Consider the following 68,181-nt stretch of genomic DNA (forward strand, 5'->3'; position numbering starts at 1 on the left):
TCATCTGGAGGAAGCGGTAGTGGGCCCTACACCTTCTGTCTCGGTTTCTTCTCCATCGCGGGGGCGGGGGTTTGGAAAGTTGGGGACACCCAGGCATCAAGGATACTTCCTACCCTCCCCACTCGGATTCTGAGGGAAGCTTGCTGGGCCAGTCACTGCGATGTATGTAGGACCCTGGAGGCTGGACCCCAGTTTCCCTCTGCCCCCAATTCCCATTCCCTCCTTTTTTTTTTTTTTTTGAGGCTCAGGTCTGTGGCCTGTTTTCCTCAGATTTCCAGGCTGGACTTAGGTAGGTGTAGAGCTAGACGTGGGAGGGGCTTCAGAAAACCATCGCCTTGATGGGGAGAAAAGGTGGGGGGAAAACTATGCTGGGTCCTGAGACATGTGTTTGGGTCCCTGGGGGAAAAAGGAGCTTGAGAGAAGGGAGCTTGAGGCGGGAGATGTGGATGGGGTCTCTGAAAGGGCTGGGGAGAGGGCGGTAAATGGCAGGGACACGCTTGGGACAGCCCCAGTGGGAGCGAAAGCAACCTTGGGAATTCACGAACCCCATGAGGGCAGGCCTTCTCCTTTCATTCTGACCAGGGACTCAGCAGTGTTGGTTTCAGTCTTGGCTTCCAAGGGAATCTGAGGCCCTGAGTTTTGCATGAAGGCCCCATCTGTCAGAGCCCTTGTGTGTAGCCATGTATCCCAAAGAACTCTAGTGCCCTCCAGATTTCTGGAGATAGCCCTAGCTCTCAGAGTCTCTCTGTGTGACCGTGTCTCCTGAAACGTCTCCTGTATTCCCCAGCCCCCCAGCCTTGGGGGTCTCCCACTCCATTCTTCCAGAGGGTCCCCATGTCCACCCCCATAGTCCCAAACACCCTTTGGTGTGGTCACTTCTGCCCAGAGGACTCCTGTAACCCCCATTCCTCAGAGCCTCTCTACACGTGGCCATATTTGCCAGTGGTCCCGACTTCCACTCCTCCAGACCTTGGACCCCCATTTTACCTTTTTCTTCCCAGCTTATCCTTTGGTTTCCCTGCCGTGGTCTGGCTGCCTCACCTCTGTGATTCCGCCACATTTCCCCGGAGTTCCTAAGGCCCCTTCATCTCCTTGTAGTCCACAGTTCCTGTCTCTTCTGAAGCCCCTGTCCTCCTTCCATTTTTTAGAGACCTGGGAAATTCTCCCCTCCCAGACAGACAGACAGACATAGACGGTATTTCAGAGAAAAGAGGTTTATTGGGCTTCATCGAAGGTGCAGATGTCTCCTCACGGGGTGTTTAGTCAAGCAGTGGCTGGATCTGAAGAGTCTTTTGCTTCCTTCTAGAGCTCCCTGGTGTCTCAGCCCCACTTGTCTTCTCTTTCACTGTGTTATCCTTACGCCGATGTTCTCTTGCTCTTCATCTCTTGGGCATATTTCTCTCTCTTCTGGTGGCCCTCTGTTATTCCCTTCTCTCCATCCTCCATAAATAAATAATTTAAGTCTTTCCCTGCATAAATAATTCCCCCTCCCCTGCCTCTCTGTCATCCTCCCAAGCTCCTCCTGGTGTCTGACCACTCCATGTCCAGGGCTAGGTCCTCCTTTGACGGCAGGACAGATGAAGAGCTCTGGGCAGGAATTTCTAGGCAGACTTGAAATCCTCAGCCTAGCATTGAGGTTTGCTGAAAGGAGGTATGGTCCCCTGGGGTGCCTAGAATTCCTTCTTTGGAAGCGCCAGGTAACACGAGCAGGGGAGACTTGAGGCTATTGGAAGGATCAAAAGAGAGGTGCGGTGACCCTTGAAGTGGTCAGAATGGAGGCAAAATGGGGAGAAGGTCTTGAAACCAATTATTTTTCTTTCTGGATTTTTCTACAGAGCAAAGGCTCCAAAGAAGACACTACTGGGGCTGAGGAGTAGGTGGGAGAGGCCATCTGTGTGAGTGGAGAGCTGATCTCCCTGGGTGAGCAGGAACACAGCTCCCTGGTACACGGAGTGCACCCAAGGTCCCTGTGGCCCTGGGCACACGGACTTCTGAGCGCTGAGGAGAGGCACGTGGAAGGGGTACTGGGAGGAGAAGAGCTGGACCTCATGCGCCAGGTAGAGAGGGGTGGGGGTGGCCTTGGGGAAGCAGCCTTCCCCAGAGAAGACCACCTGGGAGTAGACAAAGTAGAGGCCACTGGTGGGGACCAGGAGGGAATTGTTGCTCAAAGAGAAGCCATGGCGGAGGAAGGCACGATCCGTGTTTGCTCTCCAGCGAAGTGAGTTCTGGGTGCTGGGGTCTCCTAGGAAGAGCCAGAGGGATGGGAGAGGTTGAGAACCTGGGGGTCAGCACTCTTAATCCCTGAGGATGTAGGTGCTGGGCCGAGTTCCTGGGGGATGGCTGGGAGGACAGATGGGAGTGGGATACCTCTGTTCTGGGGGGTGGGGGGAGCTGGGGGAGAGGTGCAATAGATGCTTGGTCCCTTGAAGGGGGTGTAGGAGGAGAGCTGGGGGCGACATGTCGGGGCAGTCAGGTGAGGTTTACCAATAAGATGAGCAGCAGGTTTGAGGGTGCCTGGTGCGAAGTGCTTCTGAGGGTGCTGGTAGGCAGTCCGGGCAGCTGAGGGTGAGCTGCCCACACCAGGAAGCCCCTAGGGGACAAGAGGGTGGAGCATGGCTCTAGGGCCCAAAGTTTGGTGGGGCCACCCCTGCAGCCCCCATTCTCCTGCTGCCTCACCTGGGCCTCAGGCGGCAAGGCCAGCAGCAGCCCCAGAAGGAGGAGGAGGGGGGCGCTGCACACCCTCAGGAGGTAGAGCCGTCCAGGTGGTGTCATGGGGAGAACCTGCGGGGAGAGAGACAGTGAGCGGGGCGGGGCCGGGGCGGTGACGGGCCTCCTGCCCGCGGAGACAGCCACGGGAGAGCCAGGGCCACAGAGGAGAGAAGGGGACAAGGTGCAGGCCGGAAAACCCCCCAATGTGAGCAGGGGGGCACAGAAAGAGAAACAGACACGAGAAGGGAACAGAGGGGGATCGTGGCAGAAACAGAGAACGTGTGACAGAGACAGAGAGAACAAAGACTGGCTGATGAAGACTCCGAGAGAGGGGAGCAAACCGCTCGGAACCCACCGAGGCCCGGGCCCAGGCAGGCGGCACGGGAGGGGCCGCGGCGCGGGCGGAGGGGCGGAGTGCCCAGGGGAGTCCAGCGCCGGGCAGCCCGAGGAGGAGACTGGCCGGGAGAGTCTCACCTGCTGTGCGGGGCCCCTGGGCCTGGACGCCTGGGTCCCTTTATAGAGGAAGCGGCGGTGGCAGCGTGGCGGCGTGGCAGGCGGCGGGCGGGTTCTAGGCCCCGGGCTGGGCCCCGGGGAAGCCCCCAGGGCTGAGAAGATGCTGCCGTTTCAGTCGAAGGCAGGAAAGGCTGAGGCCCAGGAGTGAACCACAGGCTGGGGGCTCAGACGACTGAGTTCTGGGAAAGGGAGCGGGGTCAGGGGAACCGTGGGCTGGGAGGGCCAGGGAGCAGGGTCAGGCTTAGGAGTTCCAGAGAAGGGACAGTCAATTCGGGGAGGAGGGGGTGGGGGAGCAGCTGGGGCGTGGGCTGGAGGCCCGGTTCCCTGAAGAGTGATTATATATAACACCTCTGCACCCTTGGTTGATTACAGGCTACTCTCTGTGCCCATTTCCTCCTCTTCTACCCCCATCCTTGTCCCAAATGGTTCAAGTCACCCTCGTCCCAGTATGTGTACTTTCCTGGTCGTCTGGCAGGTTTTCTATCAAGAAGTTGCCTTATATACACCTTTGCCCTGGACATTCTGGTTTATGCTTGTTGTCCTGGTGAAAATGTTCATGGATCTCCCTTTTGTTATCACAAGTGTCCTGGATGGGAAGATAAATGTCATGGTTCCCCTACTGAGAGATGTTGCCATGCACTTAAGTATGCTGAGGTCTCATCTCACTCCTGAAGGATGTCCTCAGGTGGCCTCCACAGATCAGATTATGTTTTTAAAGATTTTGTTTATTTATTTGTTAATTTGGGGGGGAGGGGCAGGAGAGGGAGAGGGAGAATTCCAAGCAGACTCCCCCCTGAGCAGGGAGCCCGATGTGGGACTCGATCCCAGGACCCCGGGATCATGACCTGAGCCGAAGGCAGACGCTTAACTGACTGAGCCACCAAGGTGCCCCAGGTCAGATTTATATAACCCCAAACAAACACACACTCTGGGATCGAGGAATGTAGCAATTTCCAAAGCTCTCTACAGGGAAGGCTTTGGAATTTCACACAGGAGGAGCTTGAGGGTGGTGAGCTAGGATAGGGTGGGGACAAGCAAAGGACTTATCTGGAAGCTGCGATTGCAGAGCCAGAATACTGTTTAAGATTTCCCCCTTTTAACTTACGTACAGTAAGGCGCATGTCTCTTAAGTTTACAGCCTGGTGAGCTTTTCCATCTGTTTATAGCCATGTAGCCACCACTCAGTTCAACATATTTTCAGGTCCCCAGAGGGTTCTCTCATGCCCCTCTCCCAGTTGATACCCTCCAAAGATAACCAACCACTTTCTGACCTCTATCACCATAGATTAGTTTTTCCTGCTTTTGAATGTCATATAAATGAAGTCACACAGAATGTACTGTTTGGATTTGGCTTCTTTCACTCGACATGATCTTTCTGAGATTCATCCATGTGGTTGCATTTATCAGTATTTTTTTTTTATCATGATGTAAGTTTATTGTGTGAATATACTCTCTTATTTACCCATTCTTCTGTTGATAGACGTTTGGTTTGTTTCTAGTTTTTGGCTACTATGAAAGATGTTGATATGAACATTCTTAAAAATGAGCCAGTTTTTTTTTTTTTTAAGATTTTATTTATTTATTTGACAGAGAGAGACACAGCGAGAGAGGGAACACAAGCAGCGGGAGTGGGAGAGGGAGAAGCAGGCTCCCCGCGGAGCAGGGAGCCTGATGTGGGACTCGATCCCAGGACCCTGGGATCATGACCTGAGCCGAAGGCAGTCGCTTAACCGACTGAGCCACCCAGGCGCCCTGAGCCAGTTTTTACTTAATTTGTAAGTTAAAAAAAAAGGTTTCTAAAGATGATTTTATCCATGTTTCAGAAGATTGAGAAAATTGGCCATCTCAAATCTCATGATTATTTTTATTGATGTTGGTATGCTTTCATTTTGAGGGTTTTGAAAAGCTAAAGCCCTTCCCTCCCCCCCGCCCCCCCGCCACCGTGGCATTGGGCATATGGCTGTTCTCTGGAAAAGCGTTTCTGAGTGGTCTTGGGGTCCTGTGGCACATAAGTAACATTCAGGGTGTGTATGAGCCATTTCTCCTGCTTTCCTCCCCTTTCTTGAGGCCCTTTGCCTTTCATGCCTTCCGAGGCCGATAAGACTATTGTTTCTTTTCATTCTCCTTCCACCTCTTTAGCTTTCTCTCTATTTCAGAAACGTTTATTGAGGACCTTGTACAAGGTATTGAGGATACAGATGTGAAAGACAGTTCCCATGCCCTCTGGGAACTCAAAACCAGCGTGGAAGACAGGAAAGTTAGCAGATAATTAGAATAAAGTGTGACGATGGCCTTAAGGCAGTCCATAGAAAAGTCATTGAACTTAGCCTGGGAGAGGGGTGTCAGGCATTAAGTGTTGAGAGAGAGCCTGAGCAGGGCGGGATGGTGAGGGAGAGAGTCTTAAACAAGCTCCATGCCCAGGGCAGAGCCCTATGTGGGGCTTGACCTCAGGACCCTGAAATCATGACCAGAACCAAAATAGATAGTCAGGTGCTTAACTGACTGAGCCACCCAGGCAGTCCTTCACTAGCACTTTAGAATCACTTGGCCATGTGTGGGGCACCTGGGTGGCTCAGTCAGTTAAGCGTCTGCTTTGGCTCAGGTCATGATCCCAGGGTCCTGGGATCGAGCCCCACATTGGGCTCCCTGCTCCACGGGAAGCCTGCTTCTCCCTCTCCCCCCCCCCCCCCACCGCTTGTGTTCCCTCTCTCTCTGAGTCTCTCTGTGTCAAATAAATAAATAAAATATTAAAAAAAAAAAAAGACAACCTTGAAAAACTTGGATTTGGGTAAACTCAATGGTCTCATTCTTGGGGCTTTCTCCTAGGTCGCCACACTTGGCAGGAGAGTCATGTCACTAGAAGAGGCCTTCTGCTCCTCCTGGCCATTTAACCTGAGAGAGCCCTGAGTATTTCTCAATCTTTCTTTCTTGATTCCCTGTTATACTCCTGCAGGGGATGTTCTAAATCTCTGTGCCTCTTACACCTCTTTACTCTCAGTTGGTGAAGCTGTCCTGTATTTCATTGAGCTTAAGGCCATCCGAGCTGATCTCTTCACTTCCTTCTTTTTCCTTCACTTTATTTACAGTTTGGGTACAAATAGAAGGAGCAGAGATGAGGCTTGGGAGTTAAGCTGAGAACGCATTCTGAAGGATTTATTTATTTTTTAAAGATTTTTATTTATTTATTTGACAGAGAGAGAGAGAGAGCACAAGCAGGGGGAGCGGCAGGCAGAGGGAGAGGGAGAAGCAGGCTCTCCACTGAGCAGGGGAGCCCGATGTGGGGCTCAATCCCAGGACCCCGGGATCATGACCTGAGCGCCCCCATTCTGAAGGGCTTAAAACCAAGAAAAGAAGTTTGGATTTCATTCTAATTATGATGGGGAGTCACCAAAATTTTTAAGCGAGAGAGGGACTCATGCAGATTGGTACATCAGAAAAATGAGTCTGGAAGCTGCATGAAGAGTGGTTTGGGGTATGGGAGTGAGGGGCTGGAGGGAAAAGCAGAAGGTGGAGACCAGTTAGGAAAGTTGTGCAATAACCAGCAAGGAGATGACAAGAGCTTACATTTACATTGAGGCAGCAGCAGGAGGATGGAAAGGACGAGAGTTTCTAGGCAAAATCTACAGGGGTGGGGCTGAGCAGATGTGATGGAGGAGGAGTAGCCACCGATGCCTCCTTTAAATATCTTGGTCTAGTGGCGCCTGGGTGGCTCAGTCAGTTAAGCATCCAACTCTTTCGGCTCAGGTCATGATCTCAGGGTTATGATATTGAGCCCCAAGCCCCATGTTGGGCTCTACGCTCTGTGGGGATTCTGCTTGAGATTCTCTCTCTCCTTCTCTCTCTGTCCCTTCCAAGCTCTTGCATGTGCTCTCTAATAAATGAATAAATCTTTTTCTGATTTCATTTTATTTATTTGAGAGAGAGAGAGATCATGAGCAGGGGAGGGGTAGAGGGAGAAGCAGACTCCCCGCCAAGCAGGGAGCCTGATGCAGGGATCTGATCCCAGGACCCTGGGATCATGACCTGAGCAGAAGGCAATTACTTAACTGACTGAGCCACCCAGGTGCCCCTAAATAAATATATCTTTTAAAAAATATCTTGGTCTATAGCTTGGCTTCTTCTTATTCTTTTAACCTATGGTCTCTTATGTCACTGTTGGTTTCCCTCTTGGGCCCTGCTCCTTTTCTTTTCTCTGTGTCTCTCTTTCTCTGGGGTTCCTTTTCCTTCCTGTTGTCTCTTTCTGCCTCTCTAATGGTAGGAGCTGATGGACTAAGCGACCTCAGTTATATTAAAATATAAAACAGTGTTGCAATTAACGATGAGAAACCAAGAAAGGGAGAAACTTAGGTCAGGGGAAGACAGGGCATTGAGGAACAAAAAGGGGAAGGTGAGAAAGAGTGACAGGGAGACATGAGAGAAAGAGAGGAAGGAAGGGCAAGAACTGGGCTGAGGCTCAGTGTCACAGGCGTTTGTGATGTGCTGAAGGACGCTCCTTGAGATGGGCCAATCTTGGTTTCAATCTCAGTTTCGGAGGTTGTGTGAAATTCAGTTTCTTTCTTGGAGAGGCCAGCAGTTGGTTTGGGGCTTTCCCTGGGTGGGAGGGGTGATGACTAGAGTCTTGAGCCCCAAACTCAGGGAAATACAGTCTCTACAGTGGGCTCTGTGGAGAAACTAGTGAAATTTCTGAGGCCTCTAAATGAGATTGAAATGACATTAGCTTCAAACTTGAACTTAGCCTCAGAACCTATATTGGGATTAATACTAACTTTGAACCTAACTCAAATTTAACCTCAACCCAAATCGTAACTCAAACTACCCAACCCTAACCTCAAATCTAAACACATTCCAATAAATAAACCTGAAAATAAACTTATCCTCTAAACTAAACCAATCTTGTTCCCTACAGCTAATTTTGAAATCAACTCATCCCCACCCCCAACTCTATAGTTAAACCTGACTCTAAAGGTAAATCCAATCTAAGCCACAAATCTAAAGATGAGCTTTCTCCTGTTTTATCCCATTATTCATCCATGTCTTCGTTTAAGGTTTTTTTTTCTTTGCCCCCATTTAAGTTTTTATTGAGTGCCTACTATGTGCTGGGCACTGTTCTAGGCAATAGGGATATAGAGGCAAACAAATCAGACATCCTCATAAGGCAAGGCAGAAAGGAAATACACAGAAGTCAGTAAGTAGTGCTAGGAGGAAACAATACAGGGCATGTGAGGAGTGGCAGAGAACTACCTTAGACACAGTGGTCAGGAAGTCCTCTCTAAGTGGCATTTAAGCTGAGACCCAAATGACAAGTAAGAGTGACCAGGTGAAGGTGTAGGGGAGAAGCATTCCAGGCAAAAGGAACAGCTACTGCAAAGGCTGGAAGGTAGAAATGAGCTGGGGGTGTTGAGGAACAGAAAAGAAGCTGGCGCGGCTGGAACAGAGAGAGCAGGAGCGGGTGGGGGATGAGGTCAGAGAGAGGAGGCAGGAGCCAGATCACGCAGGACCGTTCAAGGAGAAAGAAAGCATCTGGCTTTTATTCAACCATGGGGAAGACTTTGGAGGGTGTCAGTGTGTGTGTGTGTGTGTGTATAAGGAGGGAAGGGGGGGAGGAGGAGGACAGAGAGGAGTGAGGCAGAGGTGATTGGATTTATGTTTTTATTTTTATTATTTTTTTAAGATTTTATTTATTTATTTGACAGAGAGAGAGAGAGCACAAGTAGACAGAGCGGCAGGCAGAGGAAGAGGGAGGAGCAGGCTCCTCGCTGAGCAGGGAGCCCGATGCAGGACTTGATCCCAGGACCCTGGAATCATGACCTGAGCCGAAAGCAGACGCTTAACCCTCTGAGCCACCGAGGCGCCCCGGATTTATGTTTGTTTGTTTGTTTGTTTTTTAAGATTTTGTTTATTTATTTGACGGAGAGAGATACAGCGAGAGAGGGAACACAAGCGGGGGGAGAGGGAGAGGGAGAAGCAGGCCTCCTGCGGAGCAGGGAGCCCGATGCGGGGTTCCATCCCAGGACCCTGGGATCATGACCTGAGCCGAAGGCAGACGCTTAATGACTGAGCCACCCAGGCGCCCCGGATTTATGTTTTTAAAAGATCCCGTGTCTAGGGCGCCTGGGTGGCTCAGTCGTTAAGCATCTGCCTTAGGTTCAGGTCATGATTCCAGGGTCCTGGGATAGAGCCCCGCATCGGGCTCTCCACTCAGCAGGTAGCCTGCTTCTCCCTCTCCCACTCCCCCTGCTTGTGCTTTCTCTCGCTCACTCTCTCAAATAAATAATAAAATCTTAAAAAAAAAAGATTTTATCTAGACTGGATTGTAGGAGGAAAGAATGAAAGCAGGGACATCAATTAGGAGGCAATGGCAGCAATAGGAGAGAAGATGGTGGCAGCCATGAAATTGGAGAGAAGTAGACAAATATGGGATATATTTCAGGGGTAGAATTGATAGGACTCGATGATAGATTGGATGGGTTTTTGGGGGGGTTGGATGATAGGGAAACTGGGAGGGACATGGATTCCGATGACGTGGGAGAACCAAAAGTTCAGTTTTGAATATGTTAAGTCTAAATCCATTGGGCAGACATCCAAGTGGAGATGACACTTGGCAATTGGATAGGAGTCTGGCTTTCAGAGGCAAGGTCAGAGCTAGAGAGACAACACTGGGAGTCATCAGCATGAAGATGGGCATTTGAAGCCGTGGAACTAGAAGACATGCTTTGTCTTGTGCATCCCCCTAACACCTCCTTTGGGGTATTTATGTTTTTTTTCCATCATAATAAATGCTATGTACCTTCCATTCTAAATTCCAGAAGCAGCAACCCCCTGTTTCCAGAAGCAAAACCCTCCAGCCTTTTTCTTCTTCTCCTGAACTCTCACTGGGATCTAACCTCCATGGATTAGACTCCTTACCCCACACGACGGTTCTACCAATCCATTTCACAGTATGCTGTGGAGCTCCTCATATATTCAAATTCTCTGTCTCATTTTTGAAAGAGTCTTCCTCTGGCACTGTGAAACCTGGATTTACCCTAATGTTGCTCCTTTTCTCTTTGGTGAAGGCTGCTCTTCCTTCTCTCCAATCTCAAGGGGCAGGGGGCAGAGGAGAGACCACTGTTCAGCACCATTGGTAACCTCCTTTTCTTTTCTTGAAGCCCATGCGTTTTGTATTTGCCATGCTCTTCCTATCTGCACAGCAGTCTTCTCCACCAACATCTTTATCACACTCTTAACAACTTTATATCTATCTCAGTTTTTCTTCATATCTCATCCCCACCAACATCTTTAGAGACTTCAAAACCACACAGAATGGTCTCACACTGTCCTCTCAGTGCTTCAACTTTTTCAGTTACAAAAGCTTTCCAGTCTCTTTCCCTGCTCCCGTTTAGGCACCCCTGTGTAAAGTTGTATCTCAGACCTCAGCATCACTTGGAAGGGCTATATCTTTGAGATCTTGAACTCTGAATTTTCCCTCTCACAACCACCACTCACTTTTCACACCCCCCACTCTTTCCTCCCATCAAATTAGTTCTCCATTCTCACCAAGGCTTCCAACCCCTCTTCTTTCCTTGTTTGCCTTGTCCATCTGGTTTAACTTGCACTGCATGGTCAAAAATTTCAACTACATTCACTAGCACTTTGTTTTTTTGTTTTTTTTGGGGGGGGGAGAGAGCGAGTGAGCGGGGGGGGAGGGGCAGAGGGCGAGAGTCTTAAGCAAGCTCCACGCCCACGGCAGAGCCCAATGTGGGGCTTGACCTCAGGACCCTGAAATCATGACCAGAACCAAAATCGATAGTCAGGTGCTTAACCGACTGAGCCACCCAGACAGCTCTTCACTAGCACTTTAGAGTCACTTGGTGTTCTACCAAGACAACCTTAAAAAACTTGGATTTGGGTAAACTCAATGGTCTCATCCTTGGGGCTTTCTCCTAGGTCGCCACACTTGGCAGGAGAGTCATGTCACTAGAAGAGGCCTTCTGCTCCTCCTGGCCATTTAACCTGAGAGAGCCCTGAGTATTTCTCAATCTTTCTTTCTTGATTCCCTGTTATACTCCTGCAGGGGATGTTCTAAATCTCTGTGCCTCTTACACCTCTTTACTCTCAGTTGGTGAAGCTGTCCTGTATTTCATTGAGCTTAAGGCCATCCGAGCTGATCTCTTCACTTCCTTCTTTTTCCTTCACTTTATTTACATTTCATCTTTTTTTTTTTTTAAGATTTTATTTATTTGACAGAGAGAGACACAGTGAGAGAGGGAACACAGGCAGGGGGAGTGGGAGAGGGAGAAGCAGGCTTTGCCGAGCAGGGAGCCTGATGTGGGGCTTGATCCCAGGACCCTGGGATCATGACCTGAGCCGAAGGCAGACGTGTAATGACTGAGCCACCCAGTCACCCTCTTTTTTTTTTTTAATTTAAATTTTAATTTATTTTAAAAGATTTTTTTTTAAAGATTTTATTTATTTATTTGAGACAGAGAGAATGAGAGACAGAGAGCACGAGAGGGAAGAGGGCAGAGGGAGAAGCAGACCCCCTGCTGAGCAGGGAGCCCGATGCGGGACTTGATCCCGGGACTCCAGGATCATGACCTGAGCCGAAGGCAGTCGCTTAACCAACTGAGCCACCCAGGCGCCCCTAAAAGATTTTTTTCATTTATTTGAGAGAGTGAATGAGAGAGCATGAGCGGGGGGAGGGGCAGAAGGAGAGGCAGACTTGGGGCTGAGCAGGGAGCCTGATATGGGGCTCAATCCCAGGACCCTGGGATCATGACCTGATCCAAAGGCAGACGCTTAACCGACTGAGCCACCCGGGCGCCCCATCTTTCTTTTCTTTTGACTCTGAGGACTCTTCTCCTGTCCAAGGCAGATCCTCTGTGCTCTGTATTCCACTTCCTGTGTCTTTACCATATTCTTTCCCACCTCAAATCTTCGGTATCTTTCTCTCTTCATGCGCTGTGCTTTCATTGTAAACATATTCAATTTTCTTTTTTTTTTTTTTTAAAGATTTTATTTATTTCACAAAGAGAGACACAGCGAGAGAGGGAACACAAGCAGGGGGAATGGGAGAGGGAGAAGCAGGCTCCCCGCCGAGCAGGGATGCGGGGCTCGATCCCAGGACCCTGAAGTCATGACCTGAGCCAAAGGCCAACGCTTAACGACTGAGCCACCCAGGCGCCCGTTCAATTTTATTTCTTGAAAATAAAAAAAATCCTTCCCTGGACTCTGTTTTTCTCTCTGCCATTTCATCTCTCACCTTCCTTTTCTGTGTGATGTCTCAAGAGACTAGCCCCCTTAACTACCCACTTTTTTGGGAACTGGTAACATTTTCCTCATCTGTAAAATTCGTGGGTTGCATTAGAGATGACTCTTAGTTATCTTCCATATTCACTATTCTATGACTTTGTACCTACCACCTCCCTTTCCTCACCTCCCACTCATTCCTTAACCTATGTAAAGTGATTTCTGCCCCTCTGGTAAGTGGAAACTGTTTTCTCAAAATTTGTAATTGTCTAGTTCCTGAACCCAAAGGATCTTTCAACCTTCCCCTACTAGGCCTCTTTGAAGCATTAGATGTGGCTGCTGCCCTGTCTCTGCTTGGCACACCCCTCCCTTGCCCTACTTCTCTGACCACTTCCCCACCTCCCTCCTTTATTGATTCCTCTTGCTTCGACCATCTTCAGGGGCTCTTCTGATCACCCTCTCTAGGGGATCCGGTGCACTTCGAGGCTCAATCTCCCCTAGGAAGGGAATGATGCCCGAATCTACCCCTCCAGCTCACACTTTTCTCTTGAGCTCTGGACCTGCTTGCCAGAAATCTCCACCTGTTATGCTAGCACCTCAAACTCAGCAGGCCTTGTTTGAACACTTTATTACTCTAGGCAGGTGCACCTCCCATTACCACCTGTAGTTGTTACTTATATATTGTTTATCTCATTAGACTGCAAGTTCTATGAGGGCAGTGACTTTATATTTCTTTTAAACCTTTTGTCTAGCAGAGTGCCCTGCTCCTATCAGGTGCTTAATCAAAATGTATTGCTTCAGTGTCTGAAACTGAATTCCTTATCTTTCCTCTCAGCTAGGTGTCTCCTAGGCTTAGGGCATCATCTTTCTAATCCCCTAGGAACAAAATTCAGGGTCATCCAAGATTCCTCTTCTTCTAAGATTCCTCCCACCGTCCCACCAGTTGTGCTAATGACTTATCCTCTCAAAGTTTTTAAGATCTGTTCCCTCCTTTAACGCTATTTGGAGTTACTCGGACCTAAGTGAAAGCACACAAGTTTTGGAGTAAGATGCACTTAGTGCTAATCTGCTACTTTTTACCTGTGTGGCCTTAAGCAAGTTCAGTATGTTTGTGAGCCCCCCGCCCCGTTTCCTCTTTACAAAGGAGATCCACCACCCACCTTCTGAACAGTTGTTGGCAGGATTACTCCTGTTAGGAAAGGGCTTGACATGGCAGGAATGATCGCGGTTTTCTTCTTCACTCCTCGTCTGTAACCCCCGCAGCACTCTCCGCTCTCTCCCCCTCTTCTGCAGGGCTGCCGCCACTACCGCGGCACACAGGCTGAGGTCCCGGACCCTGTACCTTGGCCTCCTGCGGGCCTCTCTTCAACACCTGCTCACTCACACCTGTGCTTCGTCTTCCTCAGGACACTCGTCTTTTCCTCAATACACTGTTTTCTGACTCCTGGTCTCTGCTGAAGCCAGTTCGTTTGTCTATGGAGCCTTTCCCGCCACCTCCACCCATAGAAATTCTGCCCACTCAGCACCAGTCAAATGCCCTCTCCCGGCTCAGCGCCCCCTCCCCCTTCCATACCCACTGTGTCTTACGCTCTAATATTTACTCAGCATCATGCCCTGAATGACAATTAGCTGTGGGCCTTACCTCCCCTGTTAGACTGCAAACTTGCAGCAGTTTGGATTTATCTTTGGGCTACTTGTTGCTCAGTTGAACTACACTGAATAGAGTCCCCCCCAGATCCTTTTCCCAACTTAACTCAAACCGGCCCCAAGCTCAATCCCCCAACTGACCCTCTTTGATCTCACTAGTCTCGTTCCCTAATCCTGTTTTCCTAACTGAACCCCAATGCATCATCCTTCCCCAAGAATTGATTCCTCGTTCCAGCTCTCGAGAGCAGATACACACATTCACACCTCCCCAGTGTTTCATGGTAGGCACTGAGTCATCCCTTGGGGATCCCTGGGCCCCCCTCCCTGCCCCCACCACGGTGGACAGGATGCCTGCTGCCTGGCCCCAGGGGGTCAGAGGAAGCCAGGGCCTCTAGGGCTCAGTATTTTTATCAGCCTAGGAAACAAGAGACACAGAAGCGGAAACCCTGTGGTCAGAGAAAGTGAACAGCCCTCACTCAGGGGAACCCCCAACAGGCCTGGGGGCCAGACACCAGGGAGGGACGTTGAGAAGAGGGAGGTTTGGGGGCCAGGGATCAGGGCTTATTTTGCTTTGGTTTTATGTAACTCTTGCAGAGGGGAAATGATGTGCTTCAAAACCAAAGAAAACTCTGCTGGATGGAGGAGCGAATCTGGACGCCAAAGGTTTCTATTGCTTACCTCTCAACCCCCAGCTTAGGGATCCCAACCCCAGCTCCCCCCAGCTCCACAGCTGGGCTCTTTGCATGCCACTTCCGAAATCTCCGGCCTGTGAGAGGAACCGGACGCCTGGGCTGCTCACAGCTCGCAGGCTCTTCTCTGAATCACAGCAGCTTCCTCTCACAGATCTTTCTCATCAGCCCTTCCTCCTCCGGACCCTGACAGCTGCCTGCTCCCTGGGAGGCCTCGGGTCTCTTTGGCTGTCTTCTCCCAGGGTCTCGTGCCCGCCCGTGTTCCCCTGCTCCCGCGGGCTTCCCTCCCTCTCCTCTACTGCCCTCAGGATTCTCCTGAGTAGACCAGGGCTCCAACCCTAAAAAATTTGTTTCTGATTCTTAATATTCTCTGATGTAGACGCATGCAGACCGCACACGCCAGCACACGCCTGTAACTCTTTGCTCTTTGCGGAGTTCCCTGTTGTGTCCTGGGGGACGACAGCGGGGTTTGGTACCATCTACAACTTCCTCTCCCGGTTCTGGGGAGCTCGAGTGGATCTGAGTATGGAACAGTGAAAGGGATGGCGCCAGACCCTCTCCCTCCGCCCCTCAGTACCTTTTCCTCAACTTCAGGAAAAGATGCCTCTCTGGAAGGCTAGACTGCTGAGAGAGGAAGCCCAGGTGTGGGATGGGGGCAGAAGCTGGCAAGGACTGGGGCCCTGGAGGCGAAGACATAGGACTGAGGAGCTAGCGGGGAGATAGCCTTGGGTGTGGATCGCTGGTTGCCCAAGAACAGACAACCCAGGTTACATAATTTGGCTCTTTCCACCTCCTTCCCCTGCTCCTAATTTTAGCAACCGAAATTCCACTCCCCCACAGGGCTCTTCCTTTGTCCATTCTGCTTCTATCCCATCCTCCCACAACCTCCTCATGGCCCCCAGCTCCAGCTGCCCCCAACTCAGATCATTCAGTGACTCAGCAAAGGGAAAGCCCTGTGTTGGGGGAGGGAGTGTTAAGTGGGGAGGAGGATGTGGTTCTAGCTGGGGAACTGGGGAGAGGAGGGAAACTGGTTTTGTTCCCTTTTTCGTCTCTGTTCACGTCTATTTCTCCAGTCACTGACAGCACAGTGGAGGAGCCCAGCGCAGGGAGTGGAGACTGGTGGGCAAACTGGGTCTTCTTAGGGCTGCCTTTGCAGGTGGGCAAGCAGGGCCTTCTTGGCTCCAGCTGAGAGCCCAACTTGGTGTGTGAGTGCGTGCTGCAGGTGTGTAGGAGCTGCGGATTTTGGCGGGCGGGGTGAGAAAGGAGAGGTCATGTATGATGAAAACCACAGCAATGGAAAAAGGCAGAAGAGACACCAGGAGTGAGATGTGGAACCAGGTCTTATTAGGAACTAGAGGAGTCAAGGAGCAGTGGTGGTGGCCCATATCCTCCCCACTCCCACTCATTACAAGTCTCGCTCCCACCCCATATCCTTCGCCGTACAGCATCAGCCTCTTCCTCGTCATCCCCATCCCTGACCTTCCCCTTACTACTGCCCTGCCTCTAAGGCTGCGTTCCCTGCAGTTTCTCACTCTTTCCCTGGGGTCACTTGAGGGCCTCCGCGTGGCGATTCAGGGCTTGAGAAAGGGCCGTGACGGCCCCCATCACGCGACCCAGCTCCCAGGTCTCAATCTGGCTTCGGAATCGCTGCAGGAAGCGGTCAGGGTGCCAGCGGACCTGCTGGACCCTCAAGTACCTCCTTAGGGCTCCCTGTTCCTCCAACGGGGGGCCCCTGGCCACCAGGGCTGCGGCCATGGCCTCCGGGTCCCCCCCCCCCAGGGCAGGGCCAGGGCACATCACCAAAGCGCCAGAGGCTGCCCCTCCCTGCTCCTCTTGGGGGCTCTGCCCTGGGCCCAGCCCTGACTGGCTCTGGCCCTCGGTCCCCACGAGCCTCCTGTGCCCGCCTGGCCCGGCCCTCTCGCAGCTCCTCCTCCTTGGCCCGCGCCCGCTCTCGGAAGCGCCGCTGCTCCTCCTCCTGCCGCGGCCAGCTGTGACTGGGGCCCGCAGCCCGTGCCGGTCGGCAGGCTCCCTCTGCCCCGCGCTGCTGCCGCCGCCGCCTCTGGGCGCCCTCCCGGGCCAGGCGGTCTGACCAGGCTGAGAAGGACTCGGGCTCCTGGGCCTCATGGGAAGCGTCATCTGCTTGGGAGGGCAGGATGGGGGTGGCCGGGGAAATGCTGGGAGGAGGGGACAGGCAAGAGGGGAGGGCGGTATAGAGGACGGGGGTACAGGAGGCCGGCGGGAGGTTTCATGCGGCGGGTACAGGAAAAGTGGTCAAGGGGAAGAAGGGCAGCTATGCATGGGAATGGATTCCTCACCTTCAAACCTCCCGATGACCTCCTGCCACTCATCCTCCAGCTCTCCCTGCAGCTTCTGCCTCCATTCCCGCTCCTTAGAGGCCTCGTCCTCTTCCTCCTCTTCAGCAGAATCCCAGGGGGGTCCCCAGCCCAGAATCTGCCCAGGGGTCTCCCCATCCTTATTCTTTATCCCCATAGCAGAAGGGCAGCGACTCAGCAGTGGCAGGAAGAAGTCCGTGTAGGCTGTTGGGAGAGCCGGGAGCAGAAATCAGCTGGGACCCCCGCCCCTTGGCACAGCCGCCATCCTGAATCCCGCTGGTCACTCACTCTCTCGGTCTTAGAGCAACGGCAAGGGTTGCCCGCACGGAAGCCTCCTGGGTGTTAGGAAATCACGGTCACTGACAAATTCTTACTGATAGTTTACCACATGCGTGAGAGGCGTGGTAGTTTAAAATATTCTGATCTGTGTCCCCACAAACTATTTTAGTATCCTAGGAGTTCTACTATGTTCAATGACATTTCCCAGCCTGCCTCCAGCCACACTGGGCCATGTCAAAAACCTCCACCCATGAATTTCATTTTTGGTTTGAAAATATTGTCGCTTTATAACTCTTACTGTGTTTCTGGCCCAAAGCTATACTTCAGACTGGTAAAATATCTGAACATTTTACTCTGCACCATTATAAATATGCAAATAAGTAACAGAAACCTTTTCACATTGCTTTTCAATAAACTGAGTAAAATATTTTCAGGGAGGGGACTTTCTCTCAGCCAACCTCATACAGGGCATACTGGGAGGGGTTGGGGAGGTACAGGGTCCAGACCAGCAATGAGTTTTAAGCCATGGAAATGTTCCCAGCAGCGAAGCAAGCTCTTTCCAAACTGACTACTGACCTAGGGCAGGAGAAAGGGGCTGAGATAGAGGGTCCCACCCAGGGACTGGCTAACAGGAGGCTGGGGGTAAACAGAAGAGGGACTGATGTTCCCGAACCCCCGCTCCTCCTGAGCCCTGACCTCACTGCATCCACTCTAGCATCAGCTGAAGGCCATGCTGACCACTTTACTGCCAACACAGCACTCTACTCCTGGCCAAGCCCACCCACTACGGCCACCAAGCACCTCTTCCACTCCCGGGACAGAGGAAGGTGAGTGAGGCACCCTCCCTTCCTGTGCACCTACTTTCTCTTCCTAGGGCAGGAGGAAATGGGCCGCCAGTCATTAAATCTTTATTTTGTGGTGCTGCCAAGTACTGGCCACCTGGCAAAAGGATGGGACAGGGAAGGGTTGTCCTGTCACTGCCAGGAAGGTAGGAAGACACAATGGGCCCACCTTGGCTGGCCAAGGCCCATCGCCCCCCACCCATCATCTCTTGGTACACTCGAGTGCTGCCCAGCTCAAACCACATCAGGATGAGAGGAGGAGAGGACATTTCTCTTTACCACTGACGTGACCTGTCACCAACCCTCCCCACCTGTCCCACCCAGCAAATACCCAGTCCTCTCTTTCAACTGCTTATTCCCCACCATGGTTCACAGCAGGTACGAGGGTAGGTGGGTGTTCAGGCTTGCACAGGAGGTTTTTAAACTCATGGGCTTTAAACATGGTAAGTAAAATATGGTACAGAAGATTCAATAGCCACTAAAAATGATGTTTGTGTGTGGAAAAAGCTGGCTACGAAACTATACATAGGATCCAATCACAACCGTGTAAAAGAAGCAGCCAAATCCCAAATCCTAGTTGGAAAAAAACAGACTAGAAGAAAATATGTAAAAATCCTAGTCTCTGGGTGGTAGGACTATGGGTGGCTGTCCTCCAATCTTATTTAATTTTTTTTTTTTTAAGATTTTATTTATTTATTTGACAGAGAGAGAGACAGCGAGAGGGAACATAAGCAGGGGGAGTGGGAGAGGGAGAACCAGGCTTCTCGCGGAGCAGGGAGCCCGATGCGGGGCTCGATCCCAGGACCCTGGAATCACAACCTGAGCTGAAGGCAGATGCTTAACGACTGAGCCACCCAGGCACCCCTGGTTAATATTTTAATGTGAAAGGGATATAACTAATGTGAAACATTTTTTTTCTTTTTAAAGAGTGAAGAATACATTTAATCACTGTTAAGTTTGCTGTGGTACCTTCCAGTCCTGTCTGGGTGTATAAATGCATACACAGGATGACTTTCTTCCGAGATACGTAGTCACGCTCTATGTTTTGTTTGGCAACTTGCTTTTTTCACCTAACGTCTCATTTGTACTTTCCCACAGGACCGTACACAGTCCACCTCATTCTTTTTTATGACTGTGTAGTGTTCCACCATGTGTATGAAACAAACATCTCCCCACGCCCAGTCAGCAGACTTTGTTTCCAAAAATGTTCGGCCTCCTACATATGTCTTTGTAGACTCCTTACAGTATTTCTGTGGGGTAGACTCTCAGAAGTGGAATTTCTGAGTCAAACAACATGTGCGGTTTTATCAAACCGCTCTCAAATTTGTGCCAACATATACTCCTACGGAGACTAAAGAGCGCCTGTGTTGTCCTTTACCAAGATTATCACCAACCAATCCTTTTAATTTTGCTCATCTAATGAGGAAAAAATGATTTTATTAATGAAATTTTCTTTGTTTTATATGTTTTTTGGCTTTTTCTTTTTCTTTTTTTAAGTAATCTACTCATGACCCTGAGATCAAGAGTCACAAGCTCTGCTGACTGAGCCAGCCAGGTGCCCCTGGCTCTTTATTTCTTTTGTGAATGACCTGTTCATATTCTCTGTCTACTGCTCTCCTAGAAATTATATATGTAGACATGATAACTCTTTATATATTTTAGATATCAACCTCTTGTGTCAAGTATTTGTAAATATTTTCTCCCATCTTTGAAAAGTTTTTATGTAGTTAAATCCATATCAATATTTTCTTTTATAGCTTTTGGCTTTATTTCATCCTTAGAAAGGCTTTCTCCACTCTAAGATTATAAAAATATCCTCTTGTGTTTTTTTCTACTATTTTTTTAGTTTATCTAAAAAAATGTAGGGGTGCCTGGGTAGCTCAGTAGGTTAAGCGTCTGCCTTCGGCTCAGGTCATGATCCCAGAGTCCGGGGATTGAGCCCCGCATCGGGCTCCCTGCTCAGTGGGAAGCCTGCTTCTCTCTCTGCCTGCCGCTTCCCCTGCTTGTGCTCTCTCTCTCTCAGATAAATAAATAAAATCTTAAAAAAAATGTAAAAAGTATAGGGGTGCCTGGGTGGCTCAGTCGTTAGGCGTCTGCCTTCGGCTCGGGTCATGATCCCAGGGTCCTGGGATCGAGCCCCACATCGGGCTCTCTGCTCAGCGGGAAGCCTGCTTCTCCCTCTCCTACTCCCCCTGCTTGTGTTCCCTCTCTCGCTTTGTCTCTATCTGTCAAATAAATAAATAAAATCTTAAAAAAAAAATGTAAAAAGTATAGTACAATAAATACCCCTATTCCTCCCACAAGGTATGTTACTATTCTGTAATTTCTGCAACATTATTTTGTCTTAAAGAAATAAACTATCACAGATAAAGCTAAAGCTTTTTCTGATGTTGCCTTCCAAATTTTATTCCCCTCCTCAGAGAAAACTCCTCCCATGAATTTGGTACACACCCTTCCTGTCATATTTAGGTTTTAAGCAGCTGTAATTTACTTTTTTTTTTTTTTAAGATTTAATTTATTTATTTGACAGAAAGAGATACAGCGAGAGAGGGAACACAAGCATGGGGAGTGGGAAAGGGAGAAGCAGGCTTCCCACGGAGCGGGGAGCCTGATGCAGGGCTTGACCCCAGGACCCTGGGATCATGACTTGAGCGGAAGGCAGACGCTTAACGACTGAGCCACCCAGGCGCCCCTGTAATTTATTTTTGAGTCAGGTGTGAGGTAGGACTCTTCCCCAGATGAACCAAATGCTTCAATGTTGTTTATTAAAATAGCTCACTGCCCTCCAGTGATTTGAAATGCCACCTTTATCACCAATTTAGCAGTGCAGATCAACTTCCCAGTGTTCTTTAATTAGTATGTTGTGCTTTTATAATATTAGGAAAAATCTGTATTAAAAAAAAAAAACTTGGGGGCGCCTGGGTGGCTCAGTCGTTAAGCGTCTGCCTTCAGCTCAGGTCATGATCCCAGGGTCCTGGGATTGAGCCCCGCATCGGGCTCCCTGCTCCGCGGGAAACCTGCTTCTCCCTCTCCCACTCCCCCTGCTTGTGTTCCCTCTCTCGCTGTCTCTCTCTGTCAAATAAATAAATAAAATCTTTAAAAAAAAAAACTTGAAGTAAACATGTACTTTTCTTAGTGACAGAAGCACTGTTCTTCCCTTCTCCATAATGAGATGTGATTTCTACCTTAAAGGGATGTTCACACTAACTGGCACAACACATTTTTTAAAAACACCAATATTGGAAACTTATACTGAGTGATGATTAACTGAGGCACAGAGGAAGAAAAGGTAAAGTGGGAGGGGGGTCAGAGAGGGCTTCAAGGAGGAGGTGGGCTTATGTTGGGCTGGGAAGGGAGGATAACTTAGCAAAGTGAAAATCAGGTGGTTGGGAAGGCAACAGGTAGAGGCAGTCTTGTGAAAAACATGTTTGGAGTCACTGAAGACAGAGCTACGTAGCTGGAGCTGCAGGTCTGTGGTTGTGCCACGGTAGGAAAGGCTGGAAAGGCAAATGGAACGTAAATCAGACAGCACAGCTATGTGCCAAACAGGGCCACAGCTTACTCCTGCTCTGCAGTGTAAGTGAGCGGTGGATGGCAGATGTCTGACACTGTGCTGGCAATAAGCAGAAGTGCAGTGAATGTTACATAAGAAAACAAAAAAAAATACCGGGCTGGCTTTGGACTTTCTTCTTTTTGTAAAGACTGTGAGAAAATGACCTGCTGTTTCTTGGTGTTCACTAATTCTTGTAGTGTGTAGAGAATGGTTATCGTCTGACTAAGGTATGTTCATGACACACCTTTGACAGCTAAGACCACTTCCCCATGAGGGGATGGGTCCCAAAAGGAAGTTACCAAAAGCCATTCACTGGCATCTCATTGGTTGTGACCACATAGCCCAGTCAATCCAGCATGAACTGCCTCACCCCTCGCACCTAACTTGGGAATAGGAGAACACCTCCCCTTCCTTAGGGGATCCTGGGTCACTTCATCTGTTCAAAGAACATATTTGCATTTCAAGACCTAATGGTCTCTAAAGCAGCTAGAAGCTGAATGAGATGGGCCATTCTACAAAAGAGCCAGACGGCCACCTGGTGGCAGGGCTGTCAGGGGAACAGGAGGAAGTAAGGCCTGAGAGGATGTATACCAGGGCTTGGGAGGGACCCGAGGGCAGGTCCCTCTTAGGAAGACAACAACCTGTTGGCTAGTAGATTTCAGGAAGTTCCTGAACCTTCTGGACCCTAATTTCCTCATCTGTAATAGGGTAACAGTATCGATCTCATGTGCTTCTTAGATGTCAATATAATAAAAGAAGGTCCTATGCGAGAGATTTTTATTACTCAAAAAGCCGTAATTGGGTAATGTAAGAATAAAAATAACAATACTTTTTATCTGGTGGGTGCCAAACCTATACCAAGTGCTTGCCTCATTTACTTGTCACAACTTCCATTTTAGAGAGGCGAGTTAAAAAATAAAAAATAATTAAAAAAAGAGAGGCAAATTAGGCTCATGGAAGTTAAGTTGCATGTCCCTGGTACACAGCCTGTAGGTGGTAGAATTTGAACTTGGAGGAGGTCTGAGATCTGCCACAGGGTTCTCTGTTCTCTTGCCATGTGTAATGTCAGCTGTCAAACTGGATGCCTACATTTTGCAAATCTCCTCTTTTTAAATTTTTTTTTTAATCTGAATATGCCAGCCTATCTCACTATATTAAGAGGAATTAAAGAAAAGGGGATTTTTTTTCTCCTATATGGGGGAAGTTTTTGGGATGAGAGGGGTTTCTGTTGGGGAGCTGGAAGATGGTGATAGCAGCAGTCAAACTGAGCTAAGGTTGTTCAACCCAACCCAGGGATTTTCCTCTAATGTTCTTACTCTAGAAGGAAAATCTCTAGCAGGGGAGAATCGCTAGAGGGTTTTATTTTCCTGAGGGCTATTATCTCTACAGAGCTGCTTCCACTGTCCATAGGTTCCCATCTGAAACCTTCAGTGTCAAAGGTTTTTCAGAACTCAGATGTTTTTGGGATTTGGTAGGGCTGATCTGAAAGTACATACACGGTATATTAAGTGGCCTGGAGGGCCAGCTGGCAGCTCCAGTGACCAAACACATGAATGTTTCTGCAGAGAAATGTACGAACATTGACATCAGTAGGATAAAAACAATTCACAGATAGTCTCGCTTTAGTTCAGGTTAGGTTTTCTCACCAAACAAGTCTGGTGAAAAATGTTTGACTCTTAGTATTTTTGAGTTGCAGAGCTGAGGGTAAGGAAGTATGGATCTGTTGATATCAGAAACACTACTGGCCAACATCTACTGTGTGCTAATCACATGCCAGGTGCTCTAATTACATATTGTGTCAGTTGATTCTCAAAATATACGTGACAGCATGGGTGCTTTGAACATGGGCGCATCATTGTATAATTCTATAACATACCGCATAGGATAACACAGTCGTTAAGAGTACAGATGGTCTAGAGGCGCCTGGGTGGCACAGTCGTTAAGCATCTGCCTTCGGCTCAGGTCATGATCCCAGGGTCCTGGGATAGAGCCCCGCATCGGGCTTCCTGCTCTGCGGGGTGCCTGCTTCTCCCTCTCCCACTCCCCCTGCTTGTGTTCCCTCTCTCGCTGTCTCTCTCTCTGTCGAATAAATAAATAAAATCTTAAAAAAAAAAAAAAAAGATTACAGATGGTCTAGCTAGACTGCCTGGGTTCTAATCCCTGCTCTACCACTTTGTAGCTGGGTGACTTTGACAAGTTACTTAACTTCTCTGTGCTGTTTCCTCATCTGAGAAATAGGGGATAATATTAGTACTTATTGTTGTGAGGATTAAATGCTGATTTGTGAGAAGTGCGGGGACACAGCAAAAGGTTGTTGTTATTTAATTTTGCATGAGGGCAAACTAAGCCTCAGGGAAGTTTAGTAAGTTGCCCTAGAATACACAGCTGTTAAGTGTGGTGCTGGGATTTGAACCCAGGCAATGGAATTGCAGAACCTACCCTCTATCTTACTTTTTGCATGGCAGGCAAACAACCAGTCAAGAGACAAAATAGCTACTCATCTAGAAAGATGTGAAATCTGAAGTTGCTGTTTTGAGAATGTTGGGTTCTTCAGACAATGGTGACTCAGTAAAGTCACAAATGATTGCCACATGCCAACATGGTCAACTAATTACCTTCCCAGGCATAACTAGCTTATCTTTCAATTGTTGGCCTTCATCTCATTCCCGGTCAGTCAGTGGCTCATGACCTTGTTCCCCACCAGGCAAACTCACCATCAGGGCCCTGGCGGGCAGCAGCGTGCAGCGCCGTGTCCCCGTGGCGGTCCTGGTGGGCAGGGTCAGCCCCAAGCCGAAGCAGCAGGCACAGGGCGGGGGCATCGTGGCGGGCACAGGCCCGGTGCAGTGGTGGGGGTTGCCCAGCGTCTACATCAAGGCCTGGGTGTCGCTGGAGGAGGGCCTGGGCCCGGACCAGCCGTCCTGCAGACAAGTAACGACGGAAGCGACGCTCTCGGCGTTGGCGGCGGGAAGTGGAGGCCATGGAAGTCTTGGGCTGAGGAAGAAGGAAAAAAAGGCAGCCGTCAGGGCCCCAGCCTTGCCTGGTCCCTCCCCCACCGTCCCTGACATTCCCTCTTGTTCCTCCCTTCGGTCCCCCTTCTTACATCTTCAGCAAGAGATGAGGCCTCTCCTAACTCTCATCCCTTAGGTAGGTTTGAAAAAATTTTTGAAGAGGGCTTGGGTCACAGATTTCTTAATGTAAAATTTGAGAAAAGTATAAATAATTGCTTTGAGGCTCATTAGCCCAGATAATTGTTAACAAGAGACTTTGAAAAAGACAAAGAATGATGGGGAAAATTTTTATCAACAGAAATCTGAATTTAAGTCACAGATAATTTCAAATAATGATCTAGAAACGGAATATGATGTACCCGGCAGACAGATGTGGAGGCTTCTCCCTCTGGGACCTGGGGGGAGGGGTTACTCATCAGACCTGCCCCCCGCCCCCCTAAGTACCCCCAGAGCTGTAGGCCCAAGGCCTGTGTTTAAGACGCTCGAGGAAGGGAGGCGGGAAGGGCGGAGACACTCTAGGCTGGCGGAAATGGCGCAAGCCGAGACGCAGGTAAAGGGCGGAAATGAGCGCGTTACCGGATGTCGTCTCTCTCCGAGGGGACGGGGTGTGTGTGTTTCCTCAGTCTGGCCTCGGTGGGGAACTTGGGAACTTAGGATAAAGGGTCCGCCCGAAAGCGGAAGACTGGACGGTAAACGAGGAAAAGTAGCCGAGCATGGGAGGGTAAAAACGGCGATTTAGAGATTTATCCTCCCCTCCCCCAAACGGGAAGAGAGAGGAGATGGTTCAGAGATAGAAGAGGAGAAGAGAGAGAAAACAGGGGAGATAAAGAGGACTAAAAATCATGATGAAAATGGAAAACCAAAACTAAAACCACAACGAGGTCAAGAACAGGGCCAGATCAAAAAAGACATGTGTGAAAGACATAAAGAAACAACTATAGGAGAAGGCAAATGAAATGGATGCAGAAATTTAGACTTGGGAAAGATAAAAAGAGGGAGATAGAAACGGGAGAGAGAGAAAAAAAAAAAAGGGAAGAGAAGTAGGAAGAATTTAGGGAAACCCAGCATCCTCTTCTCCCAATACACGACACGTGTCGACTTCCTTACCTTTTCACCCCATTTTCAACCCCTCTATGCCTCCTTCTCACTCCTTTTTGCCCCTGCCCCCACTCCTGGACGTTCCGACCGGGAAAACCCTGCACCTGCTGTGACGGTAGCCGGCAGCTTTGGGTCTGGTCTCTGCTGCTCCCATGTGGTTCTTCTGGGTACTGCCAGTGTAGACGTGGGAGAAGAGACCAGCCATCAATGGGAGGATCAGTTTGGGGGAGACACCTGGTGCAGGAGGCTGAGCGGAAAAGGGGAGCACTAAGACCCAGGGTTGGTGGAGGATTGCAGCAAGGAGCTGGTGGAAGAGGAGAAGTAGGCGGTGTATGTGTGTGTGTGTTGGGGGTGGGGTGGGGGGAGCCATCTGGTACCTTGGTAGCATCTGAAAGAGCATCAGCAATAACGACAGAAATGGCCAGTCAGTCCCAGGGTATCCAGCAGCTCCTGCAAGCTGAGAAGCGGGCGGCTGAGAAGGTGGCAGATGCCAGAAAGAGTGAGTCTCCTCTTCTCTCCTTAGGAGTCTGGAAAGGAAATTGGGGTGGGGGGACAGCAAACATTCGAGTCCCTGGGAAAATCCAAGGCTGGTGGGGAGAAAGCTGGGGCTGGGATGGCTGATTAGGAGGGAAGAAATGGGTGGGTGTTAGAATCTAGCACCTGGTTGGCTGAGAGAAGGCAGAAAAACTTTCTGGAAAGGAATAACCACTACTATCACATTTTGTGAGGGGGTCTACCCCCACCCCCTGCCCTTTCTTCTGCTTCCAGGGAAGGCCCGGCGTCTGAAGCAGGCAAAGGAGGAGGCACAAATGGAGGTGGAACAGTACCGTAGAGAGCGAGAGCAGGAATTCCAGAGCAAGCAGCAGGCGGTGAGTAGTGGGAGAGTTGAGATGGGACCCCAGGGTGCAAAGTGGTGGGTGTATCTGATAAGGTGTGGACAGTGTGACTCTACAAGAAAATAAGGTGGTAAAGGGCTGAAGGGGACCCTTAGGAGGGACCACGTTATTGATAAAGATGTGTGATAAGGAAGAGAATCTGAGAGTTTTGAAAGACTTATACAGCTTGTGGGGGGAATTGCCACCGTCTACGTGGAGTATGATGTCATTTGGGGTAGAAGGCAGAGTTTTATGATCAGGTGTAGTGAGGTAGTGGGGATTTTACAGTCTGTTTTAGGATGAAGTTGCATGTCAAGTCCCAAAGGAAAGGGAATTGTGTTGCTTTCTTTGGTGTCTGGATATTTCCATGGGATGGGGCTGGTTTTGGCAAGGGGTTTTCTTCCTGGCCTTGCTCCAGGATCTTTCTCTCCACCTGCCTGGACCCTTCTTTCTCTGTTTCTGCTTTTGCCTTTCTCTCTTCCATCCCTTTCCCAATCCCCCCAGGCCATGGGCTCCCAGGGGAACTTGTCGGCTGAGGTGGAACAGGCTACAAGACGCCAAGTGCAGGGCATGCAGAGCTCCCAGCAGAGAAACCGAGAACGCGTCCTGGCCCAACTTCTTGGCATGGTCTGCGACGTCAGGCCCCAGGTCCACCCCAACTACCGTATTGCTGTCTAGGATCCACCGTAGGGCCTAACTGTTCCCTTCCAGTTCCCTTCCTCAAAGAAATCCCCCAATCAAAATTACCTCCCACCATCTTCGCTGCTTCTTTCCCACTTGCTCTCCATTCCCTGGAAATTCTAGGGGCAAGATCCAATAATTCTGCGAAATTTAGAAGTTCTCCTGTTCAGATCTGAATCTCCTTATTGTTCTTTAACCTTCACTGGGACCTTGAAAACTCCCAAGTCACCCTCACCTGACCCCTCTTTGAAATTTGTATCATGGAGAAGTAGGGATGTGAAAAACACTTTGGCTTCAGAGCCTGGCAGGCTGAAGTCCCTTTCCCAACCCTGCCACTTGCTGGGACAGGACAAGCTACTTAACTCCTAGTCCAATGTCCTCCTCTACGGGACTAAAATGATGATGATGATAATAATACCTACCTTATAGGGTTGCTGCAATGATTAGGAATCACTCTGTAAAGAGCCTAGTGTGGTTTCTGGCATCTAGTAGCTGTGATTCAATAAATGGTAGCTTTATGGTATTATTACCGCTCCCTGCCCACCTGCCAAAACCTAAACACAGCTGTTTCCTCACATTCGTCAACGGTTCTCTAGTTCTACTCATTCATTCTGTGAACCTAGTAATTCTCTGAAGAATTAGTTCTTCCCACCTCTCTTTCCCCAGAGCTTTATGATCCCTGAAAAGTAATGAAGACCTCGTTTAGCCTCTCTACTGTGATTCCAGGAAGATGTTGAATTTCTTAGTCTTTCTTTTTGTTTCTAAGTTGGTTTTTCCCTTTATTGGATTCCCCCTTTTCCGATTTCCCCGAAGGCCCATCAGATGCTCACTGCTTCCTGAGATCTAAAGTGATGCTATGTTCCGTTGTATGCATGGCTTTCCTTTCTACATCTTGAACACGTTTCCCTTGTAACAATGAAAAAGTGTCAATAAAAAAACTATGGGCAAATCAACTGGTGTGTCGAAGCAGCTTCCTTTTGCTTCATCATTTCTCATTTTCAGTCACTCTCTTGTTTTTTATTTATGTATTCCCCAAACACCCCAAAGGGCTGTTCTTTGAAACTTGTTGGAAAAACAAAAGGAACTAGTGTGTTATTATTTCTCTAAAGTGAGAAACAAAGGTGGGGTTACTCGTTGGGAACCTGAGAACTATAGATGGCAACTATAGAGAAAAGCTGCAGTGTAGGAACAAGCACTTTTTGTTCCTTATCTTGCTTTCTTGTTCTTTTCAAGATTATTTACTTATTTTCGAGAGAGAGCAGAGTGAAAGAGAACATGGGGGGAGGGGCAAAGGGAGAGGGAGAAGCAGGCTCCTTGCTGAGCAGGGAGCCTGATGCGGGGCTTGATCCCAGGACCTGGAGATAATGACGTGAGCCGAAGCAGACGCTTAACAGAATGAGCCACCCCGGTGCCCCAAAACTTGGGATACTTAGAGTCGGGAAAACTGTCCTTCTATGACACCATCCTTGGATCATTGTTATTTCTCTTGGCCACAGAAAACAATCCCTGCTTCACCAAGCCAAAGACTTGAACCAATGAGGTAATCCACAGTGTAATTATTAACCAGACTCTTTAAGCAGGGAGGTGGATACAATAGAGAATAAAATGTATTTGTATCCTGGCTCTGTCACCGTACTAGCTTTGTTACTTTGGACATATTGCTTTATTTGTTTGCTTGTTATAGAATGGGAATAATGGTATCTATTCCTTAGTGTCAAACGGTTAACTGTGGTAACAGGTAAAGAGCCAAACGTTTGCTATCATTTTTGTTGACATCACGTCTGACTTCTGAGGCCTATCAAAGACTGGGGTGTCAAAGGTTTCATTCAGGAAAAAATTCAAGCTGAACAATGGGGCTGCTGGAAGCGGGGCTAAGACAGTCTGCTCGAATTAACAATACTTATGGGATGTTGTGTAACCCTCAAGCCCCACCATTTATCTTCAACACTTGAGGCAGAATCTAGACCGCCCCGTCCCCCACTCAGTGGATTCAGAACACATTCCTGCCTCGAATTTCCTGCCCATCAGCCTCGGGGTCCTTGGGGCATCAACTACATCGGCCCACATTATTTGAGGCAAATGCCGCCCACCGTCTCCACCACTGGGGAAAGGGTAAGGGGAGGACCCGTGAGCACGGCTCAGGGTCATTCCTTCCGCTCAGCTGGGGTCAGACTAGCTCCTGACGGCCCCGGGTCACCTTGACTACCCGGCCAAGGACCCCGTGGGAACTCCCAGCCCCCTCCATCCTGTTCCACCGAGCGGGGCGCCTACGGAGGGGTGCCCAGAGAGAAGACCTGCCCGGCAAGAAACTAAGGGAAGAGGTGAGGGACGTGGAGTAGACGAGGACAATAGAAAAAAGGTAACAGTGGGAGATGATGCTAGTTTCCTTTATGCCTTTTGTTATTTGCAGTAGCGGAGGAGTTAGAAGTGGCTTAAAAAATTTTTTTTTTTCACACAGGCATTTTTTAAAGGCAACCCCAGCGCGCACGGAACTATTGAGTCTGGAAGGATCTTCTTCCGGTCTCTTGCGCCTGCGCGCTGGCAGGCGAGAAGGCGGGAGTCCCGGGTAAGAGGGAAGCCGAGAACCGGAAGTGAAGGCAGAGTCCCTCCTTCGTCGCTGTTGCCGCCGCCATATGCGCTCGCCTTGCTCGGGTAAGCTTTGGCCTTGGTATCATCCGCCTCCATCTGCATTTCTTTGCGGTCATCCTGTCCCATGAACTCCTGATACCGCTTGCACAGGCTATGGTCGGGTCCCTGGGGCCTAGTTGGGTCATTATTTCTATTGCTTGCTTTCCTTTTCAGAGCTCTTAGAGTTTCGGGGGGGGGGGGTAGAGGTAGGGATACAAGGGGGCCCAATCCAAGATGGTGGCCCCAGCGCCGTTGTGTTCCTTTTGCTCCCTGCTCCTTAGCTGCGCTCCTCGTTTATCGGAGGCCCTAGCGATGGTGAGAGGCGGCTCTAGGTGTCCTTTGGTCCTGGGCATTTGCGGAGGGCGGGGCTCTTTTCACCTTCCCTCTCCTCTCTGGGTCCTCTTCATGGCCCAAGGTGGGAATAGGAGGAGGGGCCGGCTTCTGGGCCTAGTTGGACTTTCCTCAGCTGGACTTAACCAACCTTTATTTGGGACGTTTCCCAAATGTTTATGCATGGTGTCATTGTGTGATTATCGGAAGGGAGTCTCACGTGAGGAGTAACGCAGGGGTGTTGTGAGATCCCTTGCTAAAGTTTCTGTTAAAGCTGTAGCGAGTGTATCCGTTATTTTCTTTCTCATTGTATGGGGAAGAGATGAATACTTCTGACCGAGCCATTCCTCTTTTACTCCCCCCCTCCCCCGTCAATTACACAGGGATTAAGCACCAGAAGGAGGTTACTGAGGAGTGGGAGGTGGATGGCAGCCACATGATGTTTTTATTTTGAGAAGTGAGCGCTTTGCGCAATGATGACCTTAATCTATCACCCTTGACTGATGGCTGCTTTGTTAGGGAGATTATTGGGAAAGCACAGAGTTCCTTTGAGGATTTTTCAGGATTCATTTTTATCTTGTCATCTCCATTCTGCACTGCCTTGACATATTTTGCTTTTCATTTTTTGTTTTCTTCATTATTGTTACTTACAGATCAGGAATTCATATGCTGGTTCTCCCCTTCCTACTTCCTGGTTTATGCTACTCTGATCCTAATCTTGTTGGGGATTTGTCTTAACCACTTCACCTGGGACCACTGTGTTATGTTTGTTTTTGCTTTTATGTTTTGTGTTACTATTAGTTTTTTTTTCCAGGTAAAGGTGTCACAGTTTAGGGAAAGTGGGAAGTGTGTGGGGATGGAAGAGAGGTGGGGAAGGCTCTGCTCGTGACTAATAAGTCTTCCATCTGTTTTTTTCCTAGCTCTTCTATCACAAATTAGGGTGTGTGTGTGTTTTTTTTTTAAACTGTTGTTCAAGCCCCCACTCTCCTTCCTTGTTTTCACTTATTCTGCGTGAAACCATCCAGAGACCCCTCCCCTTCTCCCCCTGCCGGCCCAGTTATGGCAGAGAATGATGTGGACAATGAGCTCTTGGACTATGAAGAAGATGAGGTGGAGACAGCAGCTGGGGGAGATGGGGCTGAGGCCCCTGCCAAGAAGGATGTCAAGGGCTCCTATGTCTCCATCCACAGCTCTGGCTTTCGTGACTTCCTGCTGAAGCCAGAGTTGCTCCGGGCCATTGTTGACTGTGGCTTTGAGCATCCATCAGAAGGTAAATTTCTGCCCAGCATAGAGTATTCATTAAGCTCTCTAAGGATACAAGAAACAGGTGTGTTAAACAGTCTCTCAAGTCGTACAAACTTACTTAGGCTAGATCAGGAGATAAAGGATCAAAAACTGTTTTAGCAGTAGGAAAGATTTATATAGATGGGTTTTTCATACATGATAACATGAGAAGCTAGTGACATGAAAAGGGACTTAAAGGGGCGCCTGGGTGGCTCAGTTGGTTAAGCGACTGCCTTTGACTCAGGTCATGATCCCAGGGTTCTGGGATCCAGCCCCACATCGGGCTCCCTGCTCAGCAGGGAACTTGCTTCTCCCTGTTCCTCTGCCTGCCACCCTGCCTACTTGCGCGCGTGCGCGCGCTCTCTCTCTCTCATATAAATAAATAAAATCTTTAAAAAAAAAAAAGTGACTCAGAGGTCTGCCATTTGTTCTTGTGACTGGTTTTTCTTTTTGTCTACTTGTTTTTAATTTTGTCATTTAGGTTTCTAATTTTGAATTTCCAGAGAGGAGCTGGTTGGACCTTAAGTCCCTCTCTGTTGGCCAGCTCTGGTCTCTGGAAACCTTAATGGCTGATCTAAAGTGGGTGGCTTCTGGGTCAGCTACCAAGCCCTTCAGAGTTGCAGGGTTATGTGGCCTAAAGTGTGGCAAGCTAAGTTGGAGAAATGGCCTGAGGCAGGCACTCACATGTCATGCATTGTTACAGATTAAGGAAAAATAGGGACAGTTAGAAACATTAAAGGTGAGCTGTTTGTAGGTGCAAGAGGGTATTTAGCAGGATGGAGGAGGGGGCACTGGAGTCGGAGGCTAAAGTGAGAAAGAACTAGGAGGGTCTGCTTTTGGGATGAGTTTGGGAGCGAAGAGAGGTAGAAAAGGTCTGGGAATTGATAAACATTTAAGAATTGAACGGTGAGAAATGGGTTTGGCAGGGTGGAAAAAAGGTGGAGTTATCTGGAGACTGAAGTCTAATTTATCTTTTTTCCCCGCCTTCTAGTCCAGCATGAGTGCATCCCTCAGGCCATTCTGGGAATGGATGTCCTATGCCAGGCCAAGTCAGGCATGGGGAAGACAGCAGTGTTTGTGCTGGCCACACTGCAACAGCTGGAGCCAGTTACTGGACAGGTACACTGGGGGAGAGTGCTGTGGAAGACATTTTGGTTAGAAATACTCGAGAAGGGTGTTTTGTCTTAGCCATGTGATGCATTCGGAGCCATGAGTGTTTGTTGCTAAGATGGCCTCTGTCACCTTTGATGGTTATGGGGGATATTACATAGTAAGCATGGGGTTAACGGTTTAGATTGCAGAGTTGAAGTCATTTATGATCTGCCAGATGTGCTTTTGTGACCATTTGCTTCCCCAGAGGGCATAGTAAAGGGATAAACTGTCTCCATCTACTCCCCCCCAGGTGTCTGTGCTGGTGATGTGTCACACTCGGGAGTTGGCTTTTCAGATCAGCAAGGAGTATGAGCGCTTCTCTAAATACATGCCCAATGTCAAGGTAAGCCAGGGTAGAGAGACCTGGGAGGGTGAGGGTGTGGGGTGTTGAAGGCATTGAAGACTTGTAGACCAGCAGTCTTCATGTCCACAGTTGTTAAATTACATGTAATAGCTAGTAAGTTTCTGTAAACTTTGGTGTGCAAGAGATGTATGTTATAGGGATCACTTGAATACATTGTAATTTCTGAGATGTTTGCTTATATTCTAATTTTGGAGAAGCATTAGGTTATCTCGTGTTAATATAGCTGTGCAGCAGGAGACTGCACGAATGGTCTACGGAGGATGCTTATCATGATACCACACTTTTGTTAACTACTTATTCATATTGACTTTTATTTCACTGTGCTGTGGTTGATAGTTTGAGAATTTTAGGGTCTGTGGCAAGAGAAGGCTGAGAGCTCCAAAATACTTCTAGTGTGGTGTGTGATTTTTGAGGATTCTTTAAAATGGTAGAAAATCGGAAGATGTTTGGGGGCCACAACAGAATAGGCTCGGGTTGTTTTCCATATATAACCTTGATTTTCATAGTGTGGTTCCCAAACCCATAGTTACAGCATCATTTGGAAGCTTGATGGAAATGCAGATTATGTGGGTACCACCCCAGACCTACTGAGTATGAATATGCATTCTAACAAGATCTCCCGGTAATTGGAGTTTGAGAAGCACTGATGTGTATAACTTCCTACTCTCCTGGCTAGGATGTGGTGAAGAACAGTACTTTTGTTTGGATTGTTGCTATTTTCTCCTGTTACTCATTACTTTATGTGTTGAGTCTTAGCCCTAATGTAAAAATAGTCACTTTTTTTTTTTTTTAAGAGATTGTATTTATTTGAGAGAGGGAGCACGCATGAGCCGAGGGGTGGGGGGTGGGCAGAGGGAGCCCACATGTGGGGCTCAATCCCAACCTGAGTGGAGGTCAGATGCTTAACTGAGCTAAACTAAAGTAGTCCTTTTTTAAAAAAAAAAAAAAAAAGATTTTATTTATTTGACAGACAAAGCAAGAGAGGGAACACAAGCAGGGGGAGTAGGAGAGGGAGAAGCAGGCTTCCCGCTGAGCAGGGAGCCCAGGACCTGAGCCGAAGGCAGACACTTAACGACTGAGCCACCCAGGCGCCCCTAAACTAAAGTAGTTTTAAACTAAAAGTAGTCTTTTTTTTTTTTAGTGATTTTATTTATTTATTAGAGCAAGCGAGAAAGTACAAGCAGGGGGAGTGCAAGAGGGAGAAGCAGGCTCCCCACCTAGCAAGGAGCCCGATGTGGGGCTCGATCCCAGGACTCCGGGATCATGACCTGAGCCGAAGGCAGATGCCTAACCAACTGAGCCACCCAGGCGCCCCCTAAAAGTAGTCTTCACTGATGAATCACAGACCTCTATCCCTGAAACAAATAATATGTTATATGTTAATTAGAAAAAGAAAAGTAGTCTTTTTTTTTAAAGATTTTATTTATTTATTTGACAGAGAGAGAGACAGCTAGAGAGGGAACACAAGCAGGGGGAGTGGGAGAGGGAGAAGCAGCTTCCCGTGGAGCAGGGAGCCTGAAGTGGGGTTCGATCCCAGGACCCCGGAATCATGACCTGAGCCGAAGGCAGGCGCCCAACGACTGAGCCACCCAGGCGCCCCAAAAGAAAAGTAGTCTTAAAAACCAAAGTAGTAATAGCAGTATCTGAGTGGGGTAAACATGCTGGAGTAATTTAAAAGGCCTCATAATGAAAAGATTTTTGTTCTCCTATCTCTGATCGCACCTCACAGAAGTTAATCATTAGTTAACCTTTTTTTCCCCTAATGGTTCTGTGACACCAAGTATTAGGCACTGTTCTCTCATTTTATCAAATTTCGGGTCTTTTTTACTTTTCATGAAAGATCAGACGGTTTACATTATTCTTTTGTTATATGAAAATTAATTTTAATTCTTTAAAAATAATTTAAATGCCGTGTGTGTGTGTTTATTACGCGTATCTATTTTCTTACATTGTCAGTATCATTGTCCTTCCACCAGGTAGTCTTGCTGCTGGTTGATTCTAAAAAGTTGAAAACCAGAAAACAGTTTCCGTTGTTCTGACTGTTGAAACATTTATTGCTGGCTCATTAGTGAGCGAGGATTGCATTTCCTCCTCTATAGGTCCAACTTACCAGTTTATGCTGCTTAAAAGAGGATTTTTTTTTTTAAAGATTTTATTTATTTATTAGACCGCAAGAGAGAGAACCCAAGCAGGGGGAGTGGGAGAGGGAGAAGCAGGCTTCCCGCCAAGCAGGGAGCCTGATGTGGGGCTCGATCCCAGGACCCTGGGATCACGACCTGAGCCGAAGGCAGATGCTGAATGACTGAGCCACCCAGGCGCCCCAAGAGAGAATTTTTTTTTAAGTTTGTTTATTTTTTTTTTTTTAGTAATCTCCACACCCAGGGTGGGGCTCAAGCTCACGACCCGGAGATCAAGAGTTGCATGCTCTTTCAACTGTGCCTCAAAACAGAATATTCTTGGTGTTAAGATCAAATATAAATCGTCATGACCTTTTATTTTGTTTAAAATTGTGCTATAGTGACTTGTTTGAGGTTGGGCTAGTTCTACAGAATATCCTACATCTGGATTTGTCTGGTTTTACTCCCTTACAGTGTTGTTTAAGTTGTTTTCTTTCCGTATTTCCTTTAACAGAAATAATATTTGAAAGCTCAGCTAATTGAAGTTAAACATTTTTGGCAAGAATTCTTGAGTTGATACGCTGTGTATCTCCTGTTCTGTTGCAAATTTTGTTGTCCCATAATTAGTGGTTTTAGGTTTATTCTGACAATGTGATCCTGTGATTGATCTTTCTTTCTGAAACTAGAAAGCAGTTTCTGGTGTCATTTGATACTGTATTAAGGCTTATATCCACAACAAATCTTTCCCTAATGTTTTTAATATGGAGTAATATGTTTACCTTCAATCAGTAATTTCATAGGGTTTGTTCAAAAAGGTGTTTAAAAATCTTCAGAGGCGCACCTGGGTGGCTCATTCAGTTGAGCGTCCGACTCTTGATCTTGGTTCAGGTCTTGATTTCTGGGTCGTGAGTTCACACCCTGCATTGGGCTCCACACTGGGCATGGAGCCTACTTGAAAAAAAAGAGAGAGAAAGCAGGAAGAAAGAAAGAGAAAAAAAAAGATCTGAGTTTAGTTAGGAAAACTTGATATTCCATGAGCGTTGTGTGGCACTCTGCAGTCTGGTGATTACTATTTCTTGTTATCCTTTTGTTTTTAGGGTTTATTTATTTATAATTTATACCCAATGTGGGGCTCAAACTCAAACCCTGAAATCAGGAGTCATGTGGTCTACTGACTGAGCCAACCAGGCGCCCCTTGCTGTCCTCATTCTTAGAGTGAGGTCTGGCCATAGCACCAGGGGAAGGAAGATTATTAGATTAAGTCAGAAGAAAACGCTAGTCCTCACCACCCTGATTAGTCACATGACTTTGGGCAAGTCACTTTTGTTTCTTCAGTGTCTGGGGAACATAAGAATTTTAGATTGGGTGACCTTTGATGTTCCTTCTAGCTTTGAAATGTTCTAAGAATTCGTTTAAATTGAAAGGAAGGGAACTGTGGGGAGATTGGACTCTTTTGTGAGACACTGTTTTCTCCTCGGTTAATACAGGTCGCGGTGTTTTTTGGTGGTCTGTCTATCAAGAAGGATGAAGAGGTGCTGAAGAAGAACTGCCCGCATATTGTTGTGGGGACCCCTGGCCGCATCCTCGCCCTGGCTCGAAATAAGAGCCTCAATCTCAAACACATTAAACACTTTATCTTGGATGAATGTGATAAGATGCTTGAACAGCTCGGTGAGTGGCAGCGCTGGGATGGGGCTAGTGATCTGGGAGTTGCCCTTCAGAGCCAAATGATGTTTATTTGATACAGGAGCACTTCAGTGCCAGGATGACTCTTAATCTATCACCCATGACTGATGGCTCTGGCTCCCCTCTTGGTTTTTGTTAGGCTTTTTAAGCAACCTTGGTGATCAAGGGGAACAGTGTTTTGTCCTTCCTTTCTGTGATGGAGGTTTCTTTGTCTTTGAGAGGAGTGGCTTTGCTGATCTTAGACATCAGTCACACCACTATTCTTTCCTTCATAGGTTTTTATGCTGGGTGTTTGGGGAGATAATAAACTGAAGGAGAAAGATTGTTTACTCTTTGGCATCCCCTGCACAGCATATATCTGAATTTATAGCTGAATAGATCTTTAGACCTCAGGATTAATGTGGAGAGTTTATGGGATTTTCTGTAGTCCAGTATGCCACAAGAAAGAAAAACTGTAAGAACTCACATTTAATAAATGAGAGAGTGGGGATGGATAGCCCCAGGGATAAGTCATTTCAGATGATCTTTGGCTATTACAGATGGTGAGCTATAAGGTGGGCTTGAGGTAGAGATCTCACTTGCCTGGCTGGATAGAAAGTGTGATCCAGAGGAAGCGTGGAATGGACTCTGACAGCTAGAATGTAATTAGGTGTGCAGTATTTGTAGATAGCTGGGGCATGGGGAGAAAGTAGGGAGAAGGGCCTTGTAAAACATTTCTCAAGGGTTTTAGGCTTGTGAGCCTCTGCAGTGAGTTTCATCTCCATATCATAATTGTGAGATTTGGGATTTCGTTATCTTCTTCCTTGGTTAAAACACAAAAGTGGAATCGGGTTAACCTGATCTCAAGTCTTTATTTCAAATTCCGTTGTGTGTTATTTCCATGGTGTTACTGCAATGGATGTGATTTTATGGTAGTTCAAATGAATAGAGTACCTGAGACCAATCTTTCTGTGAAATGACTCTTGCTTACCCATTTCCAGCAGTCTTCACCTTGTTGGGGAGGCAGTCTCTGGTTTTTGTCTGATACATGCTGCTTTTCTCCTATGATTTTTTTCCTTTTTCTTGTAGACATGCGTCGGGATGTCCAGGAAATTTTTCGCATGACCCCCCATGAGAAGCAGGTCATGATGTTCAGTGCTACCTTGAGCAAAGAGATCCGTCCCGTCTGCCGCAAGTTCATGCAAGACGTAAATACCCTTCTACCTTCTCTCCCTCCACTCCCCGCCCACTGCCTCCTCCCCTTCCGCACCCTCTTCCTCCAGACTCCCTTTGTCCTTCAAGTGCCAAGAAGGGGGCACGTGCCCATCTGGGAGTGATGACTCCTTGAAGAGACACACAGAGGCAGAGACAGCTAGTGTTAGGGTCTGCGCGGGCGCCAGGGAAACTCCGGAAGACTTGGTCGGGTTAACTTGAGAGCGGGTAGTGTTCGACCTTTTTTTTTCCCCCCCCATCAGCATTTTTGAACCTCTTCTTTTTGGGGGAGGGCAGAATTTTCTGCCCTACCACCCACCCATCGTCTCCTACACACCCCTTTACAGCCACGCACCCTCAAGGTGGCATCGAGCAGACAGTTGGAGCCTTCTGCTCCCCAAAACTCATAACTTTTCCGGTGGCAGGAGAGCAAGAGAGGGACAGACAGATGGCAGGGCATGTCCAAAAGAAGAGCAAACAGCACAAATGAATCCGCTCCCTCCCCACCTCCAGGGGTGGGGGCCTTTGGCACCTCAGTCCCCGATCCCTTACTCCTTCCTGTCCATACCTCCTCGCACCCATCTGGAATCTCGGTTGATGTGAGCCGGCAGCGGAGAAGCACCGTGGAGCGGCGGGGGAAATGCGGACGGCACCCAGCGGTGGATGGCGGCAGCGGAGGCCGCGGGGAAACCTGACCAGGAAGCTGAGGACCAAACCAGCCTCTTTTTCCGTTCCCGGTTTTTTTCCTGAATCCAAGGCGTGCCGTGCTCCCCGTTTCCCCCCATATGTGTTGGAGGGAGGGGTGTCCTGAAAGGGGGGGTAGATTTTTTTTTTTTTCCTTTTTAAAACAATTTTTTAATACTCAAAGGAGAGGGATATGGGAAAGGTAAAGTGAGGAGCTCCACTTGGATGTAACTAGGTGGGTGTTAGGGTTTGGGGCTAGATGGGGCCTGTTGTATAAACAGTGCAGTGTATTCTTTCCCTATCCTGTACTGCTCTTTCCCATGGGGTGTTAACTATTTTTAGCTATACTTGGGGCTAGGATTAGATTTGAAGGAGGCCATGGAACTTCTTTTTGAAAAGCCTGCCTTTGCTATCCTGCTTTCTGGGATTGGGCTTCTGGTTTTCTCCCGTGCCACACATCCTTTCCTGAAATCTTGGACCCTGGGTGTTCATATTAATTACGTCCCCAGGTTAGTGAAGAGTGCTAGGAAACTTGGACTCAGGAGTTGAGTCTTGTGTCAATTTATATTTTTTTATGCTACTTCCTCCCCTTCAAGGGTTTTGTGTGTGTGTGTGTGTGTGTGTTTTAAGATGAATGTGTATCTGCTGCTCTGAATTTTGTTTTTTAACACCATTTATTGGTACCATCCCTGTAACACTATAGTTGGTTTGACTCTCAGTTCAGAGTCCAGTGGGTGCCATCTATTCCCTTGTGGTCTGAGGGCAAGTTGTTACTCATCTTGAGTAACTTTTCCTTCTCTTTCATGCCATTTTTGAGACCATCCATTGTAGCATTCTGATCTTAACAGATACCCACCCTCCTGATGTGGATCTGATTCTCTTAGTGGGTTTTTTTTTATTTTTTTAAAGATTTATTTGAGAGAGAGAGTGCACAAGCAGGTGGTGGGGCAGAGGGGGAGGGAGTAGCAGACTCCCCACTGAGGAGGGAGCCTGACGTGGGGCTTGATCCAAGGACCCTGAGATCATGACCTGAGCTGAAGGCAGACGCTTAACCCACTGAGCCACCCAGGCGCCCCCTGATTCTCTTAGTTGAGAAGATACTCAAATGGAGCAATCCCTGTCTTCCCCCTATATTTTTACAACCAGCTCTGTTGGAGTTACTCTGACCTTGAGTCACCCTGTCCCAGGCACCCCCTGATTCTTTTAGTTGAGAGAATACTCAAATGGAGCAATCCCTGTCTTCCCCCTATATTTTTACAACCAGCTGTGGTGGAGTTAACTCTGACCTTGAGTCACCCTGTCCCATCAATTCCCAGGCATTTGGATCACATTCTCCCTTTGGGGATCATCTCCCATTGTTTTCTTTCTTCTGCCACCTCACTTTGAGGTAATGGCTTCTTGCCATTGGGTGGTCTCACTGCTCCTTTTCCTCCCTGCAAAGTTCCCTTCCCATGACAGTTTGAGGTTGGGCAGTCTTAAAACTCATCTGATAGGAGGGAAATTAGAGCTAATGTGGAAGAGACCACATTAAAATGGGGGTATTTTTGGGAGTGTGGTGGGGTTTTCAGTCTTCTCTTCTCCCCATCCCCCCATGGGGTGTATTGGAGATAAGTTCCTCCACCCCCCCAGGTTTAACCCCCCCACTCTGCCCTCCTCCCGTTCCCCACCCCCTACTCCCCCTCCCCCCCCAGCCAATGGAGATCTTCGTGGATGATGAGACGAAGCTGACGCTGCATGGGTTGCAGCAGTACTACGTGAAACTGAAGGACAACGAGAAGAACCGGAAGCTCTTTGACCTTCTCGATGTCCTTGAGTTCAATCAGGTCAGTTGTTCAAGGTCCAGTAGGGGGATGAGCACGTCTCCAACTGTAGCAGAAACCTGGTTAAGTACTCTTTTATTGAGGACATGACATATGTGATTAGAGCTTCTCGAGAATGGTGGAGAAATTGCCTTTTAAGTGAAATTCTTTTAAATGAGAATTTAAAGGGTGAGAGCTGCTTTTCTGTTCCATGGCTGTCACAGCCAGGTGTTTAGTAAAGAAAAAGCTCAATAAAGAAGAGGGGATTTCATAAGCTGGTAAAAGTTCCAAAATATCTTGGGTTTGCTAGGTTCTTTTTTTTTTTTTTTTTAAGATTTTATTTATTTGAGACAGAATGAGAGAGAGAGAGAGCACATGAGAGGGGGGAGGGTCAGAGGGAGACGCAGGCTCCCTGCCGAGCAGGGAGCCCGACGCGGGACTCGATCCAGGGACTCCAGGATCATGACCTGAGCCGAAAGCAGTCGCTTAACCAACTGAGCCACCCAGGCGCCCGGGTTTGCTAGGTTCTTAAATTTGTTTTTTCTCATGCTATTTACCGAGAAGAAGTGTTCCATAACCTAACCTGTTGGGTGGTTTATTTGCACCAAAAACTTAAAGGTAGGTTGCTTATGCGTGTTTCTGATGAGCAGGAAATACTGGTCAAGATCTTTCCAGACTTTAGTTTTACTTTTTAGCACTTGCTCATTTTTACCATTAGCCTCTTGTCTCCTAACATACCTGGTAGTTTTGGTTACTATTCTCTGTACCTTCTCTGAGCATGTCTGCTCAGGAAAAATCAGAGCTGAGTAAGAAAGGCTAAGTTGTATTTAGAACAGAAGAGGAATATATGATGGGGATTAGGAGGAATTTCTTTGGAAGAGTGGAGTTACTGAACACTCTTCTCGCACATAATCTCTCACATATCCCACATGTACCCACATCGCCTGTCACACACTCAGGTGGTGATCTTTGTGAAGTCTGTGCAGCGTTGCATTGCCTTGGCCCAGCTCCTGGTGGAGCAGAACTTCCCAGCCATTGCCATCCACCGAGGGATGCCCCAGGAGGAGAGGTGAGTCAGAGGTGGAAAGATGTTTTTTGTCCTTGGGAAGGAAAAGAGACCATTGAGAGAAGGGACTCAACATTTTTCTAATTTCACAAAGGCTTTCTCGGTATCAGCAATTTAAAGATTTTCAACGACGAATTCTTGTGGCTACCAACCTATTTGGCCGAGGCATGGATATTGAGCGGGTGAACATTGCCTTCAACTATGACATGCCTGAGGATTCCGACACCTACCTGCATCGGGTAAGCTCCACACCTACATGGGCATCTCACTGTCCCCTCCTGCTGCCTGATTTTCTGTGTCTTCATACCTTTCTCATCCCTCCTTTGGGTGTCTTCCTGCTTTGGGGTCTTGCCAGTGCTACCCTCTGTCTCCTTCCAGGTGGCCCGAGCAGGTCGGTTTGGCACCAAGGGCTTGGCCATCACGTTTGTGTCGGATGAAAATGATGCCAAGATCCTCAATGACGTGCAGGATCGCTTTGAAGTCAATATTAGTGAGCTGCCTGATGAGATAGACATTTCCTCCTACAGTGAGTATGGATCTCAGGAAACTGGCTTCTCAACTCTTCAGAGTCTCCTCGTTCCCTAGTGTGTTTCTTGAATCTCACGTACATAAAGTTTTTGGTGCGTAAGAGGCACTTGGCAAGTTTGTGTGCCCCTGATCTTGATGCCCCTGTTGGGATGTTTAGTTGACCTGTAGGTCTCTTTCTCTTAACAAACTATCTTTCCCCACCCCCAACTTATCCTCTGCACCCACAAACTACAGATCTCTGCATGTATGGGGGTGGGTGGTGTTTTTGTCAGCCCTGCCTTTTCCATGTCTTGTCCTAATTGTGCCATGTTTTCCCTCCAGTTGAACAGACGCGGTAGAGGACTCACCCACCCATTTTGGAACGCGACGGTCTGTCCCTCTTCAGGAGATGACAGCAGGCATGGGGTGAAGGAGACACTACTGCCACCTACCCCTGACCACCCCCACCCCCACCCCATGGCTTCCCCCCTTTTGCATCACCACCATTCCTAAACCCGTATTTCCTGAATTGTCTGAATTTTTTTTAACAAAACTAAAAAAACGTATGCGTCTGTGGTGTCTGTAAGTGCTCCATCCATTTATTGGATTTAGGGTGAGGCTAGGCCATGATTCAGTGTATATTCCCGTAAAGACTGTGTGCCCTTCTGTGGGGCCCAGGTCAGTGGGGAGGGGCGAGGGGAGGGCGATGTGACTAAGAATGCAGAGGCCGTGGCTCCTTGCTACTTACATTTTTCTTAGTGGCCTGGGAGGGGCTGGGATGTTTCTGACCCAGAGGCCCAGTGTGGGTGGTATGTAGTGTTTCCAGTGTTAGAAGGTAAAGTGGGAACTGGTGGAAAGCTTAGGCGTCTCCTAGGCTCTCTCGGTGTCTCCTCATCTGTTCCTTCAGCTTCTGGATCTTGAGCACCAGGGCCTGGGCTTCCCAAGCCCCTTCTTGCCCTTCCAGTAGGGCCTGGTACAGCTCCAGCTGCTGCTCCAGCAACTCCTCGGCTTGGGCCAGCTCAGCTGTGGGGTGGGGCCTGGGACCCTGAGTGAGGGGGGCAGAGGGGAGGGAGCATCAGCCCAGGCAGGGGGCTGAGGCTTGCTGGAAGTCAGGCGTTCTGCCTCTCAAGTTTAAATCTTTAAACCCTGTTGTATTAAGGGCATCTGTACTGTGAAGCCAAGGTGGCTTCTGGTCTTAGGCATAAGACCCTTGGGGGGGCAGTTTGCTGCTCAGGGCTTATAACTGGACTCCTTATACAAGGGAGGTTATGGAGAGGAGAGGACTGGCTGTCCCTCCCCCCACTAAGAAATAATTAACTGTTAGGTGAGGGGAAATTCCTGTCCAAGGACTTCATGGACTCTGCAGGGAGGGAGGGCTGTGGGGACAGGGAGCCCTAAGGTCTAGAGAGGGATGGGGGTGGGGAAGGTGCTAGGGACCTAGGAGTTGGAACTAGGCCAAGAGCTCTGGGGGTTGGGGGTGGGTATCTACTTGGAGCAGGCCTGTGACACAAGATTAAAGGGATTACTACCCCCTCCTCCCTCCTACCCTCTTCCCCCGCTCTTGGTGCCACTTACCCTTGGGGATGACTTTATCTTCCCACTGCATGTGGAGCTGGTCGGCTCTTCTGTGCTTGCCTTGGGGCTCTGGGAGCAGCACCTCCAGGAGCCATGGGGGGCCAGGGGCCAGGAAGGCAGGAGGAGGCGACGGCAGCAACATGAAAGCCAGGGCAGAGGGAGTACCATGGCTGGTGTAGCAAGCAGCGAGCTGTCTGAACTGCCCAACAGCCACCAGGAACTGACTCCTTCCTTCCAGGCCTTGGCCTCGCTTCAGTGACTGGACCTGCCCCGGGCCCTGCCCCTACCTTTACCTCCCTCCCAACCTGGCCCCAGACAGAGTCTTCCTGATGTGAAAAAGTTCTGCCAGTTGAGGCAGAACTTCCTTTATTTTTAAAGATTTTATTTATTTTAGAGCAAGAGCAGGGGGGAGAGGGAGAAGTAGGTTCCCCGCTGAGCAGGAAGCCAGACATGGGGCTCCTTCCCAGGATCCTGGGATCATGACCTGAGCTGAAGGCAGATGCTTAACCAACAGAGGCACCCAGGTGCCCCAGGCAGAACTTGCTTTAGAAGACTGGTGCCCGGGGGCGCCTGGGTGGCTCAGTCGTTAAGTGTCTGCCGTTAAGTGTCTGCCTTCAGCTCAGGTCATGATCCCAGGGTCCTGGGATCGAGCCCCGCATCGGGCTCCCTGCTCAGCAGGAAGCCTGCTTCTCCCTTTCCCGCTCCCCCTGCTTGTGTTCCCTCTGTGACTTTCTCTGTCATACAAATAAAATCTTAAAAAAAAAAAAAGCACTGGTGCCCAGCCTACGTCTTAGTGTCTGTTTTTCTTAGCACTATGTCTTTTCTCATTTCTCAATTCTGCAAGGTACAAGTTACATTGCTGGTGTGTAGGAAACTGGCTCAGAAGGGTTTCATTCAGGACTCAAGGTCCATAGCTGGATGGTGGAAAAGCCTGGAGGATTCATGTCCAGGTCCACCTGACTTGAAAGCTCAGCCATTGACCTGGCTCAAGTATTGGTTATCCCTTTATTTCCGTTTTTTTCTCTTCTCGCTGGCCCATAATGACATTCCTTCTTGTCTGCATTGCATGTTTGTAGGGGTTTGCATTCTCTGTTAGTTCAGGGCACTGTTGTGTCATTGTACCCTTGGCTCCTGAAAAGAACGTGACACTGGTAACAGGTTTCAAGCTTTGTTGAACTCGTGAGCCCTCACTTTAAATGTGTGATGTGAGCCTCGTGTACAGGTGGCCTTCCTGCAGTATGTCCTGAAATGTCCTGTGGCTGGAGAGCACGCTACATCCCAGTGGGCAGAGGTGGCTCGGAGTGGATGGTCCCAGTTTTGATCATCTGGGGGAAAAGGTAGACCCTCAGAAAAAGTATCTCAGAAAACAAGATGGCAGGAGAGTGGACAGTTGCTAACCAGCTCACTATCTTTGTGACATCATGCTGAATTTGGAGGGAAGATGGTCTCTGCCATAGCATGGGGATCCAGGAACCAGGGAGGGTGATCTTCCTGGAGGTCAGTGGCTCTCAGACTTGGGGGGGGGTTGCTGAAGCACCTTTAGATGAGGCCAAACACCCCACATTCCTCATTAGCTGACATGTTCTCACTTTTCAGTGGAAAAAGAACCTAAACTTCGTTAACGTTTTGGAAGAGAAGCTTCCTCATGTTTCTCAGCGATAGTCTTTGCACAATTCCTATTTGACTTGCAGTATATGCATGGCTTAAAGTCTTAATTACTGGAACATAAGAGGCCCAAGCTAATGTTATGGTTGTGGGAAACTATCCAATATAAGGTTAAACAGATTACAAGCAACTGGTATTGAAGCTAAACTCACCACATTGATAAATTAAAAGCAAGATTTGTAGCCATTAAGAAAATACAGCAAATGAAACTTCTGTAAGACAATCTAAATGATGCACAAATAACAAAGTATCCTTCCTGAAAACTAGGCATTTCTACCATCTGAGTTTCTATTTTAGGTTATGAACTCCAAAATGGACTACTCTCCCAATAATTTGTAGTAGGTAGTCTTAAACCTAAGTTAAAATAGAGTCTATGGATTGGGGTTTTGTTCATCTGTGAGAATTGATATAAAGGAAAGGCTGACCTTTGAGTCAGTTCAAATCTTTTGAATGTGTTTTGGATCTCATAATCATGGAAATGAAGGAATGAAGATAAACACGTGTAAACCAGTTTGTTTAATTTCATGTTACATATGTTTTTGTTACTCCTGGGTATCTTTTGTCTTTTTTTTTTTAAGATTTTTTTATTCATTTGTGAGAGAGCACGAGGTGGGGGGAGGGGCAAAGGGAGAGGGAGAAGCCAACTCTCAGATGTGGGACTCATCCCAGGACCCTGAGATCATGACCTGAGCTGAAGACAGATGCTTAACTGACTGAGCCATCCAGGCATTCCTCTCACAGTGTCTTAATAGAGTCTCCCCCCCCCCCCCCTTTTAAGAAAAGGCTTTATGTTTAATAGACAATCAAATGAGAGTTGGGCCTGGCTTCTGCAGGAGAAGCCTAGTTTTCACCCAGAGACAAGCAGAGGATTATGGGGAACATCATCCACAAGGTCAAAGGGCTGCAGAGCTTCCTGAGGCCAATGTGCTGACACTACATCCTACCCAGTGGATTGGCAGGACTGTGACTGACATAAATTACGGTACCCTTCATATGACACTCTTGTGGAGATGGGTACCTAGGAATATTGAAGTCCACTGAACCTGCTGGGCAATTTATGTTCTTGTCATAGGTGACCTTCACGGTAACCTTTCAAGAGAGCTTTCTCATTTCACTTTTTTTTTTTCCATGTGGATGTCTACTTGTTCCAGCACTGTTTGTTGAAAGACTACCTTTTCTCCATGATAAGGCCTTTGCTTCCATGACAAAAGTCAGTTGACTGTATTTATGTGGGGTCTATTTCTGGGTTCTCTATTCTGTTCTATTGATCTACTTGTTTTTTCACCAGTACTGTATACACTGTCTTTGTTTTTTCCTTTTTTCTTTTTTTACATTTTATTTATTTATTTGAGAGAGAGACAAAGAGAGTGATATAGAGCATGAACGAGCACAAGCTGGTGGGAGAGGGAGAAGCAGGCTCTCCGCTGTGCAAGGAGCCCAATGCGGGGCTCGATCCCAGGACCCTGGGATCATGACCTGAGCCGAAGGCAGACGCTTAACTGACTGAGCCACCCAGGCTATTGTCTTGATTACTATAGCTTTATAATAAGTCTTGAAGTCAGGTAGTATCAATCCTCTAACTCTGTGTTCTTATGGTAGACTGGCTGTACTGGCTCTTTTGCCTCTTCATATAAACTTTAGAATCACTTTGTCAATATCTGCAAAATAACTTGCTGAGATTTTGAATGGGATTGAGTTGAATTTTTTTTTTTTTTTGGTTAAGATTTTATTTATTTATTTGACACAGAGAGACACACAGTGAGAGAGGGAACACAAGCAGGGGGAGTGGGAGAGAAGCAGGCTTCCCGTGGAGCAGAGAGCCTGATGCGGGGCTCGATCCCAGGACCCTGGGGTCATGACCTGAGCCAAAAGCAGACGCTTAACAACTGAGCCCCCCAGGCGCCCTGGGATTGAGTTGAATTTAAAGATCAAGTTGGGAAGAACTGACATCTTGACAACATCAAGTCTTCCTATCCATGAGTATGAAATCTCTTTTCATTTATTTAGTTCTTTGATTTATTTTTTTAATTTTTAATTTTTTATTTAAATTCAATTAACATATATTATTAGTTTCAGAGGTAGAGGTCAGTGATTCATCAGTCTTACATAATATCCAGTGCTCATAACATCACGTGCCCTCCTTAATGTCCATCACCCAGTGACCCCATCCCTCTACCCCCTCCCCTGCAGCAACCCTCAGTTTGTTCCCTATGATTGAGTCTCTTATAGTTTGTCTCCCTCTCTGATTTCATCTTGTTTTATTTTTCCTCTCTTCCCCTATGTTCCTCTGTTTTGTTTCTTAAATTCCACATGTGAGTGAAATCATATGATAATTGTCTTTCTCTGATTGACTGTTTCACTTAGCACAATACCCTCTAGTTCCATCCACGTCATTGCAAATGGCAAGATTTCATTTTTTTTTTATGGCTGCATAATATTCCATTATATATATATACCACATCTTCTTTATCCATTCATCTGTTGATGGACATCTGGGCTCTTTCCATAGTTTGGCTGTTGTGGACATTGCTACTATAAACATTGGGGTGCGTGTGCCCCTTTGGATCACTACATTTGTATCTTTGGGGTAAATACCCAGTAGTGCAATTGCTGGGTCATAGGGTAGCTGTATTTTCAATTTTTTTGAGGAACCTCCATACTGTCTTCCAGAGTGGCTGCACCAGCTTGCATTCCCACCAACAGTGTAAGAGGGTTCCCCTTTCTCCACATCCTTGCCAACATCTGTTGTTTCCTGACTTGTTAATTTTAGCTATTCTGACTGGTGTGAGATGGTATCTCATTGTGGTTTTGATTTGTATTTCCCTGATGCTGAGTGATATTGAACATTTTTTTATGTGTTTTTTGGCCATTTCTATATTTTCTTTGGAGAAACGTTTGTTCATATCTTCTGCCCATTTCTTAATTGGATTTTTTTTGTTCTTTGGGTGTTGAGTTTGATAAGTTCTTTATAGATCTTTGGATACTAGCTCTTTATCTGATATGTCATTTGCAAATATCTTCTATTCTGTCGGTTGTCTTTTGGTTTTGTTGACTGTTTCCTTTGCTGTGCAAAAGCTTTTTATCCTGAAGAAGTCCCAATAGTTCATTTTTGCCTTTGTTTCCCTTGCCTTTGGAGATGTGTCTGGCAAGAAGTTGCTGTGGCTGAAATCACAGAGGTTGCTGCCTGTGTTCTCCTCTAGGATTTTGATGGATTCCTGTCTCACATTTAGGTCTTTCATCCATTTTGAGTTGTCTATTTTTGTGTATGGTGTAAGAGAATGGTCCAGTTTCATTCTTGCATGTGGCTGTCCAGTTTTCCCAACACCATTCGTTGAAGAGGCTGTCTCTTTTCCATTGGATATTCTTTCCTGCTTTGTTGAAGATGAGTTGACCATAGAGTTGAGGGTCCATTTCTGGGTTCTCAATTCTGTTCCATTGATCTATGTGTTTTTGTGCCAGTACCATACTGTCTTGATGATGACAGCTTTGTCATAGAGCTTGAAGTCTGGACTTGTGATGCCAACAGCTTTGGTTTTCTTTTTCAACATTCCTTTCGCTATTCTGGGGTCTTTTCTGGCTCCATACAAATTTTAGGAGTATTTGTTCCATTTCTGTGAAAAAGATGGATGGTATTTTGATAGGGATTGCATTGAATGTATGGATTGCTCTAAGTAACATAGACATTTTCACAATACTTGTTCTTCCAATCCATGAGCATGGAACATTTTTTCTATTTCTTTGTGTCTTCCTCAATTTCTTTCATGAGTATTTTATAGTTTTCTGAGTACAGATCCTTTGCCTCTTTGTTTCGGTTCTTCGATTTCTTTCATCAGAGTTTTGTCAACTTCCACTTGTTCATTGCTAGTATGCAGATGGTCCCTACTTATGATGGTTTGACTTCCAATTTTTTGACTTTAGCACATTCAGTAGAAAGCATAATTCAAATTTTGAATTTTGATCTTTTCCCAGGCTAGTGATGTAGTACAATACTCTCTTGTGATTCTGGGCAGCAACAGTGAGCCCCAGCTCTCAGTCAGATGTGTAATTGTGAGGGTAAACAACCAATACATTTACAACCATTCTGTACCCATACAACTATCCTGTTTTTCATTTTCAGTATAGTATTCAAGAAGTTACATATTTTATTTAACACTTTTTAAAAAGTTTTTATTTAAGTAATCTCTACACCCAACATTGGGCTGAAACTCATGACCCCGAGATCAAGAGTCACATGCTCTTCTGACTGAACCAGCCAAGAGTCCCTCAACACTTTATTATAAAATTGTCCCTGTGTGAGATAATTTTGCCCAAGTGTAGGCTAATGTAAGTGTTCTGGGTAAGCTTAAGGTAGGCTAGACTTAGCTATTGTGTTTGGTAGGTAGGTGAGTTAAATGAATTTTTGATCGGGATGCCTGGGTGGCTAAGTCGTTAAGCGTCTGCCTTCGGCTCAGGTCATGATCCCAGGGTCCTGGGATCGAGCCCCACATAGGGCTCCCTGCTCTGTGGGAAGCCTGATTCTCCCGCTCCTGCTCCCCCTCCCGCCCCACTTTGTGTTCCCTCTCTGGCTGTCTCTCTCTCTGTCAAATAAATAAAATCTTCTTTTAAAAAATATTTAATTTATTTATTTGACAGAGAGAGACACAGAGAGAGAGGGAACACAAGCAGGGGGAGTGGGAGAGGGAGAAGCAGGCTTCCTGCGGAGCAGGAAGCCAGATGTGGGGCTCGATCCCAGGACCCTGGGATCATGACCTGAGCCGAAGGCAGACGCTTAACGACTGAGCCACCCAGGTGCCCCAAATAAAATCTTAAAAAAATGAATTTTTGATCAAAATCACAATGCAAGGACATCTGAATGGCTTAATCGGTTAAGCGTCTGCCTTTGGCTCAGGTCATGATCCTGGGATGGAGTCCCCACATTGGGCTCCTTGCTCAGCAGGGAGCCTGCTTCTCCCTCTGCCTGCTCTGCCTGCCTCTCCCCCTTCCTGTGCACTCTCTCTCTCTGACAAATAAACAAATAAAATCTTAAAAAAAAAAAAACCCACAATGAGATACTACCTCATACTGGTCAGAATGCTAAAATTAGTAAGTCAGGAAACAACATATGTTGGTGAAGATGTGGAGAAAGGGGAACCCTCCTACACTGTTGGTGGGAATGCAAGCTGGTACAACTACTCTGGAAAACAGTATGGAGGTTCCTCAAAAAGTTGCAAATACAGCTACCCTATGACCCAGCAATTGCTGGGTCTGCCCTGGATACTACTGGGTACTACTAGGTATCTGCCCTGGAGATACAAACATAGTGATCCGAAGGGGATGTGCACCCCAAATTTCATAACAGCAATGTCCACAATAGCCAAACTGTGGAAAGGGCAGAGATGTCCATCGACAGATGAATGGATAAAGAAGATGTGGTATAGATATACAATGGAATATTATGCAGCCATAAAAAAAAATGAAATCTTGCCATTTGCAACGACGTGGTTGGAACTAGAGGGTGTTGTGCTAGGTGAAATAAGTCAATCAGAGAAAGACAATTATCATATGATTTCACTCACATGTAGAATTTAAGAAACAAAACAGAGGCTCATAGAGGAAGAGAGGAATAAGTAAAATGATGAAATCAGAGAGGGAGAAAAACCATAAGAGACTCTTAATCATAGGAAACAAATTGAGGGTTGCTGGAGGGGAGAGAAGTGAAGGGATGGGGTAACTGGGGGATGGACATTAAAAAAAAAAAAGACTTAAAAGAGCAAAAAAATGCATTTTTGACTTCACAGTATTTTCAAATTGTGATGGGCTTACTGAGACATAACCCTATTGTAAGCTGAGGAAGATCTATAGAGGAAAGTGATTGACATATATATTAACCTTATATCCTACAACCTTGCTATAATCGTCTGTTGTTAGTTTCAGGAATTTTTTTGTTGTTGATTCTTTGGATTTTCTGCATAGACGATCATGCCATCTGTCAACAAACCCAGTTTTATTTCTCCCTTCCTAATCTGTATACCATTTATTTCCTTTTTTTCTGTCTTAGTGCATTAGCTCAGACTTCTAGTAGGATGTTGAAAAGTGGTGAGAGGGGACATCCTTGCCTTGATCCTGATCTTAGCAAGAAAACTTGTAGTTTCTCACTATAAAGTATGATGTTAGATGTGGGGTTTTTTGTAGGTGTTCTTTATCAAGTTGAAGTTCTCTATTCCTCGTTCACTAAGAGGGTTTTTTTTTTTTAATTATGAATGGGTGTTGGATTTTGTCAAATACTTTCTCTGCATCTATCGATATGATCATGTGGTTTTTCCTTTTTAGCCTGTTGATATTGATGGTTTATGTTAATTGATTTTAAAATGTTGGATTAGCCTTGTGTACCTGGGATAAATCCCACTTAGTTGCAGTATATTGTTCTTTTTATACATTGTGGATTTGATTTGCTAATATTTTGTTGAGGATTTTTACATGTATGTTCATGATAGATAATGATCTGTAGTTTTCTTTCTTGTAATATTATTGTTTAGTTTTGGTGTTAGGGTAATACTGGCCTCAAAAATGAGTTAGAGTATTCTTCTGCACCTATCTTCTGGAAGAGATTGTAGAGAATTGCTATAACTTCTTACCTAAATGTTTGGTAGAATGCACCAATGAACCTATCTAGGCCTAGTGCTTTCTGTTTTGCAATGGAACATTATAGTGGGAGTTACCTAATAGCCCAGGGCACCTTAGTGCATTAAGTTATGTCCCCTTAGTCTCCTCTAATCTGTTGAGTTTCTTAGTTTTTTTTTTTTTAAAGATTTCATTTATTTATTTGAGAGAGAGAGAATGAGAGACAGAGAGCACAAGAGGGAAGAGGGTCAGAGGGAAAAGCAGAACCCCCCACTGAGCAAGGAGCCCGATGTGGGACTCGATCCCAGGACTCCAGGATCATGACCTGAGCCGAAGGCAGTCACTTAACCAACGGAGCCACCCAGGTGCCCAAGTTTCTTAGTTTTTACCTATTTTCATGACCTTGAGAGTTTTGAAGACTACTGGACAGATAATTTGTAGAATGTCACTCAGTGTGGATTTGTCTAATGTTTTCTCATGACTAGACTGGGGTAATCGATTTTAAGGAATAATACCATAGAGGTAGAGTGCCCTTCTCATCACATCATATCAGAGGGTGCATGATATCAACATAAACTTTAACACTCGATTAAGGTTATTTCTGCCACGTTTCTCTACTGTAAAGTAGTAACTTTGCAATTAGTAGTAATTTTTTCTTTTCCATATTCTATTCTTTGGACGTGAGTCACCAAGTCCAGCCCACATTCAAGGGGAGGGCAATCAAGCTCTACCTTCTGGAAAGGGAATTATCTTCATATTACTTGGATTATTCTGTAATGAAGATTTGTTTGTTCCTTCTCTCCCCATTTTCCAATTTATTGATCATTTATGTATTTCTGTATGAACTCAATATATTAAAAAATATTTTGGGTTATAATACAATACTATGGTCATTTTGTTGCTCATATTGTTGCAGCCCTGTTCATAGGGAGCTCTTTCACGTTGGCTCCTGTGTCCCTTTGACATGCCCCTCTTTTGGGGAGGTATACTTCCTTTCTGGCATTGCAAGATATTCCAGGCTCATCCTGTGTTTTTTTTTCTGTCTTGGTCATAGAATTAGCTTTTTTTCCTAAGGAACGCTGGTTCCTTTTATTGGAGAATGACATGTAGAGACAAAAATCTGGGTACTGGGTGCTCATTTCACTTTTGTAAAGAGGACACAGAGGTTCCAAGAGCTGCTCAAGCTCCCACAGTCAAGTCAGTGGATCGCATTTCAGCACCACATTAGACTTTGTTCAGTGCAGCCTTTAGTACCCAATGTACGATGGCCAGTTCTCCATATGTGTCATTTGCCAAAGCTTCTATGTTTTCAGGCTGTAGGGCTTAGACATTAACAATTTAATTCCCTAATATTTGGAGACTTTACTAAAAGAAAAAAATTTCAAGTTTCATGAACAAGTTTCATTTATGAAGTTGACCAGAATAGGCAAGAGGAAAAAGAGAGCAGAGAGGGAATCACTTATATTTTTCCTTCATGTGGGATAGTTCTCTGTTCCTGCTGCTCTTTCCATGCCTCTGGGCCTGGGAGAAAGATGGCTTTCCTGGACTATGAGAGAAAACTGATATGGAAACACCTTCCTTCATGACCTCCGCCAGCCTTCCAGCTTCTGCTCTGGCTGTTCCCATTCTCCCTCCCTGACTCCTGGCCCCTGAGCCTTTCCTTCCTTCAGCCTCAGCTAGAGCCCAGCTCCTTGCCCAGAGCCTGTTCCTCAGTGGGAAAGAGCCATTCCTACCCCTGGAGGGCAGAAGAGGAGAGAGAGAGGTCAGAGCTGAGGCTATGACGGAAGAAATGGCAGAAGTAAAGGAGGTTGGAGCAAGAAGGACTTGTTATGGCCCATGTCAGAGAACTTATTGCGTGTGCTCTCTTCTAGGAGTTTTATGGTTTCAGGTCTCACATTTAGGTCTTTAATCCATTTTGAGTTTATTTTTGTGTATGATGGAAGAAGTCCAGTTTCATTCTTTTGCATGTAGCAAAAGAAAAAAAAAAAAAAAAAACAACTAGTCAGTTTTCCCAACGCCAGTTGTTGAAGGGACTGTTTTTTCCCCACTGCATATTCTTACCCTCTTTGTCAAAGATTGACTCTATTAATTGTGGGTTTCTTTCTGGGCTCTCAATCTTGTTCCATTGACCTACGTGTCCACTTTTGTGCCAGTACCGTACTGTTTTTTTTTATACTGTTTTGATTATTACAGCTTTGTAATATAACTTAAAATCTGGAATTGTGATACCTCCAGCTTTATTTTTCTTTTTTAAAGATTGCTTTGGCTATTTGGGGTCTTTTGTGGTTCCATACAAATTTTAAGATTGTTTGTTCTAGTTCTGTGAAAAATGCTGTTGGTATTTTGATAGGGATTGCATTAAATCTGTAGATTGCTTTGGATAGAATGGACTTTTATTTTTTTATTTTTATTTTTTTAAAGATTTAATTTATTTATTTGACAGAGAGAGACACAGCGAGAGAGGGAACACAAGCAGGGGGAGTGGGAGAGGGAGAAGCAGGCTTCCTACTGAGCAGGGAACTGGATGCGGGGCTCGATCCCAGGACCCTGGGATCATGACCTGAGCCGAGGGCAGATGCTTAACAACTGAACGACCCAGGTGCCCCTAGAATGGATTTTTAAACAATATTTTTCTTCCAACCCATGAACAGGGAGTGTCTTTCCATTTGTTTGTGTCATCTTCAATTTCTTTTATCGGTGTTTTATATTTTTCAGAATACAGGTCTTTCACCTCCTTGGTTAAGTTTATTCCTAGGTATTTTATTACATTTGGTGCAGTTGTAAATGGGATTGTTTTCTCTATTTCTCTTTCTGTTGCTTCATTACTAGTGTATAGAAATGTGACAGATTTCTCTATTACCACCCTATTTAATAGTGCCACTTCTCCCATCATCTTGCATTGATTGTCAACTTTGCATTATTTTTTCCTCTACATCTCCAGTCACTATCTAACACATTGTGAAGTGTTCTTTTTCAAAGATGGCCTCAACAATATTTTCCACCCCTCATGTTCTTTTGCAATGTGACCTCACCGTCTGTCTAGAGGTGGGGGCTAATTCCCCTCTTCTTTCTTTATTTTTTTTTAAAGATTTTATTTATTTATTTGAGAGAGAGAGAATGAGAGAGAGCACATGAGAGGGGGGAGGGTCAGAGGGAGAAGCAGACTCCCTGCCAAGCAGGGAGCCTGATGCGGGACTCGATCCAGGGACTCCAGGATCATGACCTGAGCCGAAGGCAGTCGCCCAACCAACTGAGCCACCCAGGCGCCCTCCCCTCTTCTTTAATCAGTGACTAGTTTTGATGACTAGAACATGAGAAGGTGACACTGCTTGACTTCTGAGGTTCTGACATAAGATGCCTTGTTATTATTATTTTTTTTAAGATTTCATTTATTTATTTGAGAGAGAGCAAGAGAGCATGAGGGGGGTGAGGGGCAGCAGGAGAAGCAGGCTCTCCACTGACCAGGGAGCCCATGTGAGGCTCAATCCCAGGACTCCAGGATCACGACCTGAGCCAAAGGCAGATGCTTAACTGACTGAGCCATCCAGGCGCCCCACGAGAGAAACCTCTTGAATGTTCTGGACCAGCTGGGACTCCAGGTGACTACAGCCCTGACTGTGTCACATGAAGCAGAAGAGCTGCCTGCTGAGCCCAGTCAATGCATACAGTGAGAGCGAATAAAAAGGTAGTTTTATTTTGGGATTGTTTGTTACCCACCAATAGGTAACAGGAACACATACTATATAATACCATAGTAATACTATTATTGTGTTTTTATTTGTTGTTTGTCTTTCCTTTCAAACTGTAAGCATCAGGAGAGCAGGTGTTTTGTCTGTTTTGATTAAATGATTACCAGGCCTAGAATCATGCTTGGCACAGAGACATTCATTAAATATTTGTGAATAAATGAATACATGCTGTGACCAGATTCCTTCAAGTGGGTCTGAGACTGAAGAGCTTAGCAGTGTTTGGTTTTGGAGGTTGTCTCAGTCTGTTGGATGTTCACCACAAAACACCACAGATTGGTTGACTTAAACAACATACTCTTTGGAGTCTCTTTTATAAGGACTCTAATCCCATGTATGAGGGCTCTACTCTTGCAATCTAATCATCTCCCAAAGGCCCCAACTTCTAATACCATCATACTGGGGATTGGATTTCAACATATGCATCTGGGGGGTTGGGTGCACATTCAGTCTGTAGCACCGCCGTAGTGTTGGGTCAGTGGTCGGTAGAAATGAGATTTGGGACTGGGAATGCAGCATGAGCTTCTAAGTTCAGGGGTTGGGAGTAGCAGAGACCTGAGGAGTACAGTATCAGGGTCTGGGTGTTTGGGGCAAGGAAATATGCAGGACCCCAGACTCCTCGGCAGTGAGTTATGGAGGGTGTAGGGACCGCTACTGGGAAATGGGTGGTCAGTACCCCGGGTCCTATTGCTGAGGTCCTTGTAGCGCACACTGGTGTCCAGCCCACACTGCATGTTCAGCACACGGTCCTCAGGGGCTCCTCAGCTTGTCATAGAGGAGGAAGGACAACTGAAGGCCATGACAACTGGCTGACTCTGGTCTGGGCTCAGCCATGGTCATGAGGTACTAACACAGGGAGTGGGACCCTGAAACCCCAGGGTTGGTCCCTCCAGGGCTGGCACTGCATCAGCCCTTCACTCTCTAGTACCTAGTCCAGGACCCAGAGAGCCCTCTCCAAACAAAAACAGGTGTTCCTTAGGCTAGCCCTTCCCATGCCACTCTTCTCCCTGACTCCTTCTTCCCTCACTGGACCCTCTACCCCTCCGATGTTCTTACTTACACCCCAGCCTCACTTCCCCAGGAACATCCTCCCCTTTCTAGACTCAATGCACTGCGGGCTTCTTCCCCTCGTCCTTCATGCCATATCTTGAGACTTACTGAACTGAGTCAAACTCCAGAGGCAGCAGCAGAAATAAGTGACAGGGATTTAGAATTCCTAGGTCCTATCTTTGGAGACAGGACACTCAGTTTCTTTGTGGGGTCCACCCCAGACCTGGGAACCAGCTGTTATTGCCTGGAGACCTTGCTATATCCTAAGAGCAGAATCAATGGTCACACAAGGGAAATATCTGTGGAAACACATATTATTTTGGATTTGGGGAAACATTTTGCACCCCAACCTGACATGGACAGGGGCAACCTCTGTGTTCAAAGCCTTGCTCTGGGGCTGGGAGCAGAGGGAGACCCTGGGAGCTCCTGGCTGAGCTAGAGAAAGGGGAGCTGGGTCTTCCAACCTCATCCCTGTGACCACACGGGGGCGCCGCTGCGCTGCTCCTGAATTCTGACTGAGCAGCCTGGGAGGACCTGGGCTGTAAGTCACTCAGGGGAGGCTGACCTGAAGGCTGGGCATCAATAGAGGTATGAAGAAGCTTCTGAGCAGCCCTGGACTCCACAGGTGTTAAGGTCAGGAATGGGGCAAGGATTGAAGGAGAGGAGAGCTTAGGAAACTTCCTATGAGGTTTCTGCCTCTCCACTGTGACCTCTCTATCCAGCTCCTTGATGACAGCACCCAGGAAAACTGAAAAGAAACATTTTTTTTCCTATTTCTTTCCAGTACTTCTTCTTCTTCTTCTGTTTTTTTAAGTAGGCTCCATGCCCAGTGTGGAGCCCAACACAGGGCTTGAACTCACGATCCTGAAATCAAGACCTAAGCCAAGGTCAAGAGTTGGACGCTTAACTGACTGAGCCACCCAGTCACCCTTCCAGTACTCCTTCTTGATGTCAACAATAACATTTGTATACATTTTTCTCAGGAAGGATACATGAGGAGTTGATAATGTGCATCTCTGGCAGGGGACCTGGGTGCCTGGGGTCTTGGGAGGGAGGAAAATTTCCTATTGCAAACCCTTTGGAATGTCTTGAATAATTTCTTTCAAGTATTTTACGTTAAAAAAATCCCTTTCATCTGCATGACCTTTGCCAGTTAATGTCCAGTTTACACAGCTGTGTCTGTGGGATGGGCCCAGATCCAGGCCCTCCACTGCCTGGTTCCTCCAGCACGCCCAGCGTGTCCACACCTCAGAGCCTTCAGTGCTGGTCCAGGCCAGAAAACGTGTCTCCCAGGCAGCGCTTCTTTCCCTGACGTTCTCTTCCATGGTCCTCTTTGAGAGGCCCTCCCTGCACCACCCACCACTTGTGGAACCTCCCACCCCCCTCTCACCCTGCCCTGCCCTGCCTTTAGGCGGGAGGTAAACCTGACCTAAGGCCCTTGATCTGTAACAGAACGAATTTAGTTTCTTTGCGATTTGCAGACCACTGGCCTTGAGGAGCGAAGGACCAGAACTTTCCCAGGCCTCAGAGGCCAGCAAGTGTGTTGGCTTTCTGATTAGCTCAGTAATTCTTTTAGTAAAACGTTTTTCTTTCCTTTAGGTCACACAGATGATTTTATTGACCTCCCTCGCAGAAAGAACAGAGTCCCTGGTACATCATGAGACAAGACCCAGCCCCCCTCGCTGACCTCCCCGCACTGAGACCGTTTGAAGCCGGCATGGTTGAGTCTGCACGTGATCAAGAAATGCTGCAGGCCACTGCACTCCCTTTGCTGATTAACCACCCTAACCCCCTTTAAAAATACCTGGGCCAGGCAGAAACCTCAGAGTTGGCTTTTGGACAAGAGTCCTTCTCTCCAGGTGGCCGGCCTCCTGAATAAAGCTCAAATTTCTTTCCAGTCAGAACTCATCTCTTGAGTAAGAATCTTTCGGGCTAGAGCAGCTAAACTTGGGTTCGGTAACACACACACACACATAAACATACTGACAGCACATTCTTACACATATGCACGTGAAGCCTAATTTTTATTCAACATTTTGCTGTGAATATGTCCCATGTCATTATGCATTATTTTAAAAGGTTTCTCCAAATTATTGTGAAAAATTTCAAAGATACCTAAAGTTTGAAAGAATAGTACCTAGCACTCTAGATTTAATCAATTTAATATTTTCCTTATATACGTAATAAATTATATTTCTATAATTTTTCCAGAAATTTTTGAAAATTACTTGCTGACATCATGACCCTCATCCCTAAATAATTCAGTTTTAATCTCTTAGAAACTTTTCTTCACACAATATTGTTATACTGAAGGGAATAAGTGTAATTCCCTAATATAAAATGTTAAAGTAATATAAAATTCTCTATTTGTCTTCTATATATAAAAGTCTTCTATTTGGAAGACAGGGGAGCTCAGGGTCGCTAGGTCCCACCCTAAGGTTTCCGTTGCCTCTAGGCCCTTGATGGTAACAGCAGGAAAACTGAAAAGTAGAAGCATTTTCTTCTGTTCCCTACTTCTCAGTTTTTTGAAACTCAGTTTTTTAAAAAACAAAATCATCTCTTTTTGGGAACAGATCCTCATTGTCTACATCCTACTCCATAGCGTGGGCATGCAGACTGGGGTTATAGGACTAAGATCCTAGCTCCCCTAGACCTCCTGCACCCTGAGAAGGCACAAAAGAGGTCCCTGTGTTGGGCTCACACCTGGTGCCCCAGAAGTCTCTCTCCCAGTGCAGGTGTCAGGCAGAGCTGAATCTGGTGTGAGTGCACTCCTGCCCCACAAGGGTCAAGAGTGAACCCATGGACTTCGTTTAACACCTCTTGACCCCAGGGACTGCCCCCCATAATCCAGGGGTTAAGAAAAGGTCCACACACTAGAATTAAGACCCAGCCACCCCAAACCTCCTCGTTCCATTGAACAGAGCCCAAGTGAGAGCCCCAAACTCCTGCTCCTTCCCATCATCTCTCACACACTCACCCCCACCATCTGCCTGGAGTCCACCAGGACTAATGTCATTATGTCCTTTCTTCGCTCATGTCAGTCATCCCTGGTCCCCCAGATATCCTGCACTCTCACTCCATGAGGTTCTGCACACCCCTATCCTGCCTCCTCTCATGCCCCCTCCCCAGCTCCTGAACCTTCCACTGCGCCCCGTGGAAAGCTCTGCCATGACCAGTAAATGTCCAGAGTCCTCTCAGGATGGTCCCTTCACTTCGCAGCTCTGACAGAAACCAGGTCCCCCTGAAGACCCGGCTCCCTGTTCAGTCCTCTCCCACAGACCTGGCACTCCTGGGCTGGGAGGTGGGTGGGCCCTCAGGACATCCAACCCCCTTCCCCATTCTTCTTCCTGCTAATGATCTTGTTTCCTACATCACCGAGCACACTGAACACGTTAGAGGACAACTGTACAGATTGCTCCCACCATCTACTCATGTCCCAGCATCTGTCTCCGAGTGATGGGCCTCCCAGTTCTTCAGCACAGGTGACCCACCCGTGCTGGTGCCAGCCAGAGCTGGTGTCTCTGCTGCTGCCCTAGACCTCCTCCCTTCTTGTCTACTTGTAGGTTCTGGTCCGGCAATTCTTCCCCTGTTCACTTTTTCATCATTGATTTTTGTTCTCAACTAGATCATGAGGGTGGCCGGGAGAAGACACATCCTGACCCTCAGCTTGAGGGAGTGTAACTAATCCTCGGCCCTGACTGTGTGCTCTCAAATCTGAGGCCGTGTTTGCTCTGAGATGACACTTCCTGTGCAGTTCCTCCAGGGAGAGCTTGAGAGCAGCAAGGAAACGGAGGCAGGACGCCTCCTCTTCTGCAGGCTGACTGAGGCTCCAGGGCTCCCTGACACCCTGATGAACTTGCCTGACTCTGCACTGGGTCTAGGATGCTTCCAGCCAACCTTCCCTCTCTGTCTCCTTCCCTCAGATTCAGACTTGCACCAAGATTTGATGTTCTCAATGTGGCTTTGATTTGAACAAGGCAGGAAACAACAGATGTTGGCGAGGATGCGGAGAGAGGGGAACCCTCCTACACTGCTGGTGGGAATGCAAGCTGGTGCAGCCACTCTGGAAAACAGTATGGAGGTTCCCCCAAAAGTTGAAAATAGAGCTACCCTACGACCCAGCAATTGCACTCCTGGGTATTTACCCCAAAGACACAGATGTAGTGAAAAGAAGGGCCATATGCACCCCAGGGTTCATAGCAGCAACATCCACAATAGCCAAACTGTGGAAGGAGCCGAGATGCCCTTCAACCAATGAATGGATAAAGAAGATGTGGTCCATATATACAATGGAATATTACTCAGCCATCAGAAAGGATGAATACCCAACTTTTCCATCAACATGGATGGGACTGGAGGAGATTATGCTGAGTGAAATAAGTCAAGCAGAGAAAGTCAATTATCATATGGTTTCACTTATTTGTGGAACATAAGGAATAGCATGGAGGACATTAGGAGAAGGAAGGGAAAAATGAAGGGAGGGAATCAGAGGGGGAGATGACCCATGAGAGACTATGGACTCTGAGAAACAAACTGAGGGTTCTAGAGGGGAGGGCGGTGGAGGGATGGGTTAGCCCGGTGATGGGTATTAAGGAGGGCACGTTCTGCATGGAGCGCTGGGTGTTATACGCCAACAATGAATCATGGAACATGACATCAGAAACTAATGAAGTACTGTACGGTGACTAACATAACATTAAAAAAAAAAAGACATAATTCCATTTTTAAAAGCAAAAAAAAAAAAGAGAGAGATTTGCTGTTCTCCCAGCCTTTCTGGCTCCTTCCCCATGTCTTCTCACAGGGCTTTCCCTAACAAATTCCTGGCACTATCATGCTGTACTGGTGTCTGCTCCTCCCAGGACGCTGAAACACGAGCAGCATCGAACGGCCCAAGAATGCAGGCAGAAGGATGGGGATTCGGCACGAGCTCACACACTGCCTGGCAGACCAGGAGGACACTGTCCAGGCTGGAAGGTGAGACACAAAGGGCAGCTGAACTGCTGCAGGGGCTGCTGGAGGTGAGCTGAGAACCTGTCCTGGTCTGGAGGAAAGCTATGGCAGGTGGGAGGATAGGAGCCTGCGGAAAATAATGGGGGGCGGGCCCTGCAGAGTCAGTGGAAGTGGCAGCTTACTGCTGAGTGTACTGATGCCTCAGAGAAAGATCCTGGGAACTGAGGGCTGTTAACAAAGCTTTACGGCTAGTGTGACAGCCTCTGCAGTGGCTTACAGAGGCTTTTTTTGTTTGTTTGTTTTTTGTTTCTTTTTTTAGCCGTGCAAGCAGGAAAGTTTATTAAAGTGCAAGTACACTCTGGAGATGTGAGAGCCGACTGGTTCACGGGACAGCTGCCAGAGAGGACTTTGTCTCCATGGAGGAAGGTCAGACAGAGTTGGGTGGGAGCCGCAGACGGATTGTGAGGACCAGAACTCTAGAGATAGACACCCAGCCAAGGCAAACCTACTATGTGAAAGTCAGGGCCCTGGTAGGGAAAACCCGAGATTCTGCAAACTGGAACAAAGTTATCCTGGACCCTCTGGGCATACACAGGGGCTCACCCTTCTCTAGTAATGGCCAGCTTTTTCACTATGCTGGAAGGTGGTGCAGAAGTGTTACCTCTATGAGGCAATGTGTATCTTTGCAACAACTAGCCAGCTGATACTTGTAAGAGCCTAAGGAGTACTTCTTGGACTGGATTTTGAGGTGTTGAACCAGGGCGAGAATGTCAGGCTGGATAAACAAAAATTCATTGGCTTGGAGGTACTTTCTCAGGACATGGGTTTATCAAGGACCCAGGGCATGGGGCAAACTTACAGCTGGGGCAGCTCTTCATAGCCCAGAAAAAATGGTGGCTCTCAGTGAGGTAGACATGATTTGGTTGCCCTGGCGGATGGTAGAGTGTGGGTAAAGAGGCTGAAGGAATGGAGGAATCGTGTGAAGCCAGGAGACCCACCAGAGGATTATGTTCCACAAGAGGACCCAGAAGACACATCTTTCACAGAAGCCATCCAGAAGGTGATTGTACGAGCGCTTGCATCACTAAGGAGTTTGGGGGTGTTGTGTCTTCTGCAGGCTGGGATGACTGTGGGAGAGGGGGGTCCTAAAGTTGACTCATTAGCGTCCATGGGAAGGGTATGGCCCTGAAGAGACAGAGGCCAAGTGGTGACAGTTAACCTGTGAAAGCCAGAGGCCAAAATGATGATAACAACTCCAAAGGAGCAGAGACCGCTATCTGGTGCTGTCTTCCCAGTGGGAAGAGTAAGTGGGTCCAGGACCAAGGGGTGTGGCTCTTAATTTCCATCATGGGGGATCATCCACTGGAGGGTTTTGCACTTTCTGTCCCCACAATTTGGAGTCTGTAAAATGGGAGGTCCTGGTTCCCAAAAGGGAGATGTTCTTACAAGGGCACATGACGAGGGTCCCATTGTCCTATACAGTACGGTTTTCTCCAGGGTACTTTGGACTCCGTACGCCCAGACCAGCAGATGACAGGAGCCCCGTCTTCTTGAGATAGGAGTAGTTGACCCTCATCTGCATGATGGGGAGGGGCTGGTGTCCCATAATGGGGGCAGGAAGAATATATATTTTTAAAGATTTTATTTATTTATTTGACAGAGAGAGAGAGAGAGCACAAACAGAGGGAGCAGGAGAGGGAGCAGGAGAGGGAGCCTGATGCGGGGCTCGATCCCAGGACCCCGGGATCATGACCTGAGCCGAAGGCAGACACTTAACGACTGAGCCCCCCAGGCGCCCATGGGGGCAGGAGGAATATGTGTGGAATCCTGAAAGACTTGGGTGTCTCCTGGTTCCCCCTTGTTCCACTGCAACTGTGAATGGATGCACAGAGCAATCAAAGAAAGAAGGGTTTGATTTCTAGTGGCCCAGATTCCTTAGGTGTAAGGTTTAAGTCACATTCCCCAAGTCAGCCACAAGGACACCCACTCCTGTGCCCTAAAATCTCCAAAGCATTTGTGCAGAGGCCTTGTGTCTCATGGGCTATTCCCAGCCAACGACTGGTCACAGAGGGACACTAAGGCAGGCTTACTTCCAAGACACAAGGGGCTGCTCTGCTGGCTAACTGTGCTTGAGGACTCCCTACTAGGTACCAGGAACAGGTTTATTTTTTAGGAATACAACTGACAAAAATAGCCCAAAGGCCCTGTGCTCATGTGCCTTACATTCTAGAGGCTTCCCAAGAGTGAGATGGAGCCGTTGGAGCATTTTCAGTGAAGACATGACCCGACCTGACTCACAGCAACAGGATCGCTGCCGCCTGTGAGGAGAAGGGCCCTGGGTGGCAGGTGATCGGGTGGCACCAGGGCCCCAGTTCAGGAGTGAGAGGTGGTGGAGACTAAGGAGAGGAGTGGGTCCAAGGGATGAGAGAGACACAGAAAGGACTGGAGATGCAGGATGAGGAAGAGGAGCAGAGGGAACGAATTCTTTTTTTTTTTTTTTTTTAGATTTTATTTATTTATTTGACAGAGAAAGACACAGTGAGAGAGGGAACACAAACGGGGAGTGGGAGAGGGAGAAGCAGACTCCCCGCCGAGCAGGGAGCCCGATGTGGGACTCGATCCCGGGACTCCAGGATCATGACCCGAGCCGAAGGCAGTCGCCCAACAGAGGGAACGAATTCTAAAGCAGTGTAGTTCTCAGATTTAAATATGTTGTTATATAGATTTTTTATTAAATCTATATCTACAGGTCTTACCAAGATATTTTTTGCATCTAGTATTTACTATATTCTGTGGCGCTGCCTGAAAACCAATTGCCTCCTTATGCTAATCAGTTTAACATGTGTCTAGATAAAATATAAAATGTGTCTGGATAAAATATGTGTTTAGATAAAATATACACACTGCTTAGATGTGAATAATGCATACAAATAGGCGATGCAGGAGCACTGGTGAAGGGCATTTTGATTGCATGGAACATTGCAACTTTGAGGTTCTTCAAGTTTGTACATACTCCTGGTTGAAATACTTAGTATCAAACTGTGCTTCCATGTGCTTCCATGTATTGAGGATATGAGGGGAACTCACACAGACAAACTTAGGGCTATGGAATGAAGATTGTTTTTAGAAACAAAGAAGAGGATCATAGGGGAGGGGAGGGAAAAATAAAATAAGATGGAATCAGAGAGGGAGACAATCCATAAGAGACTCTTATAGGAAACAAACAGGGTTGCTGGAGGGGAGGTGGGTGGAGGGATGGGGTAACTGGGTGATGGGCATTAAGGAGGGCACAGGATGTAATGAGCACTGTGGGTTATATACAACTGTGGAATCATTGAACTCTACCTCTGCAACTAATAATATACTATATGTTAATTAATTGAATTTAAATAAAACAATAATAATTAAAAAAGAAAAGAAAACACGAGAGCTCTACCTGCTGGAGCTTAGTAGCACCTGTGAGGAATCGGAGCTAAATTATCTCAACTCAGTGAGACAAAAGCTCAGAGCTTTGTGGAAAATAGAAAACAAGTACCTACAAAGCTTTAATATAAGGTAAGAAGGTGCCTGAGAACTCGGAGGGATTCCTTCCAGCTGGAAGTACCATTTGGAGGTGAACCTTGAAGAAGAGTAGAACTGGGGTGTGTGGATGAGGGGACTGGGTTGGAGGATGAGCTGAGTGGAGAAGCAGACATACGGAACTCCCAAGAATATCCAGTTATTAAGCCAGTGTGTGCAGACAGCTGGTGGAAGGTAAGATTTGAAAGGGAATTTGGGGTCTGTTTGTAGGGAGCTAGGAATATGAAACTAAAAAGTTTGAGCTTTAATTGGAGCCATGAGAGTTGTGTTGTTTTTGTTTTTGTTGTAAGTGCTTTTTAAAATTAATGTTTTTTACTTTGAGCTAATTGAAGACTCACATGCAATTATTTTTTTTTTTAAAGATTTTATTTATTTGTCAGAGAGAGAGAGAGTACAGGCAGGGGGGGAGGAAGAGGGAGAAGCAGGCTCCCCACCGAGCAGAGAGCCCGACGCGGGACTCAATCCCAGGACCCTGGGATCATGACCTGAGCCAAAGGCAGCCGTTTAACCGACTGAGCCACCCAGGCACCCTGACTCACATGCAATTATAAGAAATAATAGAGATCCTGAGTAACTTTTACTCAATGGTAATACCTTGCAAAACTGTAGTCAGTATTACAACTAAGATATTAACATTGATATAATCCATTGCTCTTATTCAGGTTTCCCCAGTGTTACTTGTACTCATCTGGGTATGTGTTTAATTCTATGGAATCTTATGATATATATAGGTTTGTATATCCATAAACAGAGTCAAGATATAGCCCAAACGTTTTCTTTTTTCTAATAATTTTTTTAAAAGATTTTATTTATTTATTTGAGAGAGACAGAAAACAAGTGGTGGGAGGGCAGAGGGAGAGAGAGAGAAAAGCAGGCTCCCTGCTGAGTAGAGAGCCTGATGTGGGGCTCCATCCCAGGATCCGGAGATCATGACCTGAGCCGAAGGCAGACGCTGAACCAACTGAGCCACCCAGGCACCCCTTTTCTAATAATTTTATACTTTAAATGTTATATATATGTTCTATTATACATTTTAAATTAATTTTATAAAGTGAGAGATTTAGCCTCAAGTTTCTTTGTTTGCTTGTGTTTTTGTCTGTGGATGTCCAGTTGCTCTAGCACCATTTATTGAAAAGACTATCCTTTTGCACTGAATTGCCTTTGTGCCTTTGTGCCTTTGTCAAAAATCAGCTGAGCATATGTGTGGGTCTATTCCTGGGTTCTCTATTCTGTTCCATTGATTTATATGTCTATTTCTCTGCCAACATTACAATGTTTTAATTACTGTAGCTAAATCATAAGCCTTAATATGAAATAGAGTGATTCTTCTCACTTTAGCTCTCTTTTTTGAGTGTGTTAGTTCTTCTAGGTACTATGCCTTTCCATATAAATTTTAGAATAAGCTTGTCTATGTCTACAAAAAACCCACAATCCCAGTAAGGATTTTGGCAAGAATTGCATTAAATCTATAGATCAATTTGGAGGGAACTGACATCTTTACTAGGTTGAATCTTCTTATACATGAACATATTATGGCTCTATTTAATTTGCTTTCTTTTATTAGCATTTTGTAATTTTCAGCATTCAGATCCTTTATGTGTTTTGTTAGGTATATACACTGTATTTCATTTTCTTTATAACTGTAAATAATACTGTGTTTTTAATTTTGGTTTCCATGTAGCCTGTGTTACTATATAAAAACATCCATTTATTTTCAACCTACCTGTGTCATTAAATGTGAAGTGAGTTTCTTCTCACTTCAAACACCAAACCAAACCAAACCAAACCAAACAATACAGTCACAGTTATGCTGTCTGACAAAGTACAACTTAGTAGCTTTGTGAGTCTTCATTGCAATGTTGTTTAGACATTTCTACAGGAAGGGGCAAAACCACTTTAGGGATCAGATTCTGATGTTCAGGGATTATCAAGATTGTGCTACCACTGTAGTGAATTAACAAAAAGGAAACTGATCTCTATGAGAATCTCTAGCTGGGGTTTTCGATCGAAACTCCAGGCTTAAAGAGAAAATTCCCGTTCCTTCATCTCCATTCCCAGGGCGAGCTCACTCTCTGGCATCCAGTTTCTTGGGGGTGAGTTTTCTTTTAGAAGAGTCGGGAGGAGAAGTAAGGAATAGGAGTTCAGCTCAAGTCGAGGGATTCCAGGAACGGAAAGGGACAAAAGCGGGCTGATCCCAGCCTGGTATCTCTCCCTGGTGTCTCTTCCAGAAAGACCCTGGGCCAGGCCTCAGGGAGACAGTGAGACAAAGAGCGCTCTGTGCAGGTGGAGAGGAATCAGGGCAAAGCCCCGGGCTCGTGGAAGGCCTGGCTCTGGAAGTCCCAGGCCTGAGAGCCTGGAGCGTCTGGGGCAGGGAAGCCCAGTCCCTTACTCTGCGTGTTTCTCTTCTCGCTCTCACAACCTGTCAGGTTCTCCCGTCTGGATACTCATGACGTAGTCCCAGCTCGCACTCCCACTGTCCGGTTTCTAGAAAAGCCAACCAGCGTCACCGCGGTTCCCGGCCAGTCCGTGCCGCAGACCCGCCGGGACTTAGTTCCTCCAGACCCCAGGGATGCGAGTCGTGATGCCCCGAACCCTCGTCCTGCTGCTGCCGGCGGCCCTGGCCGTGACCGAGCCCTGGGCGGGTGAGTGCGGCGGCGGGAGGAAAGGGCCTCTGCGGGGCGGGAGCGAGGGGACCGCGGGGCGGGGACGCGGGACCCCCGGGGAGGGCGCCTCTCCGCCGCCCCCGCCCCAGC

The 68,181-nt window shown here is 47.1% G+C and overlaps 7 protein-coding genes and 2 non-coding genes across 10 annotated transcripts in view; 5 read left to right on the top strand and 4 right to left on the bottom strand.

Moving 5' to 3' along the window:
* Window positions 1-95, bottom strand: part of TNF (tumor necrosis factor) — a 2,222-nt gene extending 2,127 nt beyond the window's left edge. The window contains exon 1 of the mRNA XM_035030470.1: window positions 1-95. This exon is cut by the window's left edge and continues 488 nt beyond it. The gene's annotated coding sequence lies outside the window, so the exon portion shown is untranslated.
* Window positions 96-1,198: 1,103 nt separating this feature from the next.
* On the bottom strand, window positions 1,199-3,208 carry LTA (lymphotoxin alpha). Its single transcript, XM_035030471.1, has 4 exons — window positions 3,184-3,208; window positions 2,677-2,781; window positions 2,485-2,590; window positions 1,199-2,242 (listed from the first exon to the last, which is right to left on the bottom strand). Exons 2-4 carry the CDS (start codon window positions 2,770-2,772, stop codon window positions 1,830-1,832), a joined length of 615 nt encoding a protein of 204 aa, XP_034886362.1. The 5' UTR covers window positions 2,773-2,781; window positions 3,184-3,208; the 3' UTR covers window positions 1,199-1,829.
* A 9,181-nt stretch (window positions 3,209-12,389) lies between these two features.
* NFKBIL1 (NFKB inhibitor like 1) lies at window positions 12,390-25,332 on the bottom strand. Its single transcript, XM_035030622.1, is given in 5 exon segments — window positions 12,390-16,562; window positions 16,564-16,922; window positions 17,102-17,323; window positions 24,508-24,784; window positions 25,161-25,332. Coding segments are annotated over 5 exon segments (1,146 nt in total). The 5' UTR covers window positions 25,218-25,332; the 3' UTR covers window positions 12,390-16,331.
* Window positions 25,333-25,889: 557 nt separating this feature from the next.
* Window positions 25,890-28,408, top strand: ATP6V1G2 (ATPase H+ transporting V1 subunit G2). Its single transcript, XM_035030623.1, has 3 exons — window positions 25,890-26,398; window positions 26,668-26,768; window positions 27,279-28,408. The coding sequence occupies exons 1-3, from the start codon at window positions 26,107-26,109 to the stop codon at window positions 27,450-27,452; spliced, it is 567 nt and encodes a 188-aa protein (XP_034886514.1). The 5' UTR covers window positions 25,890-26,106; the 3' UTR covers window positions 27,453-28,408.
* A 1,510-nt stretch (window positions 28,409-29,918) lies between these two features.
* On the top strand, window positions 29,919-42,835 carry DDX39B (DExD-box helicase 39B). Of its 2 annotated transcripts, none has more exons than XM_035030625.1 (11): window positions 29,919-30,107; window positions 31,439-31,683; window positions 32,689-32,816; window positions 33,100-33,192; window positions 36,818-37,001; window positions 38,085-38,203; window positions 40,583-40,714; window positions 41,650-41,759; window positions 41,851-41,995; window positions 42,135-42,282; window positions 42,606-42,835. In XM_035030625.1, the coding sequence occupies exons 2-11, from the start codon at window positions 31,473-31,475 to the stop codon at window positions 42,620-42,622; spliced, it is 1,287 nt and encodes a 428-aa protein (XP_034886516.1). In that variant the 5' UTR covers window positions 29,919-30,107; window positions 31,439-31,472; the 3' UTR covers window positions 42,623-42,835. The 2 variants fall into 2 exon arrangements, with proteins under 2 accessions (XP_034886516.1, XP_034886515.1); XM_035030624.1 differs by having other exon boundaries at window positions 30,010-30,107; window positions 31,334-31,683.
* On the top strand, window positions 30,845-30,922 carry LOC117997563. The gene has a single exon (XR_004675861.1). It is a non-coding gene; the product is annotated as a small nucleolar RNA SNORD83 (small nucleolar RNA).
* LOC117997564 lies at window positions 37,053-37,129 on the top strand. The gene has a single exon (XR_004675862.1). It is a non-coding gene; the product is annotated as a small nucleolar RNA SNORD83 (small nucleolar RNA).
* Window positions 42,836-43,122: 287 nt separating the features above from the next.
* Window positions 43,123-44,006, bottom strand: MCCD1 (mitochondrial coiled-coil domain 1). Its single transcript, XM_035030423.1, has 2 exons — window positions 43,839-44,006; window positions 43,123-43,308 (listed from the first exon to the last, which is right to left on the bottom strand). Exons 1-2 carry the CDS (start codon window positions 44,004-44,006, stop codon window positions 43,123-43,125), a joined length of 354 nt encoding a protein of 117 aa, XP_034886314.1.
* A 23,959-nt stretch (window positions 44,007-67,965) lies between these two features.
* The window catches only part of LOC118027349 (patr class I histocompatibility antigen, A-2 alpha chain-like), a 1,261-nt gene continuing 1,045 nt past the window's right edge, over window positions 67,966-68,181 (top strand). The window contains exon 1 of the mRNA XM_035030626.1: window positions 67,966-68,070. Within this exon, the coding sequence (XP_034886517.1) occupies window positions 67,998-68,070 (73 nt within the window). The 5' untranslated portion in view covers window positions 67,966-67,997. The remainder of the gene's footprint in view (window positions 68,071-68,181) is intronic.

Source organism: Mirounga leonina, unplaced genomic scaffold (genome assembly GCF_011800145.1).
Source record: "Mirounga leonina isolate KUSES-001 unplaced genomic scaffold, KU_Mleo_1.0 Mir_366, whole genome shotgun sequence".
NCBI lineage: Eukaryota > Metazoa > Chordata > Mammalia > Carnivora > Phocidae > Mirounga > Mirounga leonina.

Coding starts and splice junctions, on each gene's coding strand:
- LTA (XM_035030471.1), bottom strand. CDS start 2,772: ATGACACCACCTGGACGGCTCTACCTCCTGAGGGTGTGCAGCGCCCCC. Junction 2,591..2,676: donor CCTTGCCGCCTGAGGCCCAG/GTGAGGCAGCAG, acceptor CTTGTCCCCTAG/GGGCTTCCTGGTGTGGGCAG. Junction 2,243..2,484: donor ACCTGCTGCTCATCTTATTG/GTAAACCTCACC, acceptor GGCTCTTCCTAG/GAGACCCCAGCACCCAGAAC.
- ATP6V1G2 (XM_035030623.1), top strand. CDS start 26,107: ATGGGAGGATCAGTTTGGGGGAGACACCTGGTGCAGGAGGCTGAGCGG. Junction 26,399..26,667: donor GGTGGCAGATGCCAGAAAGA/GTGAGTCTCCTC, acceptor TTCTGCTTCCAG/GGAAGGCCCGGCGTCTGAAG. Junction 26,769..27,278: donor TCCAGAGCAAGCAGCAGGCG/GTGAGTAGTGGG, acceptor CAATCCCCCCAG/GCCATGGGCTCCCAGGGGAA.
- DDX39B (XM_035030625.1), top strand. CDS start 31,473: ATGGCAGAGAATGATGTGGACAATGAGCTCTTGGACTATGAAGAAGAT. Junction 33,193..36,817: donor AATACATGCCCAATGTCAAG/GTAAGCCAGGGT, acceptor CGGTTAATACAG/GTCGCGGTGTTTTTTGGTGG. Junction 41,996..42,134: donor CCGACACCTACCTGCATCGG/GTAAGCTCCACA, acceptor GTCTCCTTCCAG/GTGGCCCGAGCAGGTCGGTT.
- MCCD1 (XM_035030423.1), bottom strand. CDS start 44,006: ATGGTACTCCCTCTGCCCTGGCTTTCATGTTGCTGCCGTCGCCTCCTC. Junction 43,309..43,838: donor AGATAAAGTCATCCCCAAGG/GTAAGTGGCACC, acceptor CCCCTCACTCAG/GGTCCCAGGCCCCACCCCAC.